Here is a 72,089-nt window from a genome sequence, read left to right as displayed (position 1 = left end):
AGATCAATAAAAAAGTGGTCAGATGAAGCAGATGCTAAGCTACAGAACTGTTTTTACCACAGACTGGAATATGTTCCGGGATTCCTCCAATGGCATTGAGGAGTAAACCACATCTGTCATTGGCTTCATCAATAAGTACATTGATGATGTTGTCCCCACAGTGACCATACGTACATCCCCGCAGTGACTCTAAGCACATACCCCAACCAGAAGCCATGGATTATAGGCATCATCTGCACTGAGCTAAAGGCTAGAGATGGTGCTTTCAAGGAGCAAGACTCTAACCCAGAAGCTTTAAAGAAATCCCGCTATGCCTTCTGACTAACCATCAAACAGGCACAGCATCAATACAGGACTAAGATCGAGTCATACTACACCGTCTCTGACGCTCGTCGGATGTGGCAGAGCCTGCAAACCATTACAGACTACAAAGAGGAGCACAGCCGAGAGCTGCCCAGTGACACGAGCCTACCGGATGAGCTAAACTACTTCTATGCTCGCTTCGAGGCAAATAACACAAACATGCATGAGAGCACCAGCTGTACCGGAAGACTGTGATCAAGCTCTCTGCAGCCGATGTGAGTAAGACCTTTAGACGGGTCAACATTCACAAGGCCGCAGGTTCAGATGGATTACCAGGACGTGTACTGCAAGCATGCGCTGACCAACTAGTAAGATTCTTCACTGACATTTTCAACCTCTCCCTGTACAAGTCTGTAATACCAACATGTTTTAAGCAGACTGCCATAGTGCCTGTGCCCAAGAAAACTAAGGTAACCTTAGCCTGCCTAAAAGACTACCGACCTGTAGCACTCACGTCTGTAACCATGAAGTGCTTTGAAAGGCTGGTCATGGCTCAACACCATCATCCCAGAAACCCTAGACCCACTCAAATGTGCATACCGCCCCAACAGATCCACAGATGATGCAGTCTCTATTGCACTCCACACTGCCCTTTCCGACCTGGACAAAAGGGACACATACTGTATGTAGGAATGCTATTCATAGACTACAGCTCAGCATTCAATACCATTGTGCCCTCAACGCTCATCAATAAGCTAAGGATCCTGGGACTAAACACCTCCCTCTGCAACTGGATCCTGGACTTCCTGACAGGCCGCCCCCAGGTGGTGAAGATAGGTAACAACACATCCGCCATTCTGATCCTCAAAACAAGGTCCCTTCAGGGGTGCGTGCTCAGCCCCATCCTGTACTCCCTGTTCACTCATGACTGCACGGCCAGGCACGACTCCAACACCATCATTCAATTTGCCGATCACACAACAGCCTGATCACGACAACAACGGTTCAATCCCAGCTCTGGTAAACTGAGATGGAGAATCTCTGAGAGCTTCAGTACAAAGAAAGATGAAAAGGAAATGAAAGAGAGAAAAAAAGCATCTGTCTGGTTGCCAGTTTTAAGTAAGGTCAGTGTTACCATACTAACCTAGCAGCAGAGTTTGCTATTCCAGAGGTACTTCATATTGATCATGTTCTTTTTTTTTGTTTCTCTCTGATGTGTCACTGTACTTTACCTCAATGAGGTGTGTTAGAATTTTGGACATGTCCTGGTCGATGCTTCTAATTACCTCTGTGTGTGCGTGTGTGTGTAGGTGTGTGTGTGTGTGTGTGTGTGTGCATGCGCTTGCCAGGGTGTGTGTGTGAGGGGGATAGGTGCTGACACACGGACACAGTTCCACAGCTCAGAAGATCATTCTCTGCCTTCATGCCTCCTCTTCACTAATGTCCTCTATTAAGTTCAACGTTGAGTAACCCTTCTTTTCCTTTAGGTTAGCTAAGGACAGAAAGCAAATGTTCAGTCAAGTAGTCAAGGTTTCAGAGACAGTACAGCCCTCTGTGATGAATTCAACTAAACATCCGTTATTCAGAACTGCAGATCCTACCCGGTTGATCAGAAGCATCTTCAGTGGTTGTCGTGACAGCACGATCAAACAGAAAGGCTAAAAACAGTCCACCATGCTGTTTGTGAGTGTGGGTGTACTGTAGCTAGATGGTCATCAGGCGTGTGTTCTGTTGCACTTATCCTGACATTCAGAGTTGTAAGGCATACTTCCACCATTTTGTTCTCACACGGTTGTTCAACCCCTTTAGGGGACATGTAACTCCGGCGATTATAAAAGATTCAATGAAGATATTGACATTTTTCTGACGGGCATCCTCCTCCAACACCACATAAAGTACATAAAGTCCCGTTCCATCCCAGTCAGTGTTTGTCTTTCGGACTCCTTGGAATCAGACTTCAAGGGTAACTTTAAACAAAAACGGGCAAGGTGATCAGAGAGGCAGGCGAAGCGATGCTGAACAAGCCCCAGGGCACACGCCAAGGTTACACACGCCAAGGTTTCCCCCTTTCCCCATCAGCAACCTGAGAGACTGTCAACACAGCCGCTCCACTGGGACCGCTAACAAAGCTTCCAGATGCCATCGCTTCAAAGCCACACTCTCATTTGAATAAGTTCAATCGGCACTGCTGCTCCCCCCCCCCCACCCCCTACCCCCCCCACTCATTATGTGAGATAAAGAGTGTATCCACCACCATATCTGAGCCATATCTTGATGAATCACACTCAGGACAGACAACAAGCTCCCTGACCTCCATATTAATGACTCCTAGCACATCTCCAGAGAGAGGGAGGGAGAACAGGGAAAAGGGGAGAACGAGGGAGCCGGTGCGCTCTTAGAAACTGCAGGTGAAAGACAAGTGTGGTGACTGTGCTTACAGCCAAGGTTATAGCTATACGGAGAGAGGAGAACAGAGTATATAGATCGTGCACAGTAGAAACATGGAAGAAACAACAGCTGAGATAAATGAATGGGAGAACTGAGGAATGTGAACTCTACCATAGAACTGTAAGGGCAGGAGAGGACAGAGTAATTAGTTTGAACTTGTTTTGAACTTGAGAGATAATTGTATATATTGATATTTAATTACAAATATCAGCATTGATTTTTCAGCCACATTTCTTTTACACATGTTATATTATTAAATTTTCCATGATTCCTTTCTGAAGACTTTGAATACCCCGATGGTACACAAACGACTAAAATCTGTCTGCCAAGAAAAAGCAACTAATAACTAGAATAATATTTTTGCAATATAATGTTTTTCTCAAAATAAGCATCTATTTTTTGTTCTTTGGAGCCAAATTGCTAGTGCATGTGGCTATGTAAGAGCAGAGGGGATGTTAAAGAGTCTCAAGCCTGTTGCCGACCATGCCCGTCTCCAAACCGCTTGGAATGTATTATATTAATGATTCATTCCATGAAATTGGTTTAGATGGGTTGGCAATTACCAGTGAGTATGTGTGTGTGTTTGTTTGTGTGTGTGTGTGTGTGTGTGTCTCTGTCTATGTGTGTGTTTGTGTGCGTGTGACTTTGTGTGTGTGTGTGTGTGTGTGTGTCTGTGTGTTTGTGTCTATGTGTGTGTTTGTGTGTGAGAGAGAGAGCGAGAGAGAGAGGAATACAGATTTTACAGACATTAGCGTACCACCTACTGTAGTATTTTTAAGTTATCATAGTCTATAGCTCAGAAATTTAAAAAATGGTCCTTTATGTGAAAATACATAATCATGACAACTAGGACAAATGTTAAAATGTCTGATCCCCATCCACAAGCATGAAATAAATCACAGTTATATTACAGCAATTCACTTCTACACTCAGTTGACTGTCTTCTTGCTTAACCATAATGCACTAGATTGAGTCGTACAGGATCTTCACATTAAAACAGGTGTGTGGTAATCAGATGTGCAGTGACATCTTGCTAGCTACCTGAGGAATTAGACCGTCTTCACCAGGAGAATCCCCCTGTTGACGGAGGACATCTTGCTAGCTACCTGAGGAATTAGACTGTCTTCACCAGGAGAATCCCCCTGTTGACGGAGGACATCTTGCTAGCTACCTGAGGAATTAGACCGTCTTCACCAGGAGAATCCCCCTGTTGACGGAGGACATCTTGCTAGCTACCTGAGGAATTAGACCGTCTTCACCAGGAGAATCCCCCTGTTGACGGAGGACATCTTGCTAGCTACCTGAGGAATTAGACCGTCTTCACCAGGAGAATCCCCCTGTTGACGGAGGACATCTTGCTAGCTACCTGAGGAATTAGACCGTCTTCACCAGGAGAATCGCCCTGTAGACAGAGGACATCTTGCTAGCTACCTGAGGAATTAGACTGTCTTCACCAGGAGAATCCCCCTGTTGACGGAGGCCATCTTGCTAGCTACCTGAGGAATTAGACCGTCTTCACCAGGAGAATCCCCCTGTAGACGGAGGACATCTTGCTAGCTACCTGAGGAATTAGACCGTCTTCACCAGGAGAATCCCCCTGTTGACAGAGGACATCTTGCTAGCTACCTGAGGAATTAGACCGTCTTCACCAGGAGCATCCCCCTGTAGACGGAGGACATCTTGCTAGCTACCTGAGGAATTAGACCGTCTTCACCAGGAGAATCGCCCTGTTGACGGAGGACATCTTGCTAGCGACCTGAGGAATTAGACCGTCTTCACCAGGAGAATCCCCCTGTAGACGGAGGACATCCTGCTAGCTACCTGAGGAATTAGACCGTCTTCACCAGGAGAATCGCCCTGTAGACGGAGGACATCTTGCTAGCTACCTGAGGAATTAGACCGTCTTCACCAGGAGCATCCCCCTGTAGACGGAGGACATCTTGCTAGCTACCTGAGGAATTAGACCGTCTTCACCAGGAGAATCCCCCTGTTGACGGAGGACATCTTGCTAGCTACCTGAGGAATTAGACCGTCTTCACCAGGAGAATCCCCCTGTTGACGGAGGACATCTTGCTAGCGACCTGAGGAATTAGACCGTCTTCACCAGGAGCATCCCCCTGTAGACGGCGGACATCTTGCTAGCGACCTGAGGAATTAGACCGTCTTCACCAGGAGAATCGCCCTGTAGACGGCGGACATCTTGCTAGCTACCTGAGGAATTAGACCGTCTTCACTAGGAGCATCCCCCTGTAGACGGAGGACATCTTGCTAGCTACCTGAGGAATTAGACCGTCTTCACCAGGAGAATCGCCCTGTAGACGGAGGACATCTTGCTAGCTACCTGAGGAATTAGACCGTCTTCACCAGGAGCATCCCCCTGTAGACGGAGGACATCTTGCTAGCTACCTGAGGAATTAGACCGTCTTCACCAGGAGAATCCCCCTGTTGACGGAGGACATCTTGCTAGCTACCTGAGGAATTAGACCGTCTTCACCAGGAGAATCCCCCTGTTGACGGAGGACATCTTGCTAGCGACCTGAGGAATTAGACCGTCTTCACCAGGAGAATCCCCCTGTTGACGGAGGACATCTTGCTAGCTACCTGAGGAATTAGACTGTCTTCACCAGGAGAATCCCCCTGTTGACGGAGGACATCTTGCTAGCTACCTGAGGAATTAGACCGTCTTCACCAGGAGAATCCCCCTGTTGACGGAGGACATCTTGCTAGCTACCTGAGGAATTAGACCGTCTTCACCAGGAGAATCCCCCTGTTGACGGAGGACATCTTGCTAGCGACCTGAGGAATTAGACCGTCTTCACCAGGAGCATCCCCCTGTAGACGGCGGACATCTTGCTAGCGACCTGAGGAATTAGACCGTCTTCACCAGGAGAATCGCCCTGTAGACGGCGGACATCTTGCTAGCTACCTGAGGAATTAGACCGTCTTCACTAGGAGCATCCCCCTGTAGACGGAGGACATCTTGCTAGCTACCTGAGGAATTAGACCGTCTTCACCAGGAGAATCGCCCTGTAGACGGAGGACATCTTGCTAGCTACCTGAGGAATTAGACCGTCTTCACCAGGAGCATCCCCCTGTAGACGGAGGACATCTTGCTAGCTACCTGAGGAATTAGACCGTCTTCACCAGGAGAATCCCCCTGTTGACGGAGGACATCTTGCTAGCTACCTGAGGAATTAGACCGTCTTCACCAGGAGAATCCCCCTGTTGACGGAGGACATCTTGCTAGCGACCTGAGGAATTAGACCGTCTTCACCAGGAGAATCGCCCTGTAGACGGCGGACATCTTGCTAGCTACCTGAGGAATTAGACCGTCTTCACCAGGAGAATCCCCCTGTTGACGGAGGACATCTTGCTAGCGACCTGAGGAATTAGACCGTCTTCACCAGGAGAATCGCCCTGTAGACGGCGGACATCTTGCTAGCTACCTGAGGAATTAGACCGTCTTCACTAGGAGCATCCCCCTGTAGACGGAGGACATCTTGCTATCTACCTGAGGAATTAGACCGTCTTCACCAGGAGAATCCCCCTGTTGACGGAGGACATCTTGCTAGCGACCTGAGGAATTAGACCGTCTTCACCAGGAGAATCCCCCTGTAGACGGAGGACATCTTGCTAGCTACCTGAGGAATTAGACCGTCTTCACCAGGAGAATCGCCCTGTAGGCGGAGGACATCTTGCTAGCGACCTGAGGAATTAGACCGTCTTCACCAGGAGAATCGCCCTGTAGACGGCGGACATCTTGCTAGCTACCTGAGGAATTAGACCGTCTTCACTAGGAGCATCCCCCTGTAGACGGAGGACATCTTGCTAGCTACCTGAGGAATTAGACCGTCTTCACCAGGAGAATCCCCCTGTTGACGGAGGACATCTTGCTAGCGACCTGAGGAATTAGACCGTCTTCACCAGGAGAATCCCCCTGTAGACGGAGGACATCTTGCTAGCTACCTGAGGAATTAGACCGTCTTCACCAGGAGAATCGCCCTGTAGGCGGAGGACATCTTGCTAGCTACCTGAGGAATTAGACCGTCTTCACCAGGAGCATCCCCCTGTAGACGGAGGACATCTTGCTAGCTACCTGAGGAATTAGACCGTCTTCACCAGGAGAATCGCCCTGTAGACGGAGGACATCTTGCTAGCTACCTGAGGAATTAGACCGTCTTCACCAGGAGAATCCCCCTGTTGATGGAGGACATCTTGCTAGCGACCTGAGGAATTAGACCGTCTTCACCAGGAGAATCGCCCTGTAGACGGCGGACATCTTGCTAGCTACCTGAGGAATTAGACCGTCTTCACCAGGAGAATCCCCCTGTTGACGGAGGACATCTTGCTAGCGACCTGAGGAATTAGACCGTCTTCACCAGGAGAATCGCCCTGTAGACGGCGGACATCTTGCTAGCTACCTGAGGAATTAGACCGTCTTCACAAGGAGAATCGCCCTGTAGACGACGGACATCTTGCTAGCTACCTGAGGAATTAGACCGTCTTCACCAGGAGAATTCCCCTGTAGACGGAGGACATCTTGCTAGCTACCTGAGGAATTAGACCGTCTTCACCGGGAGAATCGCCCTGTTGACGGAGGACATCTTGCTAGCGACCTGAGGAATTAGACCCTCTTCACCAGGAGAATCGCCCTGTAGACGGCGGACATCTTGCTAGCTACCTGAGGAATTAGACCGTCTTCACCAGGAGAATCCCCCTGTAGACGGAGGACATCTTGCTAGCTACCTGAGGAATTAGACCGTCTTCACCGGGAGAATCGCCCTGTTGACGGAGGACATCTTGCTTGCGACCTGAGGAATTAGACCCTCTTCACCAGGAGAATCGCCCTGTAGACGACGGACATCTTGCTAGCTACCTGAGGAATTAGACCTCAGGAATTAGACGTCTTCACCAGGAGAATCCCCCTGTAGACGGAGGACATCTTGCTAGCTACCTGAGGAATTAGACCGTCTTCACCAGGAGAATCCCCCTGTAGACGGAGGACATCTTGCTAACTACCTGAGGAATTAGACCGTCTTCACCAGGAGAATCCCCCTGTAGACGGAGGACATCTTGCTAGCTACCTGAGGAATTAGACCGTCTTCACCAGGAGAATCCCCCTGTTGACAGAGGACATCTTGCTAGCTACCTGAGGAATTAGACCGTCTTCACCAGGAGCATCCCCCTGTAGACGGAGGACATCTTGCTAGCTACCTGAGGAATTAGACCGTCTTCACCAGGAGAATCGCCCTGTTGATGGAGGACATCTTGCTAGCTACCTGAGGAATTAGACCGTCTTCACTAGGAGCATCCCCCTGTAGACGGAGGACATCTTGCTAGCTACCTGAGGAATTAGACCGTCTTCACCAGGAGAATCGCCCTGTTGACGGAGGACATCTTGCTAGCGACCTGAGGAATTAGACCGTCTTCACCAGGAGAATCCCCCTGTAGACGGAGGACATCTTGCTAGCTACCTGAGGAATTAGACCGTCTTCACCAGGAGAATCGCCCTGTAGACGGAGGACATCTTGCTAGCGACCTGAGGAATTAGACCGTCTTCACCAGGAGAATCCCCCTGTTGACGGAGGACATCTTGCTAGCTACCTGAGGAATTAGACCGTCTTCACCAGGAGAATCCCCCTGTTGACGGAGGACATCTTGCTAGCGACCTGAGGAATTAGACCGTCTTCACCAGGAGAATCCCCCTGTTGACGGAGGACATCTTGCTAGCTACCTGAGGAATTAGACCGTCTTCACCAGGAGAATCGCCCTGTAGACGGAGGACATCTTGCTAGCTACCTGAGGAATTAGACCGTCTTCACCAGGAGAATCCCCCTGTTGATGGAGGACATCTTGCTAGCGACCTGAGGAATTAGACCGTCTTCACCAGGAGAATCGCCCTGTAGACGGCGGACATCTTGCTAGCTACCTGAGGAATTAGACCGTCTTCACCAGGAGAATCCCCCTGTTGACGGAGGACATCTTGCTAGCGACCTGAGGAATTAGACCGTCTTCACCAGGAGAATCGCCCTGTAGACGGCGGACATCTTGCTAGCTACCTGAGGAATTAGACCGTCTTCACAAGGAGAATCGCCCTGTAGACGACGGACATCTTGCTAGCTACCTGAGGAATTAGACCGTCTTCACCAGGAGAATCCCCCTGTAGACGGAGGACATCTTGCTAGCTACCTGAGGAATTAGACCGTCTTCACCGGGAGAATCGCCCTGTTGACGGAGGACATCTTGCTAGCGACCTGAGGAATTAGACCCTCTTCACCAGGAGAATCGCCCTGTAGACGGCGGACATCTTGCTAGCTACCTGAGGAATTAGACCGTCTTCACCAGGAGAATCCCCCTGTAGACGGAGGACATCTTGCTAGCTACCTGAGGAATTAGACCGTCTTCACCGGGAGAATCGCCCTGTTGACGGAGGACATCTTGCTAGCGACCTGAGGAATTAGACCCTCTTCACCAGGAGAATCGCCCTGTAGACGACGGACATCTTGCTAGCTACCTGAGGAATTAGACCTCAGGAATTAGACGTCTTCACCAGGAGAATCCCCCTGTAGACGGAGGACATCTTGCTAGCTACCTGAGGAATTAGACCGTCTTCACCAGGAGAATCCCCCTGTAGACGGAGGACATCTTGCTAACTACCTGAGGAATTAGACCGTCTTCACCAGGAGAATCCCCCTGTAGACGGAGGACATCTTGCTAGCTACCTGAGGAATTAGACCGTCTTCACCAGGAGAATCCCCCTGTTGACAGAGGACATCTTGCTAGCTACCTGAGGAATTAGACCGTCTTCACCAGGAGCATCCCCCTGTAGACGGAGGACATCTTGCTAGCTACCTGAGGAATTAGACCGTCTTCACCAGGAGAATCGCCCTGTTGATGGAGGACATCTTGCTAGCTACCTGAGGAATTAGACCGTCTTCACTAGGAGCATCCCCCTGTAGACGGAGGACATCTTGCTAGCTACCTGAGGAATTAGACCGTCTTCACCAGGAGAATCGCCCTGTTGACGGAGGACATCTTGCTAGCGACCTGAGGAATTAGACCGTCTTCACCAGGAGAATCCCCCTGTAGACGGAGGACATCTTGCTAGCTACCTGAGGAATTAGACCGTCTTCACCAGGAGAATCGCCCTGTAGACGGAGGACATCTTGCTAGCGACCTGAGGAATTAGACCGTCTTCACCAGGAGAATCCCCCTGTTGACGGAGGACATCTTGCTAGCTACCTGAGGAATTAGACCGTCTTCACCAGGAGAATCCCCCTGTTGACGGAGGACATCTTGCTAGCGACCTGAGGAATTAGACCGTCTTCACCAGGAGAATCCCCCTGTTGACGGAGGACATCTTGCTAGCTACCTGAGGAATTAGACCGTCTTCACCAGGAGAATCCCCCTGTAGACGGAGGACATCTTGCTAGCGACCTGAGGAATTAGACCGTCTTCACCAGGAGAATCCCCCTGTAGACGGAGGACATCTTGCTAGCTACCTGAGGAATTAGACCGTCTTCACCAGGAGAATCCCCCTGTAGACGGCGGACATCTTGCTCATATTTTAATTTTAACACGATGACTTGCTGCTCAGACTTGTTGTTGACACATCCGGTGGTGGAAAAAGTACCCAATTGTCTTTTTTTATTTTTTTTTTACATTTTTTTTTTTTAATCTTTATTTAACTAGGAAAGTCAGTACCTAATTGTCATGCTTGAGTAAAAGTAAAGATACCTTATTAGAAAATAACTAAAGTAAAATTGAAAGTCACTCAGTAAAATACCGCTTGAGTAAAATTATGTAAATAATGTACAGTGGTGGAAAAGTACTCAATTGTCATACTTGAGTAAAAGTACAAATAAATACATTGAATTCCTGATATTAAGTAAACCAGATGCAACAAACGTTTTTTTTTTTTATATATATATTTTAGGGACTGTCAGGGGCACACTCCCACACACACAAACGTGATTTACAAATGCAGTATTTGTGTTTAGTAAGTCGGCCAGATCAGAGGCAGTAGTGATGGACCATATTGCTGTCCCGCATCAGCATTCAAAATGTAACGAGTATTTTTGGGCTGCCAGGGAAAGTACATATTTTCATTAGGAATGTAGTGGAGTAAAAGTAAAAGTTGTCAAAAAAATATAAATATTAAAGTACAGATACCCCAAAAGACTAGTACTTTAAAGTATTTTTACTTACACTGCAGACATCAAACTACTTTTTTTAAATATTATGTTTTTAGTTTTTTAATGGTAAATAGAGCTAGCAGGCTCAAATTGCAATAAAGTGAAGTATCTTAGATGGGGAAGAGACTTTCACAAATAACATGTGGTTCCCAAATGGAACCCTATTCCCTATAAAGTGTATGTATACATTTTGCCAAGGGCTCATTAGGGTCCATTTGGGACGTGTCTGCTGTTGTGTCTGTGCAGGAAGTGGTAGACAAAACGATCAAAAAGAAGGTTGAGTAGTAGAGACGGTTCTCAGAATAGCTGCACATTTATTTAATAAAGCTAGCAGATATTTCACAATCGGAATGAAATGAAAACATGAAAAGGACTGCAAGGCTGTGAACGCCTCAGCAGTAAATAATAATAACAATAATAATAATAGTAATAATAATGTATTCAGTGATTTTCATTATACAGAATCATCTCAAAGTTGTGTTGAATCAAAAAGAAAAACCCAAAAGACAAAATAGAAATTTAGTGACTGAAGCTACAAGGGACAAGGACACCAAGGAGCACAGCTATACACCAAGGAGCACAGCTATACACCAAGGAGCACAGCTATACACCAAGGAGCACAGCTATACACCAAGGAGCACAGCTATACACCAAGGAGCACAGCTATACACCAAGGAGCACAGCTATACACCAAGGAGCACAGCTATACACCAAGGAGCGCAGTTATACACCAAGGAGCGCAGCTATACACCAAGGAGCACAGCTATACACCAAGGAGCACAGCTATACACCAAGGAGCACAGCTATACACCAAGGAGCACAGCTATACACCAAGGAGCACAGCTATACACCAAGGAGCACAGCTATACACCAAGGAGCGCAGCTATACACCAAGGAGCACAGCTATACACCAAGGAGCACAGCTATACACCAAGGAGCGCAGTTATACACCAAGGAGCGCAGCTATACACCAAGGAGCACAGCTATACACCAAGGAGCGCAGCTATACACCAAGGAGCGCAGCTATACACCAAGGAGCGCAGCTATACACCAAGGAGCGCAGCTATACACCAAGGAGCACAGCTATACACCAAGGAGCACAGCTATACACCAAGGAGCAAAGCTATACACCAAGGAGCACAGTTATACACCAAGGAGCACAGTTATACACCAAGGAGCACAGCTATACACCAAGGAGCACAGTTATACACCAAGGAGCACAGCTATACACCAAGGAGCACAGCTATACACCAAGGAGCACAGCTATACACAAAGGAGCACAGCTATACACCAAGGAGCACAGCTATACACCAAGGAGCACAGCGATCAACAGAAAGGACCTTTGTGGTGCCTTCAGGTGGTCCAGAAGGGCATTCTAGAGGCTGAGGGCAGTGTGGTCCTGGGGGTGTGGAGGAGCAGACTGTGGCTTGACCTGAGGGTGCAGTTGGAGTTATGGAGGGTGATCAGATATTTGAGATAAGGAGGGGCATTGCATTGACTACACTGGAACGTTCTCAGGAGGGATTTGAATTCAATTCGGAATGAGACCGGGAGCCAGTGAAGAGATTCCAGGACATGGGTGATGTGATGGTGTTTCTGCAATCACATCAGAATCGTGGCAGTGCTGTTCTGGATGTACCGGAGCTTATGAAGACTCCTGCCAGAGATCCAGGTGAAGAGTGTGTTGTAGTAGTTCAGCATTGAGGAGATAAAGGCATGGTCGAGCTTCTCGGCATCAGTTTGAGTGAGGGTGGGACGCAGTTTGGCAATGTTCTTGAGGTGATAGAATTATGCTTTACACAGTTGTTTGATGAACTTTACACCCAGATTGGAAACTGAGGGGGAGAGAGGGATGTTCTGTCATGCTATAGTGAGGCGTGTTATTGGTAAGTGCTGGACCTGGTGGTGGGTACCAACAAGTAGGTCCCCGGTTTTAATGCTGTTCAGTTGAAGAACATTTTTTGCTTCATCCATGCCATCATCTCCTCACGGCAAGTGTTCAGACAGCCGCATGCATCAAAGGGACTTGAGACCGTTATTTACCTACGGCTGGGTGGAATGAGATGGCTCAACCGAGGGGAAGCGTGTACTGGATGAATAGGATGGGTCCAAGAACAGATCCTTGTGGGACACCGCAGGTGATGTGGTAGGTTCGGAACCGGGACCCACCTGGTGACACATACTCAGCCTTAGAGGTAGGAATGGAATCAACTCAGAGCCGTTCCAGACAGTCCATTGGTAACCCGGAGGCGTTACAGGAGGATGGGGTGGTTGACAGCATCAAACACTGGACTCAAGTCCAGGAAGACAGGAGGAGACCAGCCGGAAACCTGACTGAAACTTTTTAAATAAATTGTTCAGATTGAGATAGTCCCAGGAACTGTACAGCAAACACTTTTTCCAACACCTTGGAGAGGAAGGTGGGGGTTGGATATCGGCCTGTAATTGACCAGCACTTCTGGGTCTAGGGTGGGTTTCTTCAGAATGTTAAGATTAATTGGCCATTACAAGGTATGTGAGTTTAAACGGGCTAATCTGACATTTTAGTGACATGTTTAAGGTCTACTTTAAACCCTGTGTGGATGGTTGGCAGAAGTGGCTGCTCTCTCTCCTGCAGAAAAGGCTTTTTGTGAAGAGGAATTGACGTACACACACAGAGGAACTTTGTACTAATTAAAAACACCACAGGTGCAGCTTATCACAGAAAGCTCTGTTTGCATTGTGGTGTGTGTAGAGCATAGAGAGAAGAAGGGAAGGAGAGAGACAGTGAGAAAACAAAAGGAGGAAGAGTCATTGTCCCTTACTAAGCTGTGGTGAAGGGCAGTCTCATTGGGGGACCTACAGCAGTACTGTTTACAGTAGCCTAGATGGGGGTTATGGTACTGTTCAGTATCATAGTGTTGAGAGAGGGCTGGCCGGTGGACAATAGATATATGCCATAAGATAAGTAATGACACCTCATACGGCTCATATCCTTCTGCTATGTGTAACTGGACATTCAGCAAAACCCAGTCTGGTCGCCATTTTGGAGGAGATGTGAAGTCTGGTCGCCATTTTGGAGGAGATGTGAAGTCTGGTCGCCATTTTGGAGGAGATGTGAAGACTCGTCGCCATTTTGGAGGAGATGTGAAGACTCGTCGCCATTTTGGAGGAGATGTGAAGACTCGATCCAGGAGATGTGGAGCCTGCCAAGACCCTACCAGCTATGCCATTTCTTCCATCCACACTCCAGAACAAATCACCACTTTAAAAGTCTAATATAAGCAGAGACATGACTACAGCACTGGCAGCCAAAGACAGACAGAAAAAAGACAAAGAGAGACAAAGACAGAGGGAAATAAAATGTTTTTAGAAGAGTAAATAGTATTTATATTGAAGAGAGTTGAGCAGAGCTAGTCTAGATGAACCTGGTGATCTGTCATTGATATGTTTCAAGGATAGATGAACCTGGTGATCTGTCATCGATATGTTTCAAGGATAGATGAACCTGGTGATCTGTCGTCGATATGTTTCAAGGATAGATGAACCTGGTGGTCTGTCATCTATGTGTTTCAAGGATAGATGAACCTGGTGGTCTGTCATCGATATGTTTCAAGGAGAGATGAACCTGGTGGTCTGTCATCGATGTGTTTCAAGGAGAGATGAACCTGGTGATCTGTCATCGATATGTATCAAGGATAGATGAACCTGGTGGTCTGTCATCGATATGTTTCAAGGAGAGATGAACCTGGTGGTCTGTCATCGATATGTTTCAAGGATAGATGAACCTGGTGGTCTGTCGTCGATATGTTTCAAGGATAGATGAACCTGGTGGTCTGTCATCGATATGTTTCAAGGAGAGATGAACCTTGTGATCTGTCATTGATATGTTTCAAGGAGAGATAAAACTGGTGGTTGTCATCTCTCCTTTCATTGGCTTACCTCACTTCTTCACTATTTCCTTTTCCCTCCTCTCTCTCTCTCTACCTCTCTCTCTCTGCCTCTCTCTCTCTCTGCCTCTCTCTCTCTGCCTCTCTCTACCTCTCTCTACCTCTTGCTTTCTCTCCTTCAGCAATTTCTTACTCTTTCTTCCCCTGACAACTGTCTGAAAGTAAGGGAAGGTAAAGGGAAAAGGGGGATACCTAGTCAGTTGAATGCCTTCAACTGAGTCCCAATCACAGTGCAGGTTTTTTAACAAATTGTCTGTCTTGACCTTTTAATGTCTCCTGCTGTGCATGGTAAACCTCTCAAAGCACAAAGCAGTCTGTAATTAGTGGCTGGCTAGATACACATGCTCCCACGCTATAAGTCTGAAAGTACTTTTGTAGCAAGACGTTATATGTGAGCTATCAGTTGATGTTGCTGAGCAACCAAAGTCAGGGGAGAGGGGAGAGAGAGAGAGGAGAGAAAGAGATGGGAGAGAGAGTCCAGAGAAAGAGAGGGGAGAGAGAGTGGAGAGGGAGAGGGAGAGAGAGAGAGTGGATAGGGAGAGAGAGAGAGAGAAAGCAGAGAGGGAGTTGAGAGAGGGGAAAGAGGGTGGAGAGAGAAAGGGTAGAGGAGAGAGAGGGGAGAGGAGAGAGAGAGAGAGAGAGAGAGAGAGAGAGAGAGAGAGAGGGGACAGGGAGAGAGAGGAGAGGAGGAGAGAGAGACAGGAGAGAGAGGGAGAGACCAAGTGGCTGAACTATGGTGTCGAACACCTGGCGTGCCCTGAAACTGCTGTCAGAGGACCAACTAAGGTCCCCCAGCCACATCATAATACACACAGTCACAAACTAACTGAGAGCCCAGCAGGAAAGTGTGGACACAGCACTCAAGGGGATGATTGAAGAAGCCTCTTCCACTTTCCCCAACCACATGGTTATCTCCACACTGCAACCACAGAAAATACTTTCACCCTGCCACCATACAGCGGGTGAATGCAAGTATTTCCCTGGACTATGCCTTAAAACCAAATGTTTGGGGCCTCCCAAGTGGCGCAGCGCTGCATGGCAGTGCCTTAGGCGTCGCAGGCGTCACTACAGATCTGGGTTCGATCCCGGGCTGTGTAGTAGCCCGGCCGCGACTGGAAGACCCATGAGGCGGTACACAATTGGCCCAGCATTGTTTTGGGTTAGGGGATGGTTTAGCCGGCCGGGATGTTGCATCGTTCTCTACCGACTCCTGTGGCGGGCCGGATACATGCACGCTGACACAGTCTCCAGTTGGACGGTGTTTCCTACGACATATTGGAGTGGCTGGCTTCCGGGGTAAGTGAGCAGTGTGTCAAGAAGCCGTGCGGCTTGGCAGGGTCACGTTTCGGAGGAAACATGGCTCTCGACCTTCGCCTCTCCCGAATCCGTACGGGAGTTGCAGCGATGGGACAAGACTGTAACTACCAATTGGATATCACAAAATTAGGGAGAAAAAAGGTGTAAAAATTACACAGAAAAATTATGAATAGCTATAGCGACCTAAGAGGAATGTAATCAGATGCTCAACATGCTCTGCTGACACCTACTGTGATGGTCCGGGCCTAAACCACACAAAAACAACACTAGACACTATGAAACACAAAGCTTTTACTATCACTTCCTGGAATATACAAGGTCTGAGGTCATCTGACTTTGGCCTAACGAGCAGGAACCCAGACATTATCAAATAAATTGGAAATACAAACATTGTCATCCTACAATAAACATAGTATAGAGGAGATGGTGGTCATTCACATTATTATTATTATGTGTAAAAAGGAGTTGGTGAACATGACTCACACTGATGTGTGTTCAACTGTGGAGAAGACATGATAGGAAAACACAGTTGGTTTCAACCAGGTGCTGTGTTTCAGATTGTGTGAGAAGGGGACAGAAACAGAGAAACGGACTCAGAGTGAGGTGTGCAGAATGAATGTGGACATTTCCAGAAGGGAGAGATCAAGAGAAAGAGAGGATGAAAGAGAATCAAGAGAAAAAGGGGAGAGATAGAGAGAGGAAGGTAATAAGAAGGAAAATAAATGGATTTCTCTCTGTCATATCCATCTGGTAACCCTAACGCTATACAACACTCAGTCTGGTAACCCTAACCCTATACAACACTCAGTCTGGTAACCCTATACAACACTTAGTCTGGTAACCCTAACCCTATACAACACTCAGTCTGGTAACCCTATACAACACTTAGTCTGGTAACCCTAACCCTATACAACACTCAGTCTGGTAACCCTATACAACACTCAGTCTGGTAACCCTATACAACACTCAGTCTGGTAACCCTAACCCTATACAACACTCAGTCTGGTAACCCTATACAACACTCAGTCTGGTAACCCTAAACAAGACTTTGTCTGGTAACCCTAACCCTATACAACACTCAGTCTGGTAACCCTATACAACACTCAGTCTGGTAACCCTAACCCTATACAACACTTAGTCTGGTAACCCTAACCCTATACAACACTCAGTCTGGTAACCCTATACAACACTCAGTCTGGTAACCCTATACAACACTCAGTCTGGTAACCCTATACAACACTCAGTCTGGTAACCCTATACAACACTCAGTCTGGTAACCCTATACAACACTTAGTCTGGTAACCCTATACAACACTTAGTCTGGTAACCCTATACAACACTCAGTCTGGTAACCCTATACAGCACTCAGTCTGGTAACCCTATACAACACTTAGTCTGGTAACCCTATACAACACTCAGTCTGGTAACCCTAACCCTATACAACACTCAGTCTGGTAACCCTATACAACACTCAGTCTGGTAACCCTAACCCTATACAACACTTAGTCTGGTAACACTAACCCTATACAACACTCAGTCTGGTAACCCTATACAAGACTTTGTCTGGTAACCCTAACCCTATACAACACTTAGTCTGGTAACCCTATACAACACTTAGTCTGGTAACCCTATACAACACTCAGTCTGGTAACCCTATACAGCACTCAGTCTGGTAACCCTATACAACACTTAGTCTGGTAACCCTATACAACACTCAGTCTGGTAACCCTAACCCTATACAACACTCAGTCTGGTAACCCTATACAACACTCAGTCTGGTAACCCTATACAACACTTAGTCTGGTAACCCTATACAACATTCAGTCTGTTAACCCTAACCCTATACAACACTCAGTCTGGTAACCCTAACCCTATACAACACTTAGTCTGGTAACCCTATACAACACTCAGTCTGGTAACCCTATACAACACTCAGTCTGGTAACCCTATACAAGACTTCGTCTGGTAACCCTAACCCTATACAACACTCAGTCTGGTAACCCTAACCCTATACAACACTCAGTCTGGTAACCCTAACGCTATACAACACTTAGTCTGGTAACCCTATACAACACTCAGTCTGGTAACCCTATACAACACTCAGTCTGGTAACCCTATACAGCACTCAGTCTGGTAACCCTATACAACACTTAGTCTGGTAACCCTATACAACACTTAGTCTGGTAACACTAACCCTATACAACACTCAGTCTGGTAACCCTATACAACACTCAGTCTGGTAACCCTATACAACACTCAGTCTGGTAACCCTATACAAGACTTTGTCTGGTAACCCTAACCCTATACAACACTCAGTCTGGTAACCCTAACCCTATACAACACTTAGTCTGGTAACCCTAACCCTATACAACACTCAGTCTGGTAACCCTATACAACACTCAGTCTGGTAACCCTATACAACACTCAGTCTGGTAACCCTATACAACACTCAGTCTGGTAACCCTAACCCTATACAACACTTAGTCTGGTAACCCTAACCCTATACAACACTCAGTCTGGTAACCCTATACAACACTCAGTCTGGTAACCCTATACAGCACTCAGTCTGGTAACCCTATACAACACTTAGTCTGGTAACCCTATACAACACTTAGTCTGGTAACCCTATACAACACTCAGTCTGGTAACCCTATACAGCACTCAGTCTGGTAACCCTATACAACACTCAGTCTGGTAACCCTATACAACACTCAGTCTGGTAACCCTATACAACACTCAGTCTGGTAACCCTAACCCTATACAACACTTAGTCTGGTAACCCTAACCCTATACAACACTCAGTCTGGTAACCCTATACAACACTCAGTCTGGTAACCCTATACAACACTCAGTCTGGTAACCCTATACAACACTTAGTCTGGTAACCCTATACAACACTTAGTCTGGTAACCCTATACAACACTCAGTCTGGTAACCCTATACAGCACTCAGTCTGGTAACCCTATACAACACTTAGTCTGGTAACCCTATACAACACTCAGTCTGGTAACCCTAACCCTATACAACACTCAGTCTGGTAACCCTATACAACACTCAGTCTGGTAACCCTATACAACACTCAGTCTGGTAACCCTATACAACACTTAGTCTGGTAACCCTATACAACACTCAGTCTGTTAACCCTAACCCTATACAACACTCAGTCTGGTAACCCTATACAACACTCAGCCTGGTAACCCTATACAACACTCAGTCTGGTAACCCTATACAAGACTTTGTCTGGTAACCCTAACCCTATACAACACTCAGTCTGGTAACCCTAACCCTATACAACACTTAGTCTGGTAACCCTAACCCTATACAACACTCAGTCTGGTAACCCTATACAACACTCAGTCTGGTAACCCTATACAACACTCAGTCTGGTAACCCTATACAACACTCAGTCTGGTAACCCTAACCCTATACAACACTTAGTCTGGTAACCCTAACCCTATACAACACTCAGTCTGGTAACCCTATACAACACTCAGTCTGGTAACCCTATACAGCACTCAGTCTGGTAACCCTATACAACACTTAGTCTGGTAACCCTATACAACACTTAGTCTGGTAACCCTATACAACACTCAGTCTGGTAACCCTATACAGCACTCAGTCTGGTAACCCTATACAACACTCAGTCTGGTAACCCTATACAACACTCAGTCTGGTAACCCTATACAACACTCAGTCTGGTAACCCTAACCCTATACAACACTTAGTCTGGTAACCCTAACCCTATACAACACTCAGTCTGGTAACCCTATACAACACTCAGTCTGGTAACCCTATACAACACTCAGTCTGGTAACCCTATACAACACTTAGTCTGGTAACCCTATACAACACTTAGTCTGGTAACCCTATACAACACTCAGTCTGGTAACCCTATACAGCACTCAGTCTGGTAACCCTATACAACACTTAGTCTGGTAACCCTATACAACACTCAGTCTGGTAACCCTAACCCTATACAACACTCAGTCTGGTAACCCTATACAACACTCAGTCTGGTAACCCTATACAACACTCAGTCTGGTAACCCTATACAACACTTAGTCTGGTAACCCTATACAACACTCAGTCTGTTAACCCTAACCCTATACAACACTCAGTCTGGTAACCCTATACAACACTCAGCCTGGTAACCCTATACAACACTCAGTCTGGTAACCCTATACAACACTCAGTCTGGTAACCCTAACCCTATACAACACTCAGTCTGGTAACCCTAACCCTATACAACACTTAGTCTGGTAACCCTATACAACACTCAGTCTGGTAACCCTATACAACACTCAGTCTGGTAACCCTATACAACACTCAGTCTGGTAACCCTATACAGCACTCAGTCTGGTAACCCTATACAACACTTAGTCTGGTAACCCTATACAACACTCAGTCTGGTAACCCTAACCCTATACAACACTCAGTCTGGTAACCCTATACAACACTCAGTCTGGTAACCCTATACAACACTCAGTCTGGTAACCCTATACAACACTGAGTCTGGTAACCCTATACAACACTCAGTCTGTTAACCCTAACCCTATACAACACTCAGTCTGGTAACCCTAACCCTATACAACACTTAGTCTGGTAACCCTATACAACACTCAGTCTGGTAACCCTATACAACACTCAGTCTGGTAACCCTATACAAGACTTCGTCTGGTAACCCTAACCCTATACAACACTCAGTCTGGTAACCCTATACAACACTCAGTCTGGTAACCCTATACAACACTCAGTCTGGTAACCCTATACAAGACTTTGTCTGGTAACCCTAACCCTATACAACACTTAGTCTGGTAACCCTATACAACACTTAGTCTGGTAACCCTATACAACACTCAGTCTGGTAACCCTATACAGCACTCAGTCTGGTAACCCTATACAACACTTACTCTGGTAACCCTATACAACACTCAGTCTGGTAACCCTAACCCTATACAACACTCAGTCTGGTAACCCTATACAACACTCAGTCTGGTAACCCTATACAACACTCAGTCTGGTAACCCTATACAACACTTAGTCTGGTAACCCTATACAACATTCAGTCTGTTAACCCTAACCCTATACAACACTCAGTCTGGTAACCCTAACCCTATACAACACTTAGTCTGGTAACCCTATACAACACTCAGTCTGGTAACCCTATACAACACTCAGTCTGGTAACCCTATACAAGACTTCGTCTGGTAACCCTAACCCTATACAACACTCAGTCTGGTAACCCTAACCCTATACAACACTCAGTCTGGTAACCCTAACGCTATACAACACTTAGTCTGGTAACCCTATACAACACTCAGTCTGGTAACCCTATACAACACTCAGTCTGGTAACCCTATACAGCACTCAGTCTGGTAACCCTATACAACACTTAGTCTGGTAACACTAACCCTATACAACACTCAGTCTGGTAACCCTATACAACACTCAGTCTGGTAACCCTATACAACACTCAGTCTGGTAACCCTATACAAGACTTTGTCTGGTAACCCTAACCCTATACAACACTCAGTCTGGTAACCCTAACCCTATACAACACTTAGTCTGGTAACCCTAACCCTATACAACACTCAGTCTGGTAACCCTAACCCTATACAACACTTAGTCGGGTAACCCTAACCCTATACAACACTCAGTCTGGTAACCCTATACAACACTCAGTCTGGTAACCCTATACAACACTTAGTCTGGTAACCCTATACAACACTCAGTCTGGTAACCCTAACCCTATACAACACTCAGTCTGGTAACCCTATACAACACTCAGTCTGGTAACCCTATACAACACTCAGTCTGGTAACCCTATACAACACTTAGTCTGGTAACCCTATACAACACTCAGTCTGTTAACCCTAACCCTATACAACACTCAGTCTGGTAACCCTATACAACACTCAGCCTGGTAACCCTATACAACACTCAGTCTGGTAACCCTATACAACACTCAGTCTGGTAACCCTAACCCTATACAACACTCAGTCTGGTAACCCTAACCCTATACAACACTTAGTCTGGTAACCCTATACAACACTTAGTCTGGTAACCCTATACAACACTCAGTCTGGTAACCCTATACAACACTCAGTCTGGTAACCCTAACCCTATACAACACTCAGTCTGGTAACCCTAACCCTATACAACACTCAGTCTGGTAACCCTATACAACACTCAGTCTGGTAACCCTATACAACACTTAGTCTGGTAACCCTATACAACACTCAGTCTGTTAACCCTAACCCTATACAACACTCAGTCTGGTAACCCTATACAACACTCAGCCTGGTAACCCTATACAACACTCAGTCTGGTAACCCTATACAACACTCAGTCTGGTAACCCTAACCCTATACAACACTCAGTCTGGTAACCCTAACCCTATACAACACTCAGTCTGGTAACCCTATACAACACTCAGTCTGGTAACCCTATACAAGACTTCGTCTGGTAACCCTAACCCTATACAACACTTAGTCTGGTAACCCTATACAACACTCAGTTTGGTAACCCTATACAACACTCAGTCTGGTAACCCTATACAACACTCAGTTTGGTAACCCTATACAACACTCAGTCTGGTAACCCTAAACTGTGAGATGAGTTCTAATCCTGTTACTGTAGATGGGGTCTAATCCTGGTATAGTAGATGAGGTATATGGTACTGTAGATGAGGTCTATGGTACTGAAGATGAGGTCTATTTAACGGTAGATGAGTTATATGGTACTGGAGATGAGGTCTATGGTACTGAAGATGAAGTCTATAGAACTGAAGATGAGGTCTATGCCACTGTAGATGAGGTCTATGCTACTGTAAATGAGGTCTATGCTACTGTAGATGAGGTCTATGCTACAGTAGATGAGTTATATGGTACTGTAGATGAGGTCTATGCTACTGTAAATGAGGTCTATGCTACTGTAAATGAGGTCTATGCTACTGTAGATAAGGTCTATGGTACTGAAGATGAGTTATATGGTACTGTAGATGAGGTCTATGCTACTGTAAATTAGGTCTATGCTACGGTAGATGAGGTCTATGGTACTGAAGATGAGGTCTATGCTACTGTAAATGAGGTCTATGCTACGGTAGATGAGGTCTATGGTACTGAAGATGAGGTCTATGCTACTGTAAATTAGGTCTATGGAACTGAAGATGAGGTCTATGGTACGGTAGATGAGGTCTATGATACTGAAGATGAGGTCTATGGTACTGTAGATGAGGTCTATACCACCGTAGATGAGGTCTATGGTACTGTAGATGAGGTCTATGCTACTGTAAATTAGGTCTATGGTACTGTAGATGAGGTCTATGGAACTGAAGATGAGGTCTATGCTACTGTAAATGAGGTCTATGCTACTGTAAATGAGGTCTATGCTACTGTAGATGAGGTTTAACCCTGGTACCGGTAGGCACCAAGAAGTCACCACATTATCATTTCTGTCATTCTACTGTCAATCCCACTTCTGGCAGCAATGGAGCAAAGTTCACATTGTAAAAATTGTAATGCTAAGAAATTTGTATTTACCCCTTCATATTTCATAGGTTCCATGCCTTTCAATGTGGTGTATTACTGTACATCCAGTACAGTTTGTCATGCACCTGTATTCGTTAACAATTAAAGCGCATTTTATGTATAAATGTGTACAAGTGGTGTCGTGATCTGGTAATTCAAGCTCTAAGTCCTATCCTTTCACAGTGGGAGGTGTGCGTTCGTAACTGTTGTCTGTTCTGTTGCCTTTTCTCTCGGCACTGCGTGAGGAGTGGTAGATCTTGGAACTGATCGACATCAACAAACATTTCTCCCCAACACCCAGGACACACAACACATGAAGCCACATCTGTTGTGTGACTCCCATGCAGTCTCGTAGGTCTGTCTCGTCCCCTGGCAGAAACTTTTATCTATGGTGTCAGTTTTAATGAGACCGAGCATCACTTTCTGTATTGGCTTCACGCCAGAGTCCGCGGAGCTGTGGGTGGGAATGATCGTGGATCTATCCGTTTTCTTCTGTTGGAGCGCTCGGAACAGTGGCCGGCACAGCCTACACCGGTAGCGACGCTGACGCAGTCCCGCAATAAGCGAGAAAAGTGTAACTGCCTCAAAACAGACAGAATGCGTTTTCTGTTGAGTGTCCTGTACCCGGTGCTTTCAATCACGGTCTTCGGATTATATCCGTCAATGGTGAGTTTCCCCTCCTAATTTCTTACAATTCAACGCGAGCTCTCTGCATGTTTCCGTGTCTTTGCTTCAGGATCTGCGATTTTGTGCCTAAATTCACCTTTATTCACATAGCCTGAAATGGAATGGGTCTCCTCAATAAGCCTACACACTTTGGATGTTATGATATTCGTTTTCGTTTGGCGTTGCCTGCAATAACTGTGTCTGAAAATATTCAAAATAATATGAACAATTCACAATATCAGTGAGGCAAGAAAAGTATTGTTTTTAGAGAGACTGAGAATATTGTAATAACTCGCATTTGATTCTCCTGAATATTCGGAGAGAACAGTAGACTCAGCAGCAGAATCAAGCAGTGGATCCCGTTCGGATGTTAAGCACTGGAGACAGCAAACTTTAAAGTGATGAAAATGCTTATTGCAGGATCCCACATAAATCTAACGAATTGATTGATATTTTCATTATGTAGGCTACATCTTTAACGCAGTCAAAGACCACAACTTCTGTTTTTAGCTTTTCTTAAATTCCTCAACCGGCTCTCCTAGTGTATCATCCCGTTCCCAGAGGATTTTGTCAGTGAACGAAAACTGGCACTGACAAGTGGAGTCTATGGAAGCTGTGTTTATATTTTCTGTCGCATATAAACCTCTTCGGGGAAGTATTCAAGACTTGGAATTTAGGTGAACTAGTGACAGTTGGTTTTATCCCCTTCACGGATCGTCTCTGTTGAAACTATGAGCGAATATGAAACTCAACTTGGTGCTGTCTGATTGAGGACGACTGGGCGGAGTGGTGTGGAACGCTGTCGAGCTTGTTCAAAACTCAGTGGTGCTGAAACCATTCAATCAACGACAAGGGGCGCAGGCGGCGTGCAGTCTCCTGCTTCTTGAGTTCGATTTCATGTCGATTCCCGATCTCAGCCAATTGCTATTCTGCTATCAATATGTTCTAGAGGGCCAATTTCATTTTAAACTGAGACACATCTATGTATTACTCCAAATATATAGGTATGTAATGTTCCCATTCCCCAGCTTGTAATATTGATAACCTTATACAAGTTAACTTTTTTATTGGTTAATTAGGCTACTTAGGTAATTAGGTAAGTTACAACCAGATATGGGCCTAGATATTCATTTTAAAAACTGTCACAATTTGCAGTAATTTGGTCAATTTACAGTACTTTGGTCAATTTACAGTACCTTGATCAATTTTCAGTACTTTGGTCAATTTACAGTACCTTGATCAATTTACAGTACTTTGGTCAATTTACAGTACCTTGATCAATTTACAGTACCTTGATCAATTTAGAGTACCTTGATCAATTTACAGTACTTTGGTCAATTTACAGTACCTTGATCAATTTACAGTACTTTGGTCAATTTACAGTACCTTGATCAATTTACAGTACCTTGATCAATTTACAGTACCTTGATCAATTTACAGTACTTTGGTCAATTTACAGTACCTTGATCAATTTACAGTACCTTGATCAATTTACAGTACCTTGATCAATTTACAGTGCTTTGGTCAATTTACAGTACCTTGATCAATTTACAGTACCTTGATCAATTTACAGTACCTTGATCAATTTACAGTGCTTTGGTAATTTGATCACCGCATTGTGACAGTCAGACCATTGTCAATCAAACCTCGAGCATCTTTAAACAACCCAGTGTAATTTCATGATCGCCACAGTCAGCTGTGTGAATAGATCCCTGAAGACAACACCCACAGAGAATGATATATAAAAGCCTACATACAGTGAGCTCCTAAAGTATTGGGACAGTGACAAGTGTTGTTGTTGTTTTTTGGCTCTGTACTCCAGAACTTTGGATTTGAAATGATACAATGACTATGAGGTTAAAGTGCTGACTGTCAGCTTTAATTTGAGGGTATTTTCATCCATAGAGTGAAACTTTTAGAAATTTACAGCATGTTTTGTACATAGACTCCCCATTTTAGGGGACCAAAAGTTGGAATGAATTCACTTATGTGTATTAAAGTAGTCAAAAGTGTAGTATTTGGTCCCATAGTCCTAGTACACAATGATTACATCAAGCGTGCCACTCTACACACTTGTTGGATGCATTTGCTGTTTGTTTTGGTTGTTTCAGATTATTGTGTGACCAATAGAAATGAATGGTAAATCATGTATAGTGTCATTTTTATTGTAAATCACAATAGGATATGTTTCTAAACACGTTTAGATGAATGTGGACGCTACCATGATTACGGATAGTCCTGAATGAATGGAGAACAATGATGAGTGAGAAAGTTAGACGCACAAAAAATATATATTGGGGAGATGACATTCGTGCATCTGTAACTTTCTCACTCATCATTGTTCTCCATTCATTCAGGACTATCCGTAATCATGGTAGCATTCACATGAATGTAGAAGTGTTTAGAAACATAATATATTCTTATTTACAATAAAAGTGACACATTATTTACCATTAATTTCTATTGGGCACAAAATTATTTGAAACATTACCAAAACAAACCACAAATGCTTACAATAAGTCTGTAGAGTCAAAAGCTTGATCTAATTGTTGTGTTTTTAGGAATATGGGACCAGATACTAAACTTGTGACTATTTTCATCTCTAAAAGTCTGTGGGGGGGAGGGGGGCTAACATATGGAGTTGTTTAAAGATGGTCATACTGTGGATCATTTGATTTAGAATTTTACATTTGATTTGATTCTTGTATTTTATAAAATATTGAATTTGGCCTTTACTACTATAGCCTACTAAGCTAAAGTATGGAATTGTTTTAAAATGGTCATACCATGGATCATTTAGCTATTTGATTTTGAATTTTAGGACCCCTTTAGGTATACATTTTATTATTTGAAAAAATATAGAATTTGGCCTTCACTACGATAGCTCATAGAAACACATTGAATAACACGGTCATAAATTGTAAGGGTTGCGGAACATGTGGCAGTTAAGCCAGATGCAGGAGAGCAGAGATAGGTAATAGCCAGAGCAGTTTAATTACAAAACCCACGGCAATACAAAAATAACCTACATGGGTACATAGCGTACAAGCACTTACAAACAAACAATTCCACACAAGGACATGGGGGAAACAGAGGGGTAAATACACAACAATTAATGATGGAAATGGAAACCAGGTGTAAGAAAACAAGACAAAACAAATGGAAAGGGAAAAGTGGATTGACGATGGCTAGAAGACCTGTGACGCCAACCGCCGAACACCGCCCGAACAAGGAGAGGAAACGACTTCGGTGGTACCCCTCCAGCAGCGCGCCGACACCGGCCTCGGGGACGACCTGGAGGGCGAGGTGCAGGGCGATCCGGACGGAGACGGAGGAACTCCCGCAGCATTGAAGGGTCCAACACGTCCTCCACCAGATCCAAGCATCTCTCCTCTGGACCATACCCCTCCCAGTACACGAGGTACTGAAGGCCCGACGTCTTGGATCCAGTATGGATCGAACGGAGTATGCCGGGGCCCCCTCGATGTCCAGAGAGGGTGGAGGAACCTCCCGCACCTCAGACTCCTGGAGCGGGCCAGCCACCACCAACCTGAGGAGAGACACATGGAACAAGGGGTTAATACGGTAATCTGGGGGAAGTTGTAATCTGTAACTCACTTCTGTCTCCTCAGGACTTTAAATCATCCCACAAACCGTAGACCCAGCTTCCGGCAGGGCAGGTGGAGGGGACAGTCTGCGCCAGCTTTCTGGCGCAGCATGGCACGCAGAAGGTGAACATGGACGGCGTCCCATGTTTCCTCTGTGCACCGGAACGAGTCGTCCACCACAGGAGCCTCCGTCTGACTCTAATGCCAAGGAGCAAGAACCGGCTGATACCCCAGTACTCACTGGAAGGGGGAGAGGTTAGTGGAGGAGTGGCGGAGCGAATTCTCTGCCCAGGGCACGAACGCCGCCCACTCCCCCGGCCGGTCCTGGCAATAAGACCTCAGAAACCTACCCACATCCTGTGCGCTCCTCGTCCCCTGCCGCAGGTGGAAAAGACGTTCACCCGCAGCTCTACCCTCGGGCGGGTGGTTGAAGACCCGGAAATGACAGATGAATTCCTCAGCACCGCATCTCCTTCCACCCACATGGCGCTGGCCCACTCCAGGGCTTTCCCCGAGAGGCATGAGACGAGGGTGGACACCCTTTCACAGCCCGAAGGAGCCGGGTGGACGGTCGCCAGGTATAAATCCAACTGCAGCAGGAAACCCTAGCAGCGAGCAGCCGTCCCATCATCCCCGGGGAGTGTGAGACGAATCCCACTGGAACCGGGTGCAGGGGCAGTGAGTAGTGGAGGCCCCTGTTGTGCTGGGGGAGGGGCTGGAGAAACTCCCAGCGGTCCATGATTTGGACAAAGCGGTCCATGGCTACACCGAGATGGTAGATCATCGCCTCTTGCTCCAGGACGCGCTCCTCGACCCCTATACCAGGGGCACCTGCTCCTGCTGACTCCATATGGGTGGTGTGGAATTCTGTAAGGGTTGCAGAACTGATGGCAGTGAAGTCAGACGCAGGAGTCCAGAGAAAGGTAATAGCCAGAGCAGTTTAATTACAAAACCCACGACAATACAAAAATAACCTACACGGGTACAAAACCTGACACGCACCAGTAACATAACGTACAAGCACTTACAAACAAACAATTCCACACAAGGACATGGGGGAAACAGAGGGTTAACCTCTCTAGGGTAGGGGAGACGCTCACGTCCCACCAGGCCAACATCCGGTGAAACTGCAGAGAGCTAACATGTTAAATACACCTTCGTTGTATTAAAAATTCTTATAAATATGTATCTTACATCATTTAAAAGATGAACGTCTTATTAATCCAGCCGCTGTGTCAGATTTCAAAAAGCCGTTACTGCCAAAGCAAACCATGCGATTTTCTGAGGATGGCGCCACACACACACAAGTATTACTAGCATTTTCCAACCAAGCATTAGCGTCAAGAAAGTCAGAAATAACAATAAAATAAATTGCTTACCATTGAAGATCTTGCTCTGTTGGCAATGCCAAGTGAACAGTGAATGTTCGTTTTGTTTGATAAAATACATTTTTATAGCCTAACACAAAACATTTGTAAACCGGTTGCGTCGTGATTTCCGTCTCATTCAACTTTGGATGAATTGTTTGTGGTAATTACACTTATACTAAACAAACGTTTATCCAGTCATGGTTGGTTTCATTGCAATCCTCTGGTTGTTACTAACACAACCATACATGATGGTTCTTTTCCCGGGACGTATTGACCGAAACAAACCGATTTGATGACCTCATTGCGCACCAATGGTAGGACCGGTCTATTGTTGATTGACTGTATTTTGGCCCAATGACCACTGATCATCTTGGAAGATAGCCAATGAGCTGAAGTAAACTGCAATATGTAATGGTTATACGTTCGAAGACCAGCCTTTGTCATAAACTCTGGTAAGTTCTAATGCTAATGTCATTGTTTGAAATTAACATGAAATATTATTCATTTGAGATTTTTTAATTTTTATAATTTTTTAAAATTTTATTTGCATTAAATAAAAATATCAACTGTAATGAAATGTGTAAAGTACACATTGGCAATACTGTGTGTGTGTGATATATTTTTAAAATGTATTATACATAAACTCTGAATGGATCAGCACTTCACCATAGTGATTATGTTCCCTGTACTCTATATACAGTGACTTGCGAAAGTATTCGGCCCCCTTGAACTTTGCGACCTTTTGCCACATTTCAGGCTTCAAACATAAAGATATAAAACTGTATTTTTTTGTGAAGAATCAACAACAAGTGGGACACAATCATGAAGTGGAACGACATTTATTGGCTATTTCAAACTTTTTTAACAAATCAAAAACTGAAAAATTGGGCGTGCAAAATTATTCAGCCCCCTTAAGTTAATACTTTGTAGTGCCACCTTTTGCTGCGATTACAGCTGTAAGTCGCTTGGGGTATGTCTCTATCAGTTTTGCACATCGAGAGACTGAATTTTTTTCCCATTCCTCCTTGCAAAACAGCTCGAGCTCAGTGAGGTTGGATGGAGAGCATTTGTGAACAGCAGTTTTCAGTTCTTTCCACAGATTCTCGATTGGATTCAGGTCTGGACTTTGACTTGGCCATTCTAACACCTGGATATATTTATTTTTGAACCATTCCATTGTAGATTTTGCTTTATGTTTTGGATCATTGTCTTGTTGGAAGACAAATCTCCGTCCCAGTCTCAGGTCTTTTGCAGACTCCATCAGCTTTTCTTCCAGAATGGTCCTGTATTTGGCTCCATCCATCTTCCCATCAATTTTAACCATCTTCCCTGTCCCTGCTGAAGAAAAGCAGGCCCAAACCATGATGCTGCCACCACCATGTTTGACAGTGGGGATGGTGTGTTCAGCTGTGTTGCTTTTACGCCAAACATAACGTTTTGCATTGTTGCCAAAAAGTTCAATTTTGGTTTCATCTGACCAGAGCACCTTCTTCCACATGTTTGGTGTGTCTCCCAGGTGGCTTGTGGCAAACTTTAAACAACACTTTTTATGGATATCTTTACGAAATGGCTTTCTTCTTGCCACTCTTCCATAAAGGCCAGATTTGTGCAATATACGACTGATTGTTGTCCTATGGACAGAGTCTCCCACCTCAGCTGTAGATCTCTGCAGTTCATCCAGAGTGATCATGGGCCTCTTGGCTGCATCTCTGATCAGTCTTCTCCTTGTATGAGCTGAAAGTTTAGAGGGACAGCCAGGTCTTGGTAGATTTGCAGTGGTCTGATACTCCTTCCATTTCAATATTATCGCTTGCACAGTGCTCCTTGGGATGTTTAAAGCTTGGGAAATTTTTTTGTATCCAAATCCGGCTTTAAACTTCTTCACAACAGTATCTCGGACCTGCCTGGTGTGTTCCTTGTTCTTCATGATGCTCTCTGCGCTTTTAACGGACCTCTGAGACTATCACAGTGCAGGTGCATTTATACGGAGACTTGATTACACACAGGTGGATTGTATTTATCCTCATTAGTCATTTAGGTCAACATTGGATCATTCAGAGATCCTCACTGAACTTCTGGAGAGAGTTTGCTGCACTGAAAGTAAAGGGGCTGAATAATTTTGCACGCCCAATTTTTCAGTTTTTGATTTGTTAAAAAAGTTTGAAATATCCAATAAATGTTGTTCCACTTCATGATTGTGTCCCACTTGTTGTTGATTCTTCACAAAAAAATACAGTTTTATATCTTTATGTTTGAAGCCTGAAATGTGGCAAAAGGTCGCAAAGTTCAAGGGGGCCGAATAGTTTCGCAAGGCACTGTATATCTGTTTATTTTACTTGTTGATACATGGCTCATATGTGAAAGTATTGTTACTGATTTTTTAAATCTTTCACAGTAGCAGTGATTCTGAATTTGTGCCACCAATGTCTAGGTGTCCATCTCCCTCTGAAGCTGGTTCATCCAGCCGGACCCCCGCTGTCTCCGGCTCCACACCTACCCGGCCATCTAGAGTTGTGAAGTCAGTGACAAAGAAGAGGAGGTGGGGAAGCGATGAGACAGAGGGCCAGAGGGTCGTTGGCACTCTTTGTTAGAAGATGATGTGGAACCAAATCCACCAGTTTTTAGACCCAAAAGGCAGCCAGGACCTCAACTAGACATGACTGCAAAGTACAGCCCACTTCAACATTTTCAAACTGTTTTTCACCTCGTCAGTTGTTGACTCCCTGGTGTCGAACACCAATAAGTACGGGGCTAAGAAGCAGGCAGGAAAGAAAGAGGCATGGAAGGCCATTTCCATGTCAGACCTTTTCTGCTACTTTCCAATGGTCATTTACATGGAGCTGGTGAAGTTGAAAACTCTAAGGGACTACTGGAAAATGTCAGCTTTCAATCAACTGCCTTTCCCCATGGCTGTCATGTCTTGTAAAAGGTTTCTGACTATCTCACGGGCACTTCACATCAGTGACCCAGAAGTTGATGGGGGAGAATGACAAGAAGAGAGGCACACCAAGGTTTGATAGGCTCTGTGAAATAAAACCTCTCTACCCCAGCATCATTGATGCCTGCAAGACTTATTTTCAGCCCGCCCAGAACCTGTCCATCGATGAGAGGATGCTTCAAAGGCCAGAATCAGCAAACAATACATGCGTAACAAACCAACCAAATGGGGTTAAAAGCTGTTTGTTTTGGCTGATTATGTGTGTGCCTACACTTGCAATTTTTTTGTTTATGAGGGGAAAAACAGTTTTGCTACCGATAATGGACTGAGTTATGATTCTGTTTTTGGAGTTATTGGATTTTCAACTGCTGGGGAAGAGCTACAAACTGTTTGTGGACAACTCTACACAAGCCCTACCCTGTTTACAGAGCTGAGGAAGCGGGAGGTGTCGGCTTGTGGCACCATTCGTACCAACAGTGTGCGATTTCCAAAGTCCAAGGTGAACGACATGCCTAAGCGGGCTGAGTGAGGTACCATGTGATGGATCCGTGAAGATGGCCTGCTGTTTGTGAAGTGGATGGACACCAGAGAGGTGGTCATGTGCTCTAGTCTCCACAAGTCCTTCGGTGGAGATCTCGTCGTCAGGCGAGTGAAGGATGGTGCCGGGGCATGGACCACAAAAAAATGTCCCCATTCCAGCTGCTGTGAAGGACTACAACAAGAGCATGGGGTGTGTGGACCTGTCAGATGCGCTGATAGGATACTACAATGTTCTTCACAAGACCATGAAATGGTACAAAACATTTTTCTATCATTTCATTGACATTGCTGTGGTGAATTCCTTCATCCTCCAGAAGGAAATGGCCAAGAGCTGTGGACAGCCCCCCATCTCACAGCTAGCCTTCAGGTAGCTGCTCATCCAGGAGCCTGCTAGCTACAGCAAGTACACTGCAGCACCTTCTGTCCCTTATGCTCCAACCAGTGGTGTTCACCTGCCCAGATTCATCTCTGCAGGCATGAATGTGCCACAGGGCATAAAGGGCACAGTAGGGAGACGTCGTTGAGCCCTTTGTCACAGGAAATGCCCCATCACCTTCACCACCTGTTCAGTAAGCCTCTGCTTTACAGCAGAAAGAGACTGCTATGGGCAATGGCACCAGCAACACAATATTGCGTAGAGGACTGAGGGTCTTCACAATATTGTAAATAGAAAATGTGTAAATAGTTACTCATGTTATTTGATTGTTTATTATTATTTATTTATTTAATTAATATATTATATATATTATTATATATATTTTTTTTTTTGGGGGGGGGGAGTGGTGTTAGAATAGGATTTATGTATTTTGTATATAGTTATTTCCTTCAAAATGTATCACTGTACCAATTCGGCCACTTGGGTACATTTGGGTACATTTGTGTGGGACACCTGGGTGACTTTATGCTCAATGTCATGTAGCTCGCTCATTTTTGAAGTTATGTCTAATCCTTTGCTCAGCTATTGTTGCCATCCTATGTTCTTCATTCAAACCATCTTCATTCAAATCATCCCCAGCATCCTATCTGTATGTTTGGCTGTTCTTGGTCATTTGAAAGATGATGCAGCAACAATAAAAAAACAGAAAACGTATGTTTATTTCCTTGTATTTTCTTCTACCAGATCTATGGTGTTATATTCTCCTACAATTCAATTCACATTTCCACAAAATTCAGATTGTTTCCTTTCAAATGATATCAAGAATATGCATATCCTTGCCTCTGGGCCTGAGCTACAGGCAGTTAGATTAGGGTATGTCTTTAGGCGGAAATTGAGAAGAAGGGGGGGGGGGACCCCAAAGAGGTTAAATACACAACAATTAATGATGGAAATGGAAAACAGGTGTGTAAGAAAACAAGACAAAACAAATGGAAAATGAAAAGTGGATCGATGATGGCTAACAAGGAGAGGAACGACTTCGGTGGAAGTCGTGACATAAATGGCAAAAAAAAAGGAATAAGGTTTTGAATTGTCTCACCTACATTTAGGAGGTATAAGAAAGCTCAGAAAATAGATAGTTTTATGGACACATATTTAACCCCTTATTTTGTGTTCTTCCATTCGTTTGTATGGGTTACCTTCAGATGAGCAAAACGGAGAACATTGTTGTGTGAGAGTCTCCTCTTTGACCAGAGTGATCATATTAGTTTTACAGGCCAAATCGTTCAGAGGATATAGATGTTTTGTGAGAAGACCGGGTTTTCGGGATGTCTCATGTTCTGACTAACACCATTGTAGCTTTGCCACCTTCCACCACAGAAGCGAAATGCTGACAAAGGAGGATGAGGTGGATTGAGACAGCTCATGGAATAAAACCAGATATCTCTTAAACTGGCGGATTTTGATGGGGATTTTTTATTAAGTTACTTAAATAGATGCACGGGTGTATTAACTCTTAGGATTTAATACACAACGTGAATTTGTCCCGATACTTTTGGTCCCCTAAAATGGAGGGACTATGTACAAAAATTGCAGTCATTTCTAAACGATTCACCCGATATGGATGAAAATACCCTCAAATTAAAGCTGACAGTCTGACCTTTAACCTCACAGTTGTATAATTTCAAATCCAAAGTGGAGTACAGAGTCAAAACAATGTGGCAATGTCCCAATACTTTTGGAGATCACTGTACACTGAACATACAAAACATTAAGGACACCTGCTCTCTCCATGACATAGACTGACCAGGTGAATCCAGGTGAAATGTATTATCCCTCATTGTTAAATCTATTTCAATCAGTGTAGATGAAGGGGAGGAGACAGGTTAAAGAAGGATTTTTAAGCCTTGAGACAATTGAGACATGGATTGTGTATGTTTGCCATTCAGAGGGTATAGACAAAATATGCTTTTGAATGGGGTATGGTAGTTGGTGCAAGGTGTGCCGGTTTGTGTCAAGCACTGCAACACTGCTGAGTTTTCACACTCAACAGTTTCCAGTTTGTGTATCAAGAATGGTCCACCACCCAAAGGACATCCAACCAGCTTGACAAAACTGTGGGGAGCATTGGGTTCAACATGACCCAGCATCCCTGTGGAACGCTTTTGACACCTTGCAGAGTCCATGCCCTCGACGAATAGAGGCTGTTCTGAGGAAAAAAGGGGTGCAACTCAATATAGTCACACACACACACACACACACACACACACACACATACACACACGCACACACGTACACACACGCACGCACACACACACACACGCACGCACGCACACACACACACACGCATGCACACACACACACACGTACACACACACGTACACACACGCACGCACACACACACACACACACATGCACACACACACACATACACACACACACACGTACACACACGCACGCACACACACACGCACGCACACACAGCGTTCAGTGTTAATTGATCTGTAAAATGTGAGAGAATACAGCTTATAGTATGTAGGGTTAAGGTTCAATGAGATGAAAATGGTACATTAAAGCCCTAGATAAGATCAAACCATTGTGATTTGTCCCGTGAATGTATCTCTTGGTTTCGTCTATTATACCACATTGTGAGAAAAAAAACATTATTTGATGTTGAATATGAATGTGAAACTCAAGGGACAGAGGGACAGAGACAATTGCCAACAGCTGGTGATATTTTCCACTATAAATTGATTCTCTTCAAATCCCTCGCAGCTATTTTCGCTAATATGAAATATTAATCATTCAGTTCAGGAGATTTGGCTTGGCAAATACTTTCGTTCAAGCTAAATATGAGATGAGGAGACTGTCGAACAGAGGTCAGGACGTGAGAGACAAAAGTCCTTGACATCTCTCTCTCCCTCTCTCTTTCTCTCATGTATCTCTTTCTCTCTCTCGCTCTGTCTCTCTCTATCTCTCTCTGTCTCTCTGTCTCTCTCTCTTATTCTCTCTCTCTCTCTCTCTCTCTCTCTCTCTCTCTATCTCTGTCTCTCTGTCTCTCTCTCTCTCTATCTCTCCCTCTCTCTCTATCTCTCTCTCTCTCTCTGTCTATCTGTCTCTCTCTCTCTGTCTCTCTGTCTCACTCTCTCTATCTCTCTCTCTCTGTCTCTCTGTCTCTCTCTATCTCTCTCTCTCTGTCTCTCTCTCTGTCTCTCTCTCTCTCTATCTCTCTCTCTCTGTCTCTCTCTCTGTCTCTCCCTATCTCTCTCCCACCCCAATCTCTCTGTGAGTCAGCATGACTGCTTTACAATTCCTTGTGAATAAAAAAAATCACAAGCCTAATGATGTGACAACAAAAACAAAACAACAACACTGTGACGTCAGTGCAAAATCAATTTGTTATAGTACATGTTGTCTTCAAAGCTCCGGGTATTGGATCGGAAATGAACAAAATAGTGCATTATTTTGTTACAGTGGGCCCAGCAAACCAAAATTGGTTTTGTAAACGTTCTCAGAACATTTGTTAGGTCGCAGCAAATGTTCTCATAACACAAAAACTATCAAGCCATGCTGATGATTATAGAATGTTTGCATAAAACATTCGCTTGATGTTGCAAGGCAGTTCCAAGAAAACATTTAATCTGTTCTTTAAAGGTTCCCAGAATGGTTCAATAGGTTGTGGGAACAGTGAGAACATTATGGTGACATCACAAAATATATGTTACCAAAAAACTTGCATACTGTAGCTCTAAATCTAGGACGATACGAAAGAGAGGTCGAACAGGCTGGTAATAGGGGTTGCAACAATGGCGGTGGATAGTTTTAGAAAGAGAGGGTCCAGATTGTCTAGCCCAGCTGATTCGTACGAACATCTGGATTTGGGTGAAGGAGAAGCTGGAGAGGCTTGGGCGAGTAGCCAGGAGGAAGGCATGGCCAGCCGTTGAGAAATGCTTTTTGAAATTTTCGATTATCATAGATTTATCAGTGGTGACCGTGTTACCTAGCCTCAGTGCAATGGGCAGCTGGGAGGAGGTGCTCTTGTTCTCCATGGTCTTTGCAGTGTCCCAAAACTTTTTGGAGTTAGAGCTACTGGCTATATGCTCTACAGGTTATTGTTTGGCTGGGTGCTAATGTGAAACAGGGCCTTTAAAAGTTGAACAGTGTTCTGTCATACTGACCGCAGCCCAGTTAAACACAATCGAGCAACGCGCCGTGGAATTGATCAATGTTAGATACCATCCACATACTCTACCATTCAAAAGTTTGGGGTCACTTAGAAATGTCCTTGGTTTTGAAAGAAAAGCACATTTCTGTCCAGTAAAATAGCATCAAATTGATCAGAAATACAGTATAGACATTGTTAATGTTGTAAATGACTATTGTAGCTGGAAACGGCTGATTTTTAATGGAATATATACATAGGCGTACAGAGGCCCATTATCAGCAACCATCACTCCTGTGTTCCAATAGCACGTTATGTTAGCTAAATCAAGTTCATTTTAAAAGTCTAATTGACCATTAGAAAAACTTTTTGCAATTATGTTAGCACAGCTGAAAACTGTTGTCCTGATTAAAGAAGCAATAAAACTGGCCTTCTTTAGACTAGTTGAGTATCTGGAGCATCTGCATTTGTTTGTTCGATTACAGGCTCAAAATGGCCCGAAACAAGGACCTTTCTTCTGAAACTCGTCAGTCTATTCTTGTTCTGAGAAATGAATGCTCTTCCTTGCGAGAAATAGCCAAGAAACTGAAGGTCTCGTACAATGCTGTACTACTCCCTTCACAGAACAGCGCAAACTAGCTCTAACCAGAATAGAAAGAGGAGTGGGAGGCCCATGAGCACAACTGAGCAAGAGGACAAGTACATTAGAGTGTCTAGTTTGAGAAAAAGATGCCTCACAAGTCCTCAACTGGCAGCTTCATTAAATAGTACCCGCAAAACACCAGTCTCAACATCAACAGTTAAGAGGCAACTCCGAGATGAGGGAGGCAACTCAGAGTTGCAAAGAAAAAGCCATATCTCAGATTTGCCAATAAAAATGTAAAATTAAAATGGACAAAAGAACAACGACACTGGACAGAGGAACTCTGCCTAGAAAGCCAGCATAACGGAGTCGCCTCTTCACTGTTGACGTTGAGACTAGTGTTTTGTGGGTACTACAGTATTTAATGAAGCTTCCAGACATGTGAGGCTGGGTGGCAGGTAACCACTAGGCTACCTGCCACCCCAATTATATAGAGCCATTATTTCAAGGAACTCCCCTCCTTCTCATATTGCTCAAAAACAGATGAAGCAACACCTTATGGCACAACGCCTCTCCTCTATTTGACTTAGGATATTCTGTGTGTATGTATTGATTTAAGAAGGCTGTGTGTGATGTTTTTAAATGTTTGAAGTTCTCTCATTGAGCTGTTCTTGTCTGTTAATGTTCTGTATTATGTGATGTTTCATGTTCTGTGTAGACAACAGGAAAAGTAGCTGCAGCTATTGCAACAGCTAATGGGGATCCTTATGAAATACCCGAAAATAATAATAATCTGGATGGATGGATAGATAGATCTGGTCTGAACATACTGCCTATGGTAGTATGATTTACTGTGTCTGGAATTATTATGAGAGCTAACATCGCCCATAGGGAGGTACAGCTGATTATTTTTAGAGCTAACATCGCCCATAGGGAGGTACAGCTGATTATTATTAGAGCTAACATCGCCCATAGGGAGGTACAGCTGATTATCATTAGAGCTAACATCACCCATAGGGAGGTACAGCTGATTATTAGAGCTAACATTGCCCATAGGGAGGTACAGCTGATTATTAGAGCTAACATCGCCCATAGGGAGGTACAGCTGATTATCATTAGAGCTAACATCACCCATAGGGAGGTAAAACTGATTATCATTAGAGCTAACATCGCCCATAGGGAGGTAAAGCTGATTATTCTTAGAGCTAACATCGCCCATAGGGAGGTACAGCTGATTATTATGAGAGCTAACATCACCCATAGGGAGGTACAGCTGATTATCATTAGAGCTAACATCACCCATAGGGAGGTAAAGCTGATTATCATTAGAGCTAACATCGCCCATAGGGAGGTAAAGCTGATTATTATTTGAGCTAACATCACCCATAGAGAGGTAAAGCTGATTATTCTTAGAGCTAACATCACCCATAGGGAGGGAAAGCTGATAATATCTCAAGAAAGTTTAATGTCAATAATAATAGATCAATGGACTGGAGTCTTTATCGAGTTATTTGCATGACCAATATGGATAGCTGTAGTGGGAGACACTGAGAGAAAACTACATTTCTTTGATCACCTGCATTGCTTAATGTTAGCCAGTAACTGAAAGGTTGCAGGATTGAATCCCCGAGCTGACAACGTAAAAATCTGTCGTTCTGCCCTTCAATAAGGCACTTAACCAACTGTTTCCCGGTAGGCCGTCATTGTAAATAAGAATTTGTTCTTAACTGACTTGCCTAGTTAAATAAAGGTTCAATTTTAAAACATTTTTAGTGTATGCTTTCTTGGATTTGGGGACTATGAAAAGACCCCTGGTGGCATGTCTGGTGGGGTAAGTTTTTGTGTGTCAGAGCTGTATGTAAATTGACTATGGAAACAATGTGGAATTTTTAGCACATTAATGTTTCTTATTAAAAGAAGACGTGATCTAGTCAGTCTCTCCTCAACTCCTCGCCAAAGAGACTGGCATGCATAGTATTTATATTAGCCCTCTGACTACAATGAAGAGCAAGATATGCCACATTTCAGGCTTCAAACATAAAGATATAAAACTGTATTTTTTGTGAAGAATCAACAACAAGTGGGACACAATCATGAAGTGGAACAGCATTTATTGGATATTTCAAACTTTTTTAACAATTCAAAAACTGAAAAATTGGGCGTGCAAAATTATTGAGCCCCTTTACTTTCAGTGCAGCAAACTCTCTCCAGAAGTTCAGTGAGGATCTCTGAATGATCCAATGTTGACCTAAATGACTAATGATGATAAATACAATCCACCTGTGTGTAATCAAGTCTCCGTATAAATGCACCTGCACTGTGATAGTCTCAGAGGTCCGTTAAAAGCACAGAGAGCATCATGAAGAACAAGGAACACACCAGGCAGGTCCGAGATACTGTTGTGAAGAAGTTTAAAGCCGGATTTGGATACAAAAATATTTCCCAAGCTTTAAACATCCCAAGGAGCACTGTGCAAGCGATAACATTGAAATGGAAGGAGTATCAGACCACTGCAAATCTACCAAGACCTGGCCGTCCCTCTAAACTTTCAGCTCATACAAGGAGAAGACTGATCAGAGATGCAGCCAAGAGGCCCATGATCACTCTGGATGAACTGCAGAGATCTACAGCTGAGGTGGGAGACTCTGTCCATAGGACAACAATCAGTCGTATATTGCACAAATCTGGCCTTTATGGAAGAGTGGCAAGAAGAAAGCCATTTCTTAAAGATATCCATAAAAAGTGTTGTTTAAAGTTTGCCACAAGCCACCTGGGAGACACACCAAACATGTGGAAGAAGGTGCTCTGGTCAGATGAAACCAAAATTGAACTTTTTGGCAACAATGCAAAACGTTATGTTTGGCGTAAAAGCAACACAGCTGAACACACCATCCCCACTGTCAAATATGGTGGTGGCAGCATCATGGTTTGGGCCTGCTTTTCTTCAGCAGGGACAGGGAAGATGGTTAAAATTGATGGGAAGATGGATGGAGCCAAATACAGGACCATTCTGGAAGAAAACCTGATGGAGTCTGCAAAAGACCTGAGACTGGGACAGAGATTTGTCTTCCAACAAGACAATGATCCAAAACATAAAGCAAAATCTACAATGGAATGGTTCAAAAATAAACATATCCGGGTGTTAGAATGGCCAAGTCAAAGTCCAGACCTGAATCCAATCGAGAATCTGTGGAAAGAACTGAAAACTGCTGTTCACAAATGCTCTCCATCCAACCTCACTGAGCTCGAGCTGTTTTGCAAGGAGGAATGGGAAAAAATGTCAGTCTCTCGATGTGCAAAACTGATAGAGACATACCCCAAGCGACTTACAGCTGTAATCGCAGCAAAAGGTGGCGCTACAAAGTATTAACTTAAGGGGGCTGAAAAATTTTGCACGCCCAATTTTTCAGTTTTTGATTTGTTAAAAAAGTTTGAAATATCCAATAAATGTCGTTCCACTTCATGATTGTGTCCCACTTGTTGTTGATTCTTCACAAAAAATACAGTTTTATATATTTATGTTTGAAGCCTGAAATGTGGCAAAAGGTCGCAAAGTTCAAGGGGGCCAAATACTTTCGCAAGGCACTGTATATGTTTTGACCATGACAGTTTACAATCTAAGGTAACACCTAGTAATTTATTCTCCTCAACTTGTTCAACAGTCATTCATTACCAGATTCAGCTAAGGTCTAGAGCTTATTGAATGATTTGTACCAAATATAATGTTCTTAGTTTTAGAGATGTTCAGGAGATCTATATATCTATCCCTCTCTCCTCTCATCCATCCCTCCTTCCTCTTCTTAGTTACAGTAATTGTGGCCCTTAGCGGTGATGCAGACAGCCCCATAACAGACAAATATCATTCCACAGCACCCAGGGAAATGTGTTTGTGAGTGTGTGTTGCAGACAGTCCCCATATTAGACAGATATCATTCCACAGCACCCAGGGAAATGTGTTTGTGAGTGTGTGATGCAGACAGTCCCCATATTAGACACACATTACTGCACAGCATGCAGGGCCCATAATAACAGAGGATGGATTAGAAGTTTGGTTTAACTATACTTCCCCTGTGCAGTTCCAACAAGCAAACTCGTTATGCGCCTATGTAACATAGATGTAGGGAGTCAGGAAGCAGGTGCAGTTAATTAGTTTAATAATAACAAAACATGGAACGATAACAAAACGAGAGAAGCATCTGACATGATGTCATGACTCTCCTGTGAGGATCCAAAGATCAGATTACAATGGATCGACGACCACCAGAGCCCTCTCACCCGCAGAGGGGAGTAGGTATGATGTGTGGGTTTTATGACACCGCACGCCAATCGTAAATTGTATGCAGCAGGGAACTATTTTTGGTCTTCAGGAGTGGTGATTGGAATGTTGCTTTGTTACAGAGACATTTTGCAGAAACTTTTCCAAAACTCTATCGTCCAGAAGTGAACACTGGGAAAATATTTCAAAACATCTGGATGTGGGGAATGATGAGGGATGGTCTATGTAACATTAATGTCTATTTTGTGATGTCATATTTTTTTTTATAAACATGTTATAACAAAAATATTGTAACTTGAAGAGCTTTCCTACTGTGTCTGTCAGATTTACATCCTTTATGTTGTGTAGGAAGGTGATTTTAGTTTTCTAACGAGATCATAGTTTTGATGATACGTTGCCCATTAAGTAGCCAATGAGGTCAGAGAGCTTGTCAGCATGATGAAACCACCCTTTTCAACCAGACTGCTTAAAAGGACTGGGTAAGAATTAACATACCATACCAGAAGACGTGAGACTTTGGTCCACACGTTGAAATGATTACAAACTCTGAAACCCTCAACCTCAACACTAGATGAGAAGATAACCTCACCTAAAAGACCAGCAAAGCGTGGAGCGTTAGCTACATGTATGAAATGGTTGAAACGTTGAACCAACACGGGGTGATGAAGATAAACTCACCAGACTATACCTGAAAATGAACAGGCTGCAGCTGTCCGTATAAAAGGGGTTCAGACTCTGACTACCCACACAAGCTAAGAACAAGTTCTAAACAAAGCTCTTTGGAGACCGGACAACTAAGAAGAAGGACATTATGACATCTGGTGGACAATCAGAGTATGTACAAGTGGCCGCGGAAAGGCCAACAAAACCCTCTTTCAAGAAGGTTTGATTTCAACAGAGATAGAGGACTAACGACGGCATTCAAACACGTAAATACATTAATTGCTTCTTATTCCAAAACGGGTGGCGGTTTGTGTGCAAGGTATATGATTAATGTGAAGACAGTCCTAGAATTTATCCATGATAATTATCCCTTTTTCTCTCTCTATTTTTCCCCACCCCCTTCTCCATCTTTGTGTAATAAGCCACCGTACTATATATTGTCAGTCCACTAGGGTCTTTTGCTCATGTAAGTGTGTATGTGTATTCTGTGTTATTATTTAGTTAGTTAGTTAGTAAATAAATAATTAAATCAATTTGTGCAGTACTGAATGATGAGCAAAAGTTGGGGTTCTTGCGGATTCAAGAGGTTTACAACTGTTCAGAATGAGTCTGATATGAGGTAATGATTAATAAGTGACTTATCGATATGTAACATATCTTCTAGAGTTGAATTCATGAGATGGAAGCTCGTTTTAACAACTTCTTCCCGTGGTGCCCCAAATTCCTATTGATTTAATTGTTACATGATGAATTTAATTGGTTAACAATTAAACATAGTAAGTGGAATAAATAGCAGTCATCAGATTAATGTAAATCAAGTCACGACATTTTGGAGCCCCTATGCGAGGAATCTAAGACAGAATTAGACCTTGCTGTTGAATTTAGTCAATATGAATTGTGTAGCAGATTACGTTATACACCGTTAGAGCCGTAGGCAGGATTTGTTGTTGACCTGTGTATGTGTTTCCATTTGAACAAGATACTGGAAATATTCCCCTACGGTGTTGCATAGTGAGTAAAGATCAGTTTAGGGCGAATTATACAATTTCTAGGGCTAGGACATATGAACCAGCCTATGAAGGAAATTTGAGAAATATATTTGTTTGTCCAAAGTGAAGTTATTATCTTTCTATCTCTCGCGTTTCAGGAGCGTGAGTAGACCACGGCGAGTACTTTCTTATGTTACCGGGTGTTCCAGTAGATTGGGTTGAACGTGAGACGTCATTAGTAAACCCGTTCCCGAATGGAACCTGTGTGTGTGCTTGGAAGTTAACATTTCCTGTTAACAGCTAGCTCTGGGAGAGCAGCCATTTCCCTGTGATTTCATCTTTCAGGGCGAAACCGTGTGCCTTTGTCAACGGATGTTCTGCATGGTGGGAATCCCTTGTGAGATCAGTTTTCAGGGTTAATTGACCACTTATGGTGAAGAATCGCCTATATATATATATATATATATATATATATATATATATATATATATATATATATATATATATATATATATATATATATATATATATATATATATTAAAGACAACGTCTTCTCACATTTGTAACAACGGGTTACACTTTATGATATACAACCAATCTCAACTGATTGGTGTCTCATTCAATGTAACAGGGCAGTTAAATTGCCAAACAAACCTTTTACCAGGTTGATCTATGGATAAAGACCAAATTAATTTGTTCCAACCAATGAAACATTTTAGACTTTTGCACATTATCCTAGATAAAGTAATGCTAACAGGTTCATTCAAGTTTAATTCCCAGATAGAGTATACAGGTATGATTTAATCATTCACATCGATTAATCAATACAATTAGCTTTTGCAAGCTCATTGAAGCCCAAATCGCATCAGTACTGATCCAATATTGACATAAGTTCCGCTTTCGCGGGAATCCCGTGTGTTTCGCTGGCTGGCTGTTCTTCATGTTTTGTTTCTACAGCTGAGCCAGCTGGTCATGGTATTTACGAAGTAGGTGTCCTTGTTCACCGACCATCTGGAAGATGATCAACTGCTGCCTCCATTTGTTGAGGTAGTATTCTGTAACGTAGATGCAGGGAGTCAGGAAGCAGGTGTTCTTAGTGAGTTTAATTATAACAAACATGGAACGATAACAAAACAAGAGAAGCGTTTGACATGATCAAATTTAAATCAAATTTTATTGGTCGCATACACATATTTAGCACATATTATAGCGGGTGTAGCGAAAGGCATGTGTTCCTAGCTCGAACAGTGCAGGAGTATCTAAAAACGATTCACAACAATGCACACGAATCTAAAAGTAAAAGAATGGAATTAAGAAATATATAAATATTAGATTGAGCAATGTCGTAGTGGCATTGACTAAAATACTGTAGAATAGAATACAGTATAAACAACTGTGTAAACAGTTGAAGTCGGAAGTTTACATACACCTTAGCCAAATACATTTAAACTCAGTTTTTCACAATCCCTGACATTTAATCCTAGTAAAAATTCCCTTTCATAGGTAAATTTGGATCACCACTGCATTTTAAGAATGCAAAATGTCCGAATAATAGTAGAGAGAATGATTTATTTCAGCTTTTATTTATTTCATCACATTCCCAGTGGGTCAGAAGTTTCAATACACTCAATTAGTATTTGGTAGCATTGCCTTTAAATTGTTGGGTCAAACATTTCACAAGCCTTCCACAAGCTTCGCACAATAAGTTGGGTGACTTTTGGCCCATTCCTCCTGACAGAACTGGTGTAACTGAGTCAGGTTTGTGCTCGCACATGCTTTTTCAGTTCTGCCCACACATTTTCTATAGGATTGAGGTCAGGGCTTTGTGATGGCCACTCCAATACCTTGAATTTGTTGTCCTTAAGCCATTTTGCCACAACTTTGGAAGTATTCTTGGGGTCATTGTCGATTTGGAAGACCCATTTGCGACCAAGCTTTAACTTCCTGACTGATGTCTTGAGATGTTGCTTCGATATATCCACATAATTTTCCTCCTCACGATGCCATCTATTTTGTGAAGTGCACCAGTCTCTCCTGCAGCAAAGCACCCCCACAGCATGATGCTGCCACCCCCGTGCTTCACTGTTGGGATGGTGTTCTTCGGCTTGCAAGCCTCCCCCTTTTCCTCCAAACATAACGATGGTCATTATGGCCAAACAGTTCTATTTTCGTTTCATCAGATCAGAGGACATTTCTCCATATGCAGTTGCAAACCGTAGTCCGTATTTTTTATGGCGGTTTTGGAGCAGTGGCTTCTTTCTTGCTGAGCGGCCTTTCAGGTTATGTTGATATAGGACTTGTTTTACTGTGGATACAGATACTTTTGTACTTGTTTCCTCCAGCATCTTCACAAGGTCCTTTGCTTTTGTTCTGGGAATGATTTGCACTTTTCGCACGAAAGTACGTTCATCTCTAGGAGACAGAATGCGTCTCCTTCCTGAGCGGTATGACCGCTGTGTGGTCCCATGGTGTTTATACTTGCATACTATTGTTTGCACAGATGAACGTGATACCTTCAGGCATTTGGAAATTGCTCCCAAGGATGAACCAGACTTGTGTTCTACAATTTTTTTTCTGAGGTCTTGGCTGATTTCTTTTGATTTTCCCATGATGTCAAGCAAAGAGGCACTGAGTTTGAAGGTAGACCTTGAAATACATCCACAAGTACACCTGCAATTGACTCAAAACTCCCATAATTTGCAAATAAATTCATAAAAAATCCTACAATGAGATTTTCTGGATTTTCTTTCTCATTTTGTCTGTCATAGTTGAAGTGTACCTATGATGAAAATGACAGGCCTCTCCCATCTTTTTAAGTGGGAGAACTTGCACAATTGGTGGCTATTTATATATAGAGAGAGGGAGATTTATTTCCAGGAGTGGTACATCCCTGCCTTCTCTGACCTTGTGAATAATTCCGCAGCACACTGTCACACATTCTTCTACAGTCATCCTCTTTTTACTCCACATCACTATCTTTCACTCTCCTCTCTCTCTGTCCATCTCTCTCTCTCCATCTCTGTCTATCATTCTCTGTTGTTCCCCGTGCTACGTTAGGTGTTGTTGTTATCGTTGGTGTTGCTGTTATGTTTGGAGGTCACCACTTGTTAAGTTGAACCGCTGCTGACTAAAATGTCTGTCTCTATCTAGTTACGAAGCTCTGTGCAGTCACACACACACACTCAAATTCACCTACTCACACACAAGGCAACTGCGACTTCATCTTATCCACCATTAGAGCAGAAATGTTAACTCGTTTAAGGAGCATGATCATCAATTCCAGGACAGACATGTGCATTCCACTTTAGTTGCTCCCATAGCGTTTATAGAGACAGTTTGATCAATTGATGTAATGAATAGTTATGTCCATTTTTGGTGGCTTGTTTGTTCAGCATCCTTTATTCTGACATGGCTAGTTTAGACCAGGCTGACATCTTTATGTATTGATCATTTCTCATACAGTAGTCTCTGTGTGTGTGTGTGTGTGTGTGTGTGTGTGTGTGTGTGTGTGTGTGTGTGTGTGTGTGTGTGTGTGTGTGTGTGTGTGTGTGTGTGTGTGTGTGTGTGTGTGTGCGTATTTATTAGGGATCCCCATTAGCTGATGTCATGGTTACTCTTCCTAAGGCCCTTACATTACTTGTGAACCAAAAATATAAAACAGTACATCATATAACATTATCACACCACTACATATCTACAATACCAAATGTATAATACCACCATACAACAATATTACAATGTGTGTGTGTGTAGAGTGCTTGTGTCTGTACATTTGTGGTGTGTCTCTTCCGCGTTCCATAAGGTGTATTTTTACCTGTTTTTTTTATCTGACTCTACTGCCTGCATCAGTTACCTGATGTGAAATAAAGTTCAAAGTAGTCACGACTCTATTTACTGTACTGTGCTCTTCCAATAGTCTGTTCTAGACTTGGGGATTGTGAAGAGACCTCTGGTGGCGTGTCTTGTGGGGCATGCATGAGTGTCCGAGCTGTGTGATTGTAGTTTAAACAGACAGCTCGGTGGATTCAGCTTGTCACCACTTCATACAAACACAAGTAGTGTCTCTCCTATAATTTTGAGCCATAACAATTTATGGAACACTGTGAAGAGACACAGACAAATGTACAGACACAAGCGCTAGCACAAGCACTCTACACACACGTACATTGTAATATTATTGTATGGTGGTATTATACATTTGGTATTGTAGATATGTAGTGGTGTAATAATGTTATATGATGTACTGTTTAATCTTGTGATTTACTCAAAAGCATGTAGTTAGTAAAGATTGAAAAAAGTAAGGGGCCTAAACAGCTGCCCTGGGGAATTCCTGACTCTTTCTGGATTATGTTGGAGAGGCTACCATTAAAGAACACCCTCTGTGTTCTGTTAGACAGGCAACTCTTCATCTACAATATAGCAGGGGTTGTAAAGCTATAACACCCACATTTTTTTCCGGCAGCAGACTATGGTCGATAATGTCAAAAGCCACACTAGTCTAACAAAACAGCCCTCACAATATTTTTATCATAAATTTCTCTCAGCCAATCATTTGTGTAAGTGCTGTGCTTGTTGAATGTCCTTCCCTATAAGTGTGTTGAAAGTTTGTTGTCAATTTGTTTACTCTAAAATAGCATTGTATCTGGTCAAACACAATTTTTCCCAAAAGTTTACTAAGGGTTGGTAACAGGCTGATTGGTTGGCTATTTGAGCCAGTAAAGGGGGCTTTACTATTCTTGGGTAGTGGAATGACTTTTTCTTCCCTCGAGGCCTGACAGCACATATTTTTCTAGTAAGCTTAAATTGAAGACATGGCAAATAGGAGTGCCCATATCATCTGTTATTATTCTCAGTATTTTTCCATCCAGTTTGTCAGACCCCAGTGGCTTGTCATTGCTGATAGACAACAATAAATGTTTCACCTCTTCCACACTCAAAAGTACAATTATTGCATTTGTTGCTGGCACATCATGCCTAGGTTTTCTAATCTTGCCCATTTAAAAATTAATTAAAGTAGTTGGCAATATCAGTGGGTTTTGTGATGAATGAGCCATCATTTCATTGAAAGATGGAGCTGAGTTTGCCTTTTTTCCCAAAATTTTATTCAAGGTCCCCCAAAGCTTTTTACTATCATTCTTTATATCATTTGTTATTGTTTCATAGTATAGACCAGCAAATATTCTTTACATCATCAACATAAGAATCACTACAAACTTCTTGTATGACCTCTTATACACTATATTAGGCCCAGCCTTTGGATCTTTGGTTTTCCTAGATATGGCTACTATATTCACTAAATCCAATTGACTTCGATACTGCTTTAAAGCAAATATCTGCAACATTAGTAAATATATGATCAATGCATGTTGATGATTTCAGTTCCTGTGCTGTTCGTAACTACCCTGGTAGGTTGACTGATAACCTGAACCAAGTTGCAGGCACTAGTTTACAGTTTGAAGCTTTTTCTTGAGTGGGGCAGCTTGATGAAATCCAGTCAGTATTTAAATCACCCAGAAAATATACCTTTCTGTTGAAATCACATACATTATCAAGCATTTCACACATATTATCCAGATACTGACTGTAAGCACTTGGTGGTCTATAGCAGCTTCCCACCAGAATGGGCTTTAGGTGAGGCAGATGAACCTGTAGCCATATTACTTTAACAGTATTTAACATGAGATCCTCTAAGCTTTACAGGAATGTGGTTCTGAATATAGACTGCAACACCTCCCCCATTGGCATTTCTGTCTTTTCTGTAAATGTTTTAACAATGTATCATCAAAGGCATTGTCTGAGTTTCAGAAATAGTTAGAATATGAATGTCATATGTTGCAAGCAAGTTATTGACTTCATGAACCTTGTTTCTTAGGCGACATATATGTTAAGGGCTATTTTTTATAACTTTTCTGTGTTGCCTGATTGATTTTAGTGCTTTACTGGGAAGCTTATCAGAAGTAGACATGCTCATATTAGTTATATTGGAGCTGATAGTGCAGGCTGAGCTGCACAAAGTGGTCTTCCTACTAGGGCTCACCGCCTCAGTGATAACAGTCTAACTCTGGTTCATAGGCACATGATTACTGCATATAATAGCTTTAGGATCAACAGAGGTATTCAGGGCAGATAGGAGGCACATTCATTAAGTTACTTACATTGTGTCAGCCAACTCCCCTGCAATAACGCACATTTGATGCAATATTATGACAACTCAGCATCACAAAGGTATGGATTAACTGAGCTGGGCTTTGGAATCGCTGTCTCAACGCAGCCTTGAAATGCCAGAGTGGAGGAGCCAACAGAGCTACAGTAATCTTTTAGCCAGGTGTGTGATGCCAGTAGGTGGCTGAATCTTTCACAGCGCACCGGAACTTTCCCTCTGCGCAACGTACCGGATCTGAAATGATTGGCTTCCTTTTTGGAATCTTTCAGTTCTTTAAAAACAATTTTCAGACGTTCCGAGGTAGCCCTCCTGATGTCGTGTGCATTTATTTTTGTGAGTGTGTGTTTTGCTTAATCATTCGTCTCTTCAGACAACTTCAACCCCACTATGAACTGTCTGTTAGTTTGTTTCTACTGTGGGCGGTAAGTTGTTGACGTTAGCTCTGCTACAGGACATGTCTTGCATAATATAGCCCAGTACATCAAAGTAACACTGTTAGGACACAGTTCATAAAAGGTCCACGCACAGAGGATAAAAAATAGGAATTGCAACATTGAGAATTTTAGGGCATTTTCTGTCTCACACAATCTCTCTCTGCAGTCAATACACAGTACACTATGGTTCCAGATCTCTGTAAGTTATATAGAGGAGGATCTGATACAAGACTACATTGGTTTCACACAGAGATACACTCCAATGGAGGGTCATTAATCATTCTCACAAAATACCTTTCACTAGAGCCATGGAGCCACCCCTGCTGCAGCCCCATTCCCAATGGACCAGCACCAGTTTAAGTCCCTGCACAAGCATCTGGGGTTGTCTATTTCACACCCGCATCTCTCTCTCCTCTCTCTCTCCTCTCTTCTCTCTCTCCTCTCTGTCACCCCTCTCCTCTCCTCTCTCCTCTCTCTACTCCCTCTCTCTCCCCTCTCCCCTCTCTCCTTTCTCTCCTCTCCTCTCTCTCTCCTCTCTCCTCTCTCCTCTCTCTCTTCTCTCCTCTCTCCTCTCTCTCCCTTCTCTCCTCTCACAATCTCTCCCCTCTCTCTCCCTCTCCTCTCCTCTCCCCTGTCTCACAATCTCTCTCACCTCTCTCTCTCTCTCTCTCTCACCATCTCTCCCCCACTATCTCTATCTCTGAAGTGACAGACCGATGATTAATGTTTTAATAGGATGGTTTTCTGAGAGCTGCACGTTTAAAGAAATTGAGAAAAATAAGACAGACATGTCAATGTGTTTCCCTGTATTCCTTTAAAAAAATATGTCTATTGATGCACCAGCACCTTAGACAGCGATTACAGCCTCGAGTCTTCTTGGGTATGACGCTACAAGCTTGGCAAACCAGTATTTGGGGATGGAGTAGCATAGCTATTTTCAGTTCTCTCCAGAGATGTTTGATCGGGTTAAAGTCCGGGCTCTGGCTGAGCAACTCAAGGACATTCTGAGACTTGTCCCGAAGCCACTAATACGTTGTCTTGGGTGTCTGCTTAGGGTCATTGTCCTGTTGGAAGGTGAACCTTCGCTCCAGTCTGAGGTTCTGAGCGCTCTGGAGCAGGATTTCATCAAGGATCTCTCTGTACTTTGCTCTGTTCATCTTTCCCTCAAACATGACTAGTCTCCCAGTCCCTGCCGCTGAAAAACATCCCCACAGCATGATGCTGCCTCCACCATACTTCACCGTAGGGATGGTGCCAGGTTGTCCTTCTGGAAGGTTCGCCCATCTCCGCAGATGAACTCTGGAGCTTTGTTAGAGTGACCATGGGGGTTTTGGTCACCTCCCTGACCAAGGCCCTTCTCCCCTGATTGCTCAGTTTGGTCGGGCAGCCAGCTCTAGGAAGAGTCTTGGTGGTTCCAAACTTCTTCCATTTAAGAATGAAGGAGGACACTGTGTTCTTGGGGACCTTCAATGCAGCAATAAACAAATTATTCCTCAGGATCTGGGCCTCGACAAAATCCTGTCTCCGGTCTGGCTCTTTGGACAATTCCTTCGACCTCATGGCTAGGTTTTTGCTCATTCATTGTCAACTGTGGGACCTTGTATAGACAGGTGTGTGCCTTTCCATATCATGTTCAATCAATTGACTTTGCCACAGGTGGACTCCAAGTTGTAAAAACATCTCAAGGATGATACATGGAAAGGATGCCCCTGAGCTCAATGTCGAGTCTCATCACAAAGGAATGTCATTTTATGCTGTAGCGTTATGATTTCCCTTCACTGGAACTAAGGGGCCCGAAATATGAAAAACAGCCCCAGACCCCCAAAAACAGTAAACTTGAGCGTGCATAACTAAGGTTTCCCTCAAGAATGTCCCTGTATTTAGCGCCATCCCATCATTCCTGCAATTTCCCAGTCCAGTTTCCCAGTCCCTGCTGATGAAAAACATTGCCACAGCATGATGCTACCACCACCATGCTTTACATTGGGGATGGTGTTCTCGCGGTGATGAGAGGTGTTGGGGTTGCGCCAGACATAGCATTTTCCTTGATGGCCAAAAAGCTCAGTTTTAGTCTCATCTGACCAGAGTAACTTCTTCAATATGTTTGGGGAGCTTTCCACACGCCTTTTGGCGAACACTAAATATATTTAATTATTTTTTTCTTTAAGCAAAGGCTTTTTTCTGCCCACTCTTACCGTAAAGCCCAGCTCTGTGGAGTGCACGGCTTAAAGTGGTCCTATGGACAGATACTCCAATCTCCGCTGTGGAGCTTTGCAGCTCCTTCAGGATTATCTTTGGTCTCTTTCTTGCCTCTTATTAAGCCCTCCTTGCCCGGTCGTTGAGCTTTGGTGGGCGGCCTTCTCTTGGCAGGTTTGTTGTGGTGCCATATTCTTTCAATTTTTTATTAATCGATTTAATGGTGCTCAGTGGGATGTTAAAAGTTTCTGATATTTTTTATAACCCAACCCTGATCTGTACTTCTCTACAACTTTGTCCCTGACATGTTTGGAGAGCTCTTTGGTCTTCATGGTGCCCCTTGCTTAGTGATGTTGCAGACTCTGGGGCCTTCCAGAACAGGTGTGCAGTATATATACTGAGATCATGTGACAGATATTGTGACACTTAGATTGCACACAGGTGGACTTTATTTAACTCATTCTGTGACTTCTGAAAGTAATTGGTTGCACCAGATCTTATTTAGGGGCTTCATAGTAAAGGGGGTGATATGCACACACCACTTTTCAGATGTAATTTTTGAAACAAGTACATTTTTTCAGTTCACTTCACCAGTTTAGACTATTTTATGTCTGTCCATTACATGAAATCCAAATCAAATTCAATTTAAATTACAGGTTGTAATGCAACAAAATAGGAAAAACGCCAAGGGAGATGAATACTTTTGCAAGGCACGGTATACTATAACATTTGTAGTATCTATCACTTTCTATCACTAGCTATATGATTATCTAGCTACCAGCTCACACTGAAAAATGTTGTCTGTCATCCAACGTCATTTATCCAGATTACTGATTCCCTTCACTGATATTTTCTTGTGTGTGTGTGTGTGTGTGTGTGTGTGTGTGTGTGTGTGTGTGTGTGTGTGTGTGTGTGTGTGTGTGTGTGTGTGTGTGTGTGTGTGTGTAGACCATCGGGCCTAAGGAGGGTTGGCAGGTGTACAGCTCAGCCCAGGATACTGACGGGCGGTGTATCTGCACGGTGGTGGCTCCTGAACAGAACCTCTGCTCCAGAGACGCCAAGGGAAGACAGCTCCGCCAGCTACTGGAGAAGGTCACACACAAAGCAATACAGACACATACAGTACATACTCTCTCTATCAGGGCCGGTTCCAGGGCCCTGTGTCTGCTAGGGGGCCCCCAACCCCCCAAATGAAATAAGTATATACTGTATTTTCATTTTTGTAACTCAGTCAAGTTCTCAATTTACTGTTGAGCGTTAGGTGCAATTTCAAAATGTTGTGTGCATCAGCAGTTTTTCCCTGATAGTCAGTCAATTAGCCCCTATGTCAGTTCAGGCAGATCACTCGAGATTGACTTCGGAATTGGACATCTGTCCAGCCACTAGTGGCAACAGTGTGTGCTCTTACCATCAAGTACAGGTAGGCTTGGGTTTTGCTAGTGTCTTGTAGACTGGAGTGAAAAATGGGTGTAATTCCATTCGAAGGCAATCCCATGACTCAAATAGAATAACATTTGATTTGTCAATTGTGCCAAATACAACACCTTACTGTGAAATCCTTACTTTACAAGCCCTTAACCAACAATTCAGAAAACTATTTTAAGTAAGAAAATATTTGGTAAATATTTGTTTTCCATTTTTTTTTACTAAAGCAAGAAAAAAAAGTTACACAATCAATGAACAATAATGAGGCTATATACATGTACAGGGGGTTTCGGTACCGAGTCAATGTGCATAGATAATAAACAGCGAGTAGCAGCAATGCAAAAAAGGGGGTAAATGAAAATTGTCCGGGTAGCGATTTGATTAACTCCCTGTAGGCTGTCTCATCGTTGTCGGGAATCATGCCTACCACTGTTGTGTCATTGGCAAAACGTAATGATGGTGTTGAAGTCATTTGTGGGTGAACAGGGAGTACTGGAGGGGACTAAGGACACACCCCTGAGGTGCCCCCGTGTTGAGGATCAACGTGGCAGATGTGTTGTTGCCTACCCTTACCACCTGGGTGCAGCCTGTCAGGAAGTCCACGATCCGGTTGCAAAGGGAGGTGTTTAGTACCAGGATCCTTAGCTTAGTGATGAGCTGTATTAGTCAAAGACCAGCATTCTTACGTAGGTGTTCCTTTTGACCAGGTGGGAAAGGACAGTGTGGAGTGCAATCGAGATGGGGCAGTATGCGAATTGTAGTGAGTCTAGGGTTTCTGGGATGATGGTGTTGATGTGAGCCAGGACCAGACTTTCAAAGCACTTCATGGCTCTAGATGTGAGTGCCATGGGACGTTAGTCATTTAGGCAGGTTTTCTTGGCGCACAGGGACTGTGGTGGTTTGCTTGAAACATGTATATTTTACAGAGTCGGTCAGGGAGAGGTTGACATGTCAGTGAAGACACTTGCCAGTTGGTCAGCGCATGCTCTGAGTACGTGTCCTGGTAATCCGTCTGGCCCTGTGGGCTTGTGAGTGTTGACCTGTTTAAAAGTCTTACTTGACGAGCGTGATCACACAGTCATCCGGAATAGCTGGTGCTCTCGTGCATGTTTCAGTGTTTTGCTCTCCTCAAAGAGAGCATAGAAGGTATTTAGTTAAATCTGGTAGGCTCTGGGCAGCTCAGGGCTGGGTTTCCCTGTGTAATCAACTCAACACCTACCACAGAATCAAGACAATACCTACCATAGAATCAACACAACACCTACCATAGAATCAAGACAGCACCTACCATAGAATCAAGACAACACCTACCATGGAATGAAGACAACACCTACTATAGAATCAACACAACACCTATCATAGAATCAAGACAACACATACCATAGAATCAAGACAACACCTACCATGGAATGAAGACAACACCTACCATAGAATCAACACAACACCTATCATAGAATCAAGACAACACATACCATAGAATCAAGACAACACCTACCATAGAATCAACACAACACCTACCATAGAATCAAGACAACACATACCATAGAATCAAGACAACACCTACCATAGAATCAACACAACACCTACCATAGAATCAACACATCACCTACCATATTGAATGTGCTTCTGTTTGCCGTAGTCCAGAACATATTGGAGGTAGTTGTATTTTCTGGTCCAGGTGCAGAACATGTCCCAGTCCATTGAGGTGTTGAACCTGCGGACCCAGAGGGACTTCCAGTACGTCATGAAGATGGAGAATCAGATGAAAGGGCTCCAGACCACGCTCAGACAGATAGAAGACGACAGGAAGACCATTATAACCAGGAACTTCCAGGTACAGAACATTACAGCACTAGTATACATTACAGTACAGAACATTACAGCACTAGGATACATTACAGTACAGAACATTACAGCACTAGGATACATTACAGTACAGAACATTACAGCACTAGTATACATTACAGTACATAACATTACAGCACTAGTATACATTACAGTACAGAACATTACAGCACTAGTATACATTACAGTACAGAACATTACAGCACTAGTATACATTACAGTACAGAACATTACAGCCCTAGTATACATTACAGTACATAACATTACAGCACTAGTATACATTACAGTACAGAACATTACAGCACTAGTATACATTACAGTACAGAACATTACAGCACTAGTATACATTACAGTACAGAACATTACAGCCCTAGTATACATTAAAGTACATAACATTACAGCACTAGTATACATTACAGTACAGAACATTACAGCACTAGTATACATTACAGTACAGAACATTACAGCACTAGTATACATTACAGTACAGAACATTACAGCACTAGTATACATACAGTACAGAACATTACAGCACTAGTATACATTACAGTACAGAACATTACAGCACTAGTATACATTACAGTACAGAACATTACAGCCCTAGTATACATTACAGTACATAACATTACAGCACTAGTATACATTACAGTACAGAACATTACAGCACTAGTATACATTACAGTACAGAACATTACAGCACTAGTATACATTACAGTACAGAACATTACAGCCCTAGTATACATTAAAGTACATAACATTACAGCACTAGTATACATTACAGTACAGAACATTACAGCACTAGTATACATTACAGTACAGAACATTACAGCACTAGTATACATACAGTACAGAACATTACAGCACTAGTATACATTACAGTACAGAACATTACAGCACTAGGATACATTACAGTACAGAACATTACAGCACTAGTATACATTACAGTACAGAACATTACAGCACTAGTATACATACAGTACAGAACATTACAGCACTAGTATACATTACAGTACAGAACATTACAGCACTAGGATACATTACAGTACAGAACATTACAGCACTAGTATACATTACAGTACAGAACATTACAGCACTAGTATACATTACAGTATGGACTCTTCTATCTTCTCCTTCTACCATTATGGCCGCTTCTCTTCTACCATTATGGCCACTTCTCTTCTACCATTATGGCCTCTTTTCTTCTACCATTTTGGCCTCTTTTTCTTCTACCATTATGGCCTCTTTTCTTCTCTCCTCTACTTCTACCATTATGGCCTCTTCTCTTCTCTCCTCTCCTTCTACCATTATTGGCTCTCCTCTTCTCTCTCCTCCTTCTACATCATGACCTTTTCTCTCATCTCTTCTACCATTATGGACTCTTCTACCATTATGGCCTCTTCTCTCTAATACCATTATTGCCTCTTCTCTTCTACCATTATGGCCTAGTCTCTTTTCTCTTCTCTTCTGTCATTATGGCCTCTTCTCTCATCTCTTCTACCATTATGGCCTCTTCTCTCTTCTACCATTATGGCATCTTCTCTTCTATCTTCTCTTTCTACCATTATGGCCTCTTCTCTCTTCTCCCATTATTGCCTCGTCTCTCTTCTACCATTATGGCCTCTTCTACGATTATGGCCTCTTCTATCTTCTCCTTCTACCATTATGGCCTCTTCTCTTCTACCAATATGGCCTCTTCTACCATTATGGCCTCTTCTCTTCTACCATTATGACCTAGTCTCTTCTCTCCTCTCCTTCTACCATTATGGCCTCTTCTCTTCTACCATTATGGTCTCTTCTACCATTATGACCTAGTCTCTTCTCTCCTCTCCTTCTACCATTATGGCCTCTTCTCTCTTCTACCATTATGGCCTCTTCTCTTCTATCTTCTCTTTCTACCATTATGGCCTCTTCTCTCTTCTCCCATTATGGCATCTTCTCTCTTCTACCATTATGGCCTCTTCTCTTCTACCATTATGGCCAAGTCTCTCTTCTCTTCTACCATTGTGGACTCTTCTCTCTTCCCTTCTCTCTTCTCTTCTAACATTATGGCCTCTTCTATCCACTTCTGTCATTATTGCCTCTTCTCTTCTGTCATTACGGCCTCTACTCTTCTACCATTATGGCTTCTTCTCTCCACTTCTGTCATTATGGCCTCTTCTCTCCACTTCTGCCATTATGGCCTCTACTCTTCTACCATTATGGCCTCTTCTCTTCTCTCCACTTCTGCCATTATGGCCTCTACTCTTCTACCATTATGGCCTCTTCACTCTTCTCTTCTACCATTATGGCCTCTTCTCTTCTCTCCACTTCTGCCATTATGGCCTCTTCTCTTCTACCATTATGGCCTTTTCACTCTACTCTTCTACCATTATGGCCAAGTCTCTTTTCTCTCCACTTATGTCATTATGGCCTCTTCTCTTCTCTCATCTCCTTCTACCATTATGGCCAAGTCTCTTTTCTCTTCTCTTCTGTCATTATGGCCTCTTCTCTTCTGCCATGATGGCCTCTTCTCCGTTCTCTTCACTTCTGTCATTATGGCCGCTTCTCTTCACTCTTCTCCTTCTACCATTATGGCATAGTCTCTTCTCTCTTCTCTTCTACCATTATGGTCTCTTCACTCATCTCTTCACCCTTGTCCTTCTACCATTGTGGACTCTTCTCTCTCCTCTTCTACCATTATGGCCTCTTCTCTCTTCTCTTCTACCAGTATGGCCTCTTCTCTCTTCTCTTCTGCCATTATGGCCTCTTCACTCTTCTCTTCTTCCATTATGTCCTCTTCTCTTCCATTCTTCCATTATGTCCTCTTCTCTTTTCTTCTCTCTTCTACCATTATGGCCTCTTCTCTTCTCTCTTCTGTTCTACCATCATGGCCTCTTCTCTTCTCTCTTCTGTTCTACCATTATGGCCTCTTCTCTTCCATTCTACCATGATGGCCTCTTCTCCTCTCTTCTGTTCTACCATTATGGCCTCTTCTCTTCCATTCTACCATTATGGCCTCCTCTGCCATGATGGCCTCTTCTGTTCTACCATTATGGCCCCTTCTCTTTTCTTCTCTCTTCTACCATTATGGCCTCTTCTCCTCTCTTCTGTTCTACCATTATGGCCTCTTCTCTTCCATTCTACCATTATGGCCTCCTCTGCCATGATGGACTCTTCTCCTCTCTTCTGTTCTACCATCATGGCCTCTTCTCTTCTCTCTTCTACCATTATGGCTTCTTCTCTCTTCTCCTTTTACCATTATGGCTTCTTCTCTCTTCTTCTTTTACCATTATGGCCTGTCTCTGTCTTTATGCCTGCCTCTGTCACTAACACTGTCACTGTGCCTGTTTCGGTCACGGTCACTGTCTCTGTGCCTTTCTCTGTCCTTTTTACTGTCTCTGTCTCTTTTACTGTCTCTGTCTTTATGCCTCTCTCTGTCACGTTGCCTGTCTCTGTGCCTGTGTTTGTCTCGTGCCTATATATGCCTGTGGGCCTGTCTCTGTCTGTGTGCCTGTCTCTGTCTCTGTGCCTTTCTCTGTTTCTGTGTCTGTTTCTGTATCTGTCTCTGTCTCATGCCTATGTCTGTCTGTGGGCCTGTCTCTGTCTCGTGCCTATGTCTGTCTGTGGGCCTGTCTCTGTCTCTGTGCCTGTCTCTGTCTCTGTGCCTGTCTCTGTGCCTTTCTCTGTTTCTGTGCCTGTCTCTGTCTCTGTGCCTGTCTCTGTACCTGTCTCTGTCTTTATGCCTCTTTCTGTATCTGTCACGTTGCCTGTCTCTGTCTCTGTGCGTGTCTCTGTCTCGTGCCTATGTCTGTCTGTGAGCCTGTGCCTGTCTCTGTGTCCGTCTCTGTGTCTTTCTCTGTCTCTGTGTCTGTGCCTGTCTCTGTGCCTGTTTCTGTGTCTGTTTCTGTCTCTGTGCGTGTCTCTGCCTCTACGTGCCTTTCTCTGTTTCTGCCTCTGTGCCTGCCTCTGTGCCCGTCTCTGTCGCTGTGCCTGTCTCTGTGCCTGTCTCTGTTTCTGTCTTTGTGTCTGTCTCTGTGCCTGTCTCTGTTTCTGTCTTTGTGTCTGTCTATGTCTCTGTGTCCATCTGTTGTCTGCTTCAGGAGCTGAAGAACAAGATGGATGAGCTGCAGCCTCTGATCCCTGTGTTGGAGCAGTACAAGACAGACGCCCAGCTCATCTCCTCCTTTAAAGAGGAGATCAGGAACCTGTCCATGGTGCTCACAGCTATTCAGGAGGAGATGGGGGCATACGACTATGACGAGCTCTACCAGAGAGTCCTCAGACTGGACAGCAGGCTGCACAACTGCATGGGCAAACTCAGTGAGTAGAACCAGATCAATATCCACTGCGTGGGCAAACTTAGTGAGTAGAACCAGATCAATATCGACTATGTGGGCAAAACCCAGTGAGTAGAACCAGATCAATATCGACTGCGTAGGCAACACCCAGTGAGTAGAACCAGATCAATATCGACTGCGTGGGCAAAACCCAGTGAGTGATCGGTTGTAAATGCATGTGCTCGTATAAAACTCTGCGATACCACGTGGGATACCACAAGCAGTATTGCCAAACAGCTTGCACATGCAGTCAATACCTATGGCCAATTAATTGAGTCCGATATGACTGCCTGAGTCCTAGAGCTTGGTGTGTGCTTGTCTCCGCCAAGCCTGGTTTTAATATGTACAGCGTTGTTCGGTAAAACTCTCACAGTGGCGCAGGCATGAAATTGGCTTGAGAAATGTAGTATGAAGAGGAGGCAAAAACAGTACGTCTTATCGCTGCATTTTTTTATTAACAGCATGTGGGAAATTAATGAAAATCACTGGACCTGTAACAATAAAGACATCTGGCACCCGGTTTGGAGCATGGATGACTGATCCACAGGCCTCTCAGAGAAACAACAGGGTGAGTTATGGGATGGGAGTGGAGGAGGTGGGAGGTGATAGCTCTGTCTGCGGGTTGTGTCTCTCTCTGTTTTGTTTCCGGACTACTAAGGAAGGATTCATAACAATAATCAAAGACTGTCATGACCTAATATCATGGGGTTGGTTTTCTTCTAGGGGCTTCTGAGATTGGAATATTCAATAGCTTTTCTGATGCAGAGGATCATTTATGTTGATTCATAATGCCTTGTGAAGTGGTTCAGGTATTAGATTTATAATGCCTTGGGAAGTGGTTCAGGTATTAGATTTATAACGCCTTGTGAAGTGGTTCAGGTATTAGAATTATAATGCCTTGTGAAGTGGTTCAGGTATTAGATTCATAAGGCCTTGTGAAGTGGTTCAGGTATTAGATTTATAATGCCTTGGGAAGTGGTTCAGGTATTAGAATTATAATGCCTTGTGAAGTGGTTCAGGTATTAGATTCATAAGGCCTTGTGAAGTGGTTCAGGTATTAGATTTATAATGCCTTGGGAAGTGGTTCAGGTATTAGAATTATAATGCCTTGTGAAGTGGTTCAGGTATTAGATTCATAAGGCCTTGTGAAGTGGTTCAGGTATTAGATTTATAATGCCTTGGGAAGTGGTTCAGGTATTAGATGTATAATGCCTTGGGAAGTGGTTCAGGTATTAGATGTATAATGCCTTGGGAAGTGGTTCAGGTATTAGATTTATAATGCCTTGGGAAGTGGTTCAGGTATTAGAATTATAATGCCTTGGGAAGTGGTTCAGGTATTAGATTTATAATGCCTTGTGAAATGGTTCAGGTACAGTGCCTTGCAAAAGTATTCATCCTCCTTGGCATTGTTCCTATTTTGTTGCATTTCAACCTGTAATTCAAATATATTTTTATTTGGATATCATGTAATGGACATACACAAAATAGTCCATATTGGGGAAGTGAAATGAAAAAAATGACTTGTTTAAAAAATACATTTTAATTCCAGGTTGTAAGGAAACAAAATAGGAAAAATGCCAAGGGGGGTGAATACTTTCGCAAGCCACTGTATATTCATAAGAGAGATGGAGAAAAAAGTCACTTTTCCGTAAAGATATTTAAATGTATGTTGCATGTTAACTCAGTCAGTGTTCAGTCTAATACACATCAGCATGTGGTTTCCACTAATTCCTGCTATTCATCTTTCTTTGACATAGGTCTGGTACATGGACAGCTACACCAACAGTAAGATTGTACGTGAGTACAAGACCATGGACGACTTTGTAGCTAACGTGGTGTCTCGAACCTACAACCTCCCATTTAAATGGGAAGGAACCGGTCACGTGGCGTACAATGGGTCCCTGTATTACAACAAGTACCAGAGCAACATCATCGTCAAGTACAGTTTTGAGACGGGTCGGGTGTTGGCTCAGCGGGCTCTGGAGTACGCCGGCTTCCACAACACCTACCCTTACTCCTGGGGAGGATACTCCGACATCGATGTCATGGCCGACGAACTGGGCATGTGGGTAGTGTACGCAACCAATCAGAACGCGGGAAATATCGTCATCGCCCAGATGGACCCGGACACCCTGGAAGTCCGGAAGACGTGGAACACGGAATATTCCAGACGGAATGCGGGGGAGTCCTTTATGATCTGCGGAACACTCTACATCACCAACTCTCACCTGACGGGTGCTAAGGTCTACTACGCGTACTCCACCAAGACCTCCAGCTATGAGTACACAGACATCCCTTTCCACAACCAGTACTTTCACATCTCCATGCTGGCCTATAACTCCAGGGAGAGGCACCTCTATGGCTGGAACAATGGACACCAGGTGCTGTTCAATGTCACTCTGTTCCACGTCATCAAAACCCAAGACGACTCCTAGAGGACACGGGAGGTGAAATGTCACAAGTCCTCATATGGACGCCGTAGAAATGACAACAGCAACTTTCCAAGGCAAAGCGCCATCATTTGTGATATAAAAAGGGACCTTGTTGCTTTACAACCTCGTTCATGTTTTTCCTCACCTCCTCCCGAAAGTGAACTGCTCTGTCATTACGTTGCCATTACTTGAAGAAATTGCCCTTTTTTTGTATTTTCTGGGCCAGAACACTTGAGGTGACTTGAACACGGACAGAATGTCATAGATTCTATTTATCCTTTCTTCTTCTTTTCCCATCGCTGCTGAAATAGGAGTTTACTGTATGGCCTTATTTACTGCTGTCTTTACGTTCTCTATGATCCTCTTCTTTTTCCGATCGCTGCTGAAATAGGAGTTTACTGTATGGCCTTATTTACTGCTGTCTTTACGTTCTCTATGATCCACAGGCTCTTGATAGATATGTGCATGAATGTCTGACATTTTGTCCTGCTGTAATTTACGATGATACAGTGTATTTTCAACGTTTCTGTTCCAGATGTCCTTCAGTTCTCACCGTGTTTGTAGTGACGCCTATTGAAAGTATTTAACCCTAGTTTGAGGTCTTCTCCGGAGTATTTTGCTGCCATGTTACATGAACAGTCTGATTATGGAAAACACTGTGGTAACAATTGTATGTCTCTATGCGAAAAGCTGAGTAAAAATTTTGTTTGTTATAAAATACTGTATCAAAAGTGTATCAGTTTTTTTATTTGTGTTTCAAAGGCAGTACCTCTTATAGCACAACACTGAAACCCACCCAATGCAGCACCAACGTAATCCAATGCTTTTATCTTGGTATGAAAATGCTGCGTCTTGATACACACTAGGTGCACTAAAAAATGAACAACTGCTCGTTCCAAGACACAGACTGACCAGGTGAATCCAGGTGAAATCTACGATCCCGTATTGATGTCACTTGTTTAAACCCACTTCAATCGGTGTAGATGAAGGGGAGGAGACAGGTTAAAGAAGGATTCTTAAGCATTGAGATAACTGAGACATGGATTGTGTACCTGTGCCATTCAGAGAGCGAATGGGCAAGACAGAACATGTAAGTAAGTGCCTTTGAATGGATCATGGTAGTAGGTGACAGGCACACCGGTTTGTGTCAAGAACTGCAACGTTTCTGGGTGCACATCGTTGTCACGCTCAACATGTTCTGCCTGCATCTTGATGTCTGTTCTACCTGTAGTCTGCCTGCATCTTGATGTCTGTTCTACCTGTAGTCTGCCTGCATCTTGATGTCTGTTCTACCTGTAGTCTGCCTGCATCTTGATGTCTGTTTAACCTGTAGTCTGCCTGCATCTTGATGTCTGTTTAACCTGTAGTCTGCCTGCATCTTGATGTCTGTTTAACCTGTAGTCTGCCTGCATCTTGATGTCTGTTTAACCTGTAGTCTGCCTGCATCTTGATGTCTGTTTAACCTGTAGTCTGCCTGCATCTTGATGTCTGTTCTACCTGTAGTCTGCCTGCATCTTGATGTCTGTTCTACCTGTAGTCTGCCTGCATCTTGGTGTCTGTTTACCTGTAGTCTGCCTGCATCTTGATGTCTGTTCTACCTGTAGTCTGCCTGCATCTTGATGTCTGTTTACCTGTAGTCTCCCTGCATCTTGATGTCTGTTTAACCTGTAGTCTGCCTGCATCTTGATGTCTGTTTAACCTGTAGTCTGCCTGCATCTTGATGTCTGTTCTACCTGTAGTCTGCCTGCATCTTGATGTCTGTTTTACCTGTAGTCTGCCTGCATCTTGATGTCTGTTTAACCTGTAGTCTGCCTGCATCTTGATGTCTGTTCTACCTGTAGTCTGCCTGCATCTTGATGTCTGTTTAACCTGTAGTCTGCCTGCATCTTGATGTCTGTTCTAACTGTAGTCTGCCTGCATCTTGATGTCTGTTCTACCTGTAGTCTGCCTGCATCTTGATGTCTGTTCTACCTGTAGTCTGCCTGCATCTTGATGTCTGTTGAACCTGTAGTCTGCCTGCATCTTGATGTCTGTTCTACCTGTAGTCTGCCTGCATCTTGATGTCTGTTCTAACTGTAGTCTGCCTGCATCTTGATGTCTGTTTAACCTGTAGTCTGCCTGCATCTTGATGTCTGTTTAACCTGTAGTCTGCCTGCATCTTGATGTCTGTTTAACCTGTAGTCTGCCTGCATCTTGATGTCTGTTCTACCTGTAGTCTGCCTGCATCTTGATGTCTGTTCTACCTGTAGTCTGCCTGCATCTTGATGTCTGTTCTACCTGTAGTCTGCCTGCATCTTGATGTCTGTTCTACCTGTAGTCTGCCTGCATCTTGATGTCTGTTTAACCTGTAGTCTCCCTGCATCTTGATGTCTGTTCTACCTGTAGTCTGCCTGCATCTTGATGTCTGTTCTACCTGTAGTCTGCCTGCATCTTGATGTCTGTTCTACCTGTAGTCTGCCTGCATCTTGATGTCTGTTCTACCTGTAGTCTGCCTGCATCTTGATGTCTGTTCTACCTGTAGTCTGCCTGCATCTTGATGTCTGTTTAACCTGTAGTCTGCCTGCATCTTGATGTCTGTTCTACCTGTAGTCTGCCTGCATCTTGATGTCTGTTCTACCTGTAGTCTGCCTGCATCTTGATGTCTGTTCTACCTGTAGTCTGCCTGCATCTTGATGTCTGTTCTACCTGTAGTCTGCCTGCATCTTGATGTCTGTTTAACCTGTAGTCTCCCTGCATCTTGATGTCTGTTCTACCTGTAGTCTGCCTGCATCTTGATGTCTGTTCTACCTGTAGTCTGCCTGCATCTTGATGTCTGTTCTACCTGTAGTCTGCCTGCATCTTGATGTCTGTTCTACCTGTAGTCTGCCTGCATCTTGATGTCTGTTCTACCTGTAGTCTGCCTGCATCTTGATGTCTGTTCTACCTGTAGTCTGCCTGCATCTTGATGTCTGTTCTACCTGTAGTCTGCCTGCATCTTGATGTCTGTTTAACCTGTAGTCTGCCTGCATCTTGATGTCTGTTCTACCTGTAGTCTGCCTGCATCTTGATGTCTGTTTAACCTGTAGTCTGCCTGCATCTTGATGTCTGTTTAACCTGTAGTCTGCCTGCATCTTGATGTCTGTTCTACCTGTAGTCTGCCTGCATCTTGATGTCTGTTTAACCTGTAGTCTGCCTGCATCTTGATGTCTGTTCTACCTGTAGTCTGCCTGCATCTTGATGTCTGTTCTACCTGTAGTCTGCCTGCATCTTGATGTCTGTTCTACCTGTAGTCTGCCTGCATCTTGATGTCTGTTCTACCTGTAGTCTGCCTGCATCTTGATGTCTGTTCTACCTGTAGTCTGCCTGCATCTTGATGTCTGTTCTACCTGTAGTCTGCCTGCATCTTGATGTCTGTTCTACCTGTAGTCTGCCTGCATCTTGATGTCTGTTCTACCTGTAGTCTGCCTGCATCTTGATGTCTGTTTAACCTGTAGTCTGCCTGCATCTTGATGTCTGTTCTACCTGTAGTCTGCCTGCATCTTGATGTCTGTTTAACCTGTAGTCTGCCTGCATCTTGATGTCTGTTCTACCTGTAGTCTGCCTGCATCTTGATGTCTGTTCTACCTGTAGTCTGCCTGCATCTTGATGTCTGTTCTACCTGTAGTCTGCCTGCATCTTGATGTCTGTTCTACCTGTAGTCTGCCTGCATCTTGATGTCTGTTCTACCTGTAGTCTGCCTGCATCTTGATGTCTGTTTAACCTGTAGTCTGCCTGCATCTTGATGTCTGTTCTACCTGTAGTCTGCCTGCATCTTGATGTCTGTTCTACCTGTAGTCTGCCTGCATCTTGATGTCTGTTCTACCTGTAGTCTGCCTGCATCTTGATGTCTGTTCTACCTGTAGTCTGCCTGCATCTTGATGTCTGTTCTACCTGTAGTCTGCCTGCATCTTGATGTATGTTTAACCTGTAGTCTGCCTGCATCTTGATGTCTGTTTAACCTGTAGTCTGCCTGCATCTTGATGTCTGTTTAACCTGTAGTCTGCCTGCATCTTGATGTCTGTTCTACCTGTAGTCTGCCTGCATCTTGATGTCTGTTCTACCTGTAGTCTGCCTGCATCTTGATGTCTGTTCTACCTGTAGTCTGCCTGCATCTTGATGTCTGTTCTACATGTAGTCTGCCTGCATCTTGATGTCTGTTCTACCTGTAGTCTGCCTGCATCTTGATGTCTGTTTACCTGTAGTCTGCCTGCATCTTGATGTCTGTTCTACCTGTAGTCTGCCTGCATCTTGATGTCTGTTCTACCTGTAGTCTGCCTGCATCTTGATGTCTGTTCTACCTGTAGTCTGCCTGCATCTTGATGTCTGTTCTATCTGTGACATTTTTGAAAGAAGTCTGCCTGATAATACAACTCTGAAATAGATGAATATTTTACAGTCAGAGTAAAATATAAAAATTCGACATCTTCCTGCCAAGATTTTTAAAAAACAGCTTGGTAGAAGGGAATCCTATTATGAAGGCCCCGTTTATGAATGATGATGATGACGAGGATGATGATGATGGATTGCAAAGATTGGAACTTTCATTTATCCGTTTTAAATATTTTTTTGTCTGATTGTTGAGTGCTATCTTTTGGCATTCCAATCAGGAACAGGCAGAGAAGAGCTGGGTGGGTTCAGATTGCTCACTGCATCACCCCCCAGTCCCCATATACTCATATTGTAGCTCAGTTTCTGTCACCAACACTGACAGTATATGGTAACTATCTATTTTATAAACACGCAAGCACATACACACTCTCTCTCTCACACACACACACACACACACACACACACACACACACACACACACACACACACACACACACACACACACACACACACACACACACACACACACACACACACACACACACACACACACACACACAATCATTTCTGATAAAATCACCAATCTGTCTGGTTTTACAGTAGCAGGCCATGAGACATACTAAATCATTGACCATCTCTCTCCCTCCCACTCTTCTTCAAAAAACAACTACACCTCTCTCACTCCCCACCTACTCTTTTTTTTAAGTACACCTCTCCCTCCTCTTCTCTTAAAAAACAACACCTCTCCCTTCCCTCCTCTTAAAACACCTCTCTCCTCCCCTCCTCTTCTATTAAAAAACAACACCTCTCTCCCTCCCCTCCTCTTCTCTTAAAACAACACCTCTCTCCCTCCCCTCCTCTTCTCTTAAAACAACACCTCTCTCCCTCCTCTTCTCTTAAAACAACACCTCTCTCCCTCCCCTCCTCTTCTCTTAAAACAACACCTCTCCCCCTCCTCTTATCTTAAAAAACAACCCTCCTCTTCTCTTAGGCACTTTGCTATTGTTATTTTTCTAACACTATCATGAATCCAAATTGATTTCCCATCTAGAGGGCCTCGGCTACAAATGCCCCCAGTGTGATCATCTCCCCTCCCCGCTGTTCCCCCTCTGCACTGTCCCCTCTCCCTGCTGTCCTCCTTCCTGCCAATCCCCTTCCCCACTGTCCCTCCTCCCCACTGTCCCCCCTAACATCGCCCCCATCGAAAAATAAAAAATCCATCAGACATCAGCAGTTCTGTATTAAATCAGAAAGAGATCTTCCAGAGAAGTTGATTAGCATTGATTGTCCCACCCTTTCCTCTCTCCACATGTGTCTGCCTTGATGGGAGGGAGGGAGGGAGGGAGGGAGGGAGGGAGGGAGGGAGGGAGGGAGGGAGGGAGGGAGGGAGGGAGGGAGGGAGGGAGGGAGGGAGGGAGGGAGGGAGGGAGGGAGGGAGGGACATCTATGGTTCACAGCAATAGGATCATAACCTCAAACGCTGTAAGTTTGACTGATCACGTCTTATCAAAACACAGTAAAAAACCTGTAACACTTCACTGGGTGCTATATCAACACACAGTAGAACACTTCACTGGGTGCTATATCAACACACAGTAGAACACTTCACTGGGTGCTATATCAACACACAGTAGAACACTTCACTGGGTGCTATATCAACACACAGTAGAACACTTCACTGGGTGCTATATCAACACACAGTAGAACACTTCACTGGGTGCTATATCAACACACAGTAGAACACTTCACTGGGTGCTATATCAACACACAGTAGAACACTTCACTGGGTGCTATATCAACACACAGTAGAACACTTCACTGGGTGCTATATCAATACACAGTAGAACACTTCACTGGGTGCTATATCAATACACAGTAGAACACTTCACTGGGTGCTATATCAATACACAGTAGAACACTTCACTGGGTGCTATATCAACACACAGTAGAACACTTCACTGGGTGCTATATCAACACACAGTAGAACACTTCACTGGGTGCTATATCAATACTCAGTAGAACACTTCACTGGGTGCTATATCAATACACAGTAGAACACTTCACTGGGTGCTATATCAACACACAGTAGAACACTTCACTGGGTGCTATATCAATACACAGTAGAACACTTCACTGGGTGCTATATCAATACACAATAGAACACTTCACTGGGTGCTATATCAATACACAGTAGAACACTTCACTGGGTGCTATATCAACACACAGTAGAACACTTCACTGGGTGCTATATCAACACACAGTAGAACACTTCACTGGGTGCTATATCAACACACAGTAGAACACTTCACTGGGTGCTATATCAATACACAGTAGAACACTTCACTGGGTGCTATATCAATACACAGTAGAACACTTCACTGGGTGCTATATCAACACACAGCACAACACTTCACTGGGTGCTATATCAATACACAGTAGAACACTTCACTGGGTGCTATATCAACACACAGTAGAACACTTCACTGGGTGCTATATCAATGCACGACAAATCACCTGGATCGCTTCTCCAGTTGAATGAATATATATATATATATGCATATTTACACACACACACACACACACACACACACACACACACACACACACACACACACACACACACACACACACACACACACACACACACGCACACACACACACACACACACACACACACACAGGTCTTGCAGTGACAAACGAGGCCAAGCATTGATGAATACAGGCTTGGGCTCATCAGTATGGAAATGGCATGTCAACTGTATCTTTTATATATTTTCTCCTACATAGAAAAAAAACGTAGTAGTCTAGAGTGGGTCCTTCATTATGACCATGCATGTTCTCCCTCTCAGGGCCTTAGAATGACCTCCTCTCAGCCAGATTGGACCAACTTCCCACCAGGAACGATGCTGGGTGTGTAGAGAATTTTGTGTAGAATATCAATTCGTAATTTATCGGTTATTCCCCCCCCCCCCACCCCCACCCCGAATGCTTGCTTGATGTTCCATTCAGGCTAAATTCAGTTCTCAGATTTACACCTGGGGTATTAAAACTGTGTGGTATCTGTCAATAGTCACACGGGATTCGTCATTCACCTTCAGAAGTTCTGATTCCACATTAGTGAGAGGAGCTCCGAACACTTCACACATTATCTATCACAATCTATACCCACTAAAGTTTGATGATAGGTAGCTTTAAAGGACTTTTTCTGAAGACCCAGGAATATTTTCCACTTGATGTTATTCTTCTCTGTATGGTGTGCCTCACATTCAGTAGCTTCAGGGCCTCTGCCTCACAAAGGGCTTCAAAAGTAGGAGTGTTATTGCTATTGGGGGAATATTGTGATTTTATGAGACTGTAATTGTAGTCAGGAAAGGACAGAGGATATTGTGTGCCAATGGTGTATGTGGTGGTGGTGGGGGTGATGGAGGTGGTGGGGGCGGTGGAGGTGGAGGTGGTGGGGGGTGGTGGAGGTGATGGGAGCGGTGCAGGTGATGGGGGGTGGTGGAGCTGATGGGGGCGGTGGAGGTGGTGGAGGTGATGGAGGTGGTGGGGGCGGTGGAGGTGGAGGTGGTGGGGGGTGGTGGAGGTGATGGGAGCGGTGCAGGTGATGGGGGTGGTGGAGCTGATGGGGGCGGTGGAGGTGGTAGGGGTGGTGGGGGTGGTCGAGGTGGTGGAGGTGATGGGGGCGGTGAAGGTGATGGGGGTGGTGGAGGTGATGGGGGCGGTGGAGGTGGTGGGGGGTGGTGGAGGTGATGGGGGCGGTGGAGGTGGTGGAGGTGGTGGAGGTGGTGGAGGTGATGGAGGTGGTGGAGGTGATGGGGCGGTGGAGGTGGTGGGGGGTGTTGGAGGTGATGGGGGCGGTGGAGGTGGTGGAGGTGATGGGGGCGGTGGAGGGGGTGTAGGTGATGGGGGTGGTGGAGGTGGAGGTGATGGGGGCGGTGGAGGTGGTGGGGGGTGGTGGAGGTGATGGAGGTGGTGGTGGTGGAGGTGGTGGTGGTGGTGGAGGTGGTGGGGGCGGTGGAGGTGGAGGTGGTGGGGGGTGGTGGAGGTGATGGAGGTGGTGGGGGGTGGTGGAGGTGGTGGGGGTGGTGGAGGTGATGGAGGTTGTGGGGGCGGTGGAGGTGGAGGTGGTGGGGGGGGGTGGAGGTGATGGGGGCGATGGAGGTGGTGGTGGTGGTGAGGTTTCTCCTCTTTGATGACAAACTAACCATTCCCTGATCTCAAGAGAATCAATACAGTAAGAAGAATCTAGAGATTTCTTTGATTAAGGATATTCACATTTTGAATCCTCTCTTTATCCCCAAAGCCCTAATGTAATACACATTTTATTACTGTCACCCAGCACTGACACTCTGAGAGAGACACCCACAAATGTCCCTCCTTTTCAAACTGCAACAACACCATTAACAGTCTGGGTGATGTAGTCTGGGTGATGTAGTCTGGGTGATGTAGTCTGGGTGATGTAGTCTGGGTGATGTAGTCTGGGTGATTTGAGAAATCAAATGTTAATACCTCAGTTTTATCCAAAATACCTTCTGTTTCCTGTTCGTGACCTACGACCTACGACCTACGTCTCAGAGTTACAGAACATGTATGTTGATTTCGGAGGAGTCAGCAAGAATAAGTGCGCTCTATGTGTGCGTCTGTGTCATTAGACACCATTAGACACCATTAGGCACCATTAGACATGCACCTGTCCGGGGAGTGGACATGACTGTTTATTTTTTTTTAACCATTGCTGTGGCTCTAAAGTTTCCAATCCCTAATGTGAAACCAAGCTAAAAAAATTAGTGCCAGGCAAAAAGAGAACTGTGGCTAAATGCCAGAGGGGAGGAGTCATTATGTCACGATCGTCGTAATGAGTAGACCGAGGCGCAGAGTGAATAGAGTTCCACATATTTTTAATAAACTGAAACTCGCCAAAAACAAAACAACAAACGAACGAACGAACGAATGAATGAAACGTGACGCTACTGGTGTGCACTCAAGGCAACTCAATGTAGACAAGTTCCCACAAACTACAAATGAGAAAAATGGC

General features: G+C 44.0%; 1 protein-coding gene across 1 annotated transcript; it reads left to right on the top strand.

Moving 5' to 3' along the window:
• The first annotated feature begins 23,873 nt into the window (after positions 1-23,873).
• LOC110490890 (noelin-3) lies at positions 23,874-63,435 on the top strand. The gene is made up of 6 exons (XM_036945696.2): positions 23,874-24,387; positions 53,635-53,778; positions 55,790-55,945; positions 60,036-60,255; positions 60,734-60,840; positions 62,030-63,435. Exons 1-6 carry the CDS (start codon positions 24,319-24,321, stop codon positions 62,705-62,707), a joined length of 1,374 nt encoding a protein of 457 aa, XP_036801591.2. The 5' UTR covers positions 23,874-24,318; the 3' UTR covers positions 62,708-63,435.
• Positions 63,436-72,089: the final 8,654 nt, after the last annotated feature.

The sequence above is a fragment of the Oncorhynchus mykiss genome, chromosome 15, assembly GCF_057628025.1.
Source record: "Oncorhynchus mykiss isolate SJ-2025 chromosome 15, ASM5762802v1, whole genome shotgun sequence".
Lineage (NCBI taxonomy): Eukaryota > Metazoa > Chordata > Actinopteri > Salmoniformes > Salmonidae > Oncorhynchus > Oncorhynchus mykiss.
Note: the sequence above shows the minus strand (reverse complement) of the source record. Positions and strands in the feature narration are given on the sequence as shown.

Coding starts and splice junctions, on each gene's coding strand:
- LOC110490890 (XM_036945696.2), top strand. CDS start 24,319: ATGCGTTTTCTGTTGAGTGTCCTGTACCCGGTGCTTTCAATCACGGTC. Junction 53,779..55,789: donor TCCGCCAGCTACTGGAGAAG/GTCACACACAAA, acceptor TTTCTGGTCCAG/GTGCAGAACATGTCCCAGTC. Junction 55,946..60,035: donor TTATAACCAGGAACTTCCAG/GTACAGAACATT, acceptor TGTCTGCTTCAG/GAGCTGAAGAACAAGATGGA.